The 72,089-nt window shown below is 35.7% G+C and overlaps 1 protein-coding gene across 3 annotated transcripts; it reads left to right on the top strand.

The window, feature by feature from the left end:
* The first annotated feature begins 6,723 nt into the window (after positions 1-6,723).
* Positions 6,724-45,352, top strand: LOC131154242 (uncharacterized). Of its 3 annotated transcripts, XM_058106892.1 has the most exons (15): positions 6,724-6,964; positions 7,057-7,134; positions 7,232-7,456; positions 7,750-7,884; positions 7,968-8,197; positions 8,746-8,937; positions 9,235-9,327; positions 9,511-9,549; positions 15,894-15,983; positions 16,074-16,176; positions 16,355-16,435; positions 21,135-21,211; positions 21,562-21,642; positions 43,805-43,896; positions 44,976-45,352. In XM_058106892.1, exons 4-15 carry the CDS (start codon positions 7,842-7,844, stop codon positions 45,097-45,099), a joined length of 1,245 nt encoding a protein of 414 aa, XP_057962875.1. In that variant the 5' UTR covers positions 6,724-6,964; positions 7,057-7,134; positions 7,232-7,456; positions 7,750-7,841; the 3' UTR covers positions 45,100-45,352. The 3 variants fall into 3 exon arrangements, with proteins under 3 accessions (XP_057962875.1, XP_057962874.1, XP_057962873.1); XM_058106891.1 differs by lacking the exon at positions 7,057-7,134 and having other exon boundaries at positions 7,346-7,456; positions 7,665-7,884; XM_058106890.1 differs by lacking the exon at positions 7,057-7,134 and having other exon boundaries at positions 7,346-7,456.
* The last annotated feature ends 26,737 nt before the right edge of the window (positions 45,353-72,089 follow it).

Here is a 72,089-nt window from a genome sequence, read left to right on the forward strand (position 1 = left end):
CTTTTCAACCCCTCCGTCACAGTCACCCAAAATCCATGGCAAAGCTCTCCAAGTAGCAGCTCCCTGCAGTCACCCGAGCACCTAAACACCACCGTGAGTCAATCTGCTGCAACTCTCCGGCGCAGCAATTACCAGGCCTCCTCTCTACAACCACGTCACACACTCACCGGCCATCCTCTGTCACGGCCGACCACCCCTCCCCACCTCTGTAAGCTCCCCTGTACACACACGCACACAGCACCCTGGGAGTTTCCTGCACCCACACACACACACACACGCACACGCACACACAACACACGTGGTCTTTTGTCTTATATATGTTTCAAGATTTTTTCTTTTATTATTTTATTCATGGTATGTTAACTTTGTATCATATTATTAGTATTTTAGGATGTTGATAATGTTATATATAGCATGTTAGTGTTTTAGTATATTAATTTTTAGTATTTTAAAATTTTAGATATGTTAGGTATTTAACAAATTAGTATTTGAAGTAGTATCATAAATCTAATTTAGTATTTTAGGTAACCATGTATGTTTAGGAATATAGCATGTTAAGTAGTTTTATACATTTATCATTGTTATGAGACTTTTAAGTATGTTGATATGCAAAGTGTTATTTATTATGGTAAGTTTAATATTTTAGGTAACATAATATATTTGGTGTTTTGGTATCATGCTATTATATCATATATTTAGTATATATAGTATTAGGGTAATTTGTTACATATTATAGTATTTGTGAATATTTATTATTATTATTATGATTGTATGTATTACGGTATGTTTGACCATTTTAGTTTATAACGTACGTGTAGTATTTTAATATTATGGTAGGTTCATTCTTTTAGTCTATATTATATATTTTCTATTATAGTATTATTGGTCTATTTTGATATTTTAGCTCCTATTATATATTTAGTTTTATGGTATGGTGTAATATGTAGAATCTTAGCAAATATCATATATTCATATCTAGTATTTTGTATTGTGCTAGTTTTAGTATTTTAGCTTGTATTATATATATGGATTAGTATGTATTGTGGTATTTTAATTTTCTAGTTTATTATTTTTTTTTTATCTTTATTATCATTTTTAAATTATTAAATTTGTTATCCAAAACCTCCCAAGCTAGTATTTTCACACTTAGAAAAACCCTATAAGATTTCAAAATTTGGGAGAGTATTTTCTTAAATATTTTCTTGGTTTTTTTATCCCTATGATTTAATTGCGGGGGGTATGAGCCTTCGGGTTTCACGTACCCTAAGCTCTGAGGGAATATATATATGTATATATATATTTATTTATTTATTTTTTTACATGTATTTATAAATTCATAAAAAGAAGTAATTTAAAGAATTATTAGATTAACTTAGGGATAATTTCAAATTAATTAGGTACCGTTAGTAAGAACGGGCGCGTAGGGGGTGCTCGTACCTTCCCCTCGCGTAACCGAACTCCCGACCCCAACTCTGGTAATGTAGACCGATTCTACCCCTAACGGGGTAGTAATCATGTGTTCTAACCGCACTAAAGGTTAGTGGCGACTTCGACCTTTTCCATGATTTTTCTTTGAAAATATTAAAATGATTTTGATTTTGCCGCCCGGGGCGCACGCGCTGCCGGGACGTCGCGACAGTCATCTCCTTGCTCATGAAAAGCAATTGGAGCAGCATCAAGCCACAGTTGATCTAACTGTCGCCAATGCCAATTTCACATCCCGCAACACCACAAATCGTGGTGGTCGTGGCAATCGTTGCGGCTCTCCAAGCCACAATGGATGAGCCAATTATCAGAACTCACCATCTCAGAACAACCGAGGCAGGGGGCGTGGTCAAAGTTCTTCATCCTCTTCCAACAACTCTCGTCCCATTTGCCAAGTTTGCAACCAAACGGGTCATGTCGTGTTGGACTGTTATTATAGGTATGATGAATCGTACCAGCGGGATTCCTCTCAAGGCCAAGCATATGTATCAACTTCCCAAAATTCAACTGATGCAACTTGGTACCCAGACTCGAGTGCTACACATCATCTTACTTCGGAACTTGCCAATTTGAATATTAAAGCTGAAGAATACTCAAGATCTGACACAATTCGTGTAGGCAATGGTAATGATCTTCCTATTCATCATATTGGAACCACTCAAATTTCCACTCCCTCACTTAAAATTCAACTCAATAATGTGTTACATGTTCCCCATATTTGCAAAAATCTACTCTCTGTCCAACACTTCACCAAAGATACTAATACATTTTTTGAATTCCACCCATCTTATTTTCTTTTGAAGGATCGAGCTACGGGGAAGCTGCTGCTCCAAGGCCCAAGTAACCATGGACTCTGTTACATTTCAGCGACCAAAAATAAAAGTGTTCCGTCGACTTTCTTAAGTGAACATTACACTCTCTCCTTATGGCATGCTCGTATGGGTCATCCTTTGTTTCAAATTGTTCATCGCATCCTTCGTCAAATGCAAGTCCCAGTACATCACCCCTCCATTTCTCAAAAATGCTCTACTTGCTTGCATTCAAAGAGTCGGCAATTACCCTTTTTTGGTTCTTTAACTCAAGTTACAGAACCTTTAGCATTGATCTATACCGATGTATGGGGCCCTGCTCCTATTTGTTCAAACACTGGCAATAAATATTATGTTTCTTTTTTGGATGCATTTAGCAAATATTCATGGCTTTATCCCATTCCTTTAAAAAGTGATGTTAGTCGTATTTTTCTCAAATTTCAATCATATGTTGAACGATATTTTAATACCAAAATCAAAGTTGTGCAATCTAATTGGGGCGATGAATATCACTCGCTACGCACCAACAACATGGTGCTATTGAGCGCAAACATCGCCACATAGTGGAGACAGGCCTTGCCTTATTGTCCCAAGTAAACGTTCCTCAACATTTTTGGGACGATGCTTTTCTCACGACCTATTACTTAATTAATCGAATGCTCACTCCCACACTTCAAAATCGTAATCCATATGAGGTTCTTTTCAAATCGCCACCCGACTACACTTTTCTCAAGATATTTGGTTGCACTTGTTGGCCTAACCTCCGGCCATACAATGCAAACAAATTCCAACCTCGTTCTCTCCCGTGTGTCTTCCTTGGATATAGTCCTTTAGACAAAGGATATAAGTGTCTCCATGTTCCCTCTCGTCATGTTTATATCTCTTAATGATGTGCAATTTGATGAATTTAATTTCCCTTTCAAAAACAGCACAGTGTTCCACTCTCCTCCATCTTAATTCCAACATGGTCATCTTCTGAGTCTGTCGGATACAAGGGTCTCGACAACAGCAGCTCCTCAAAGTCATTCCTCAATGGACCATACAGACACTCCTCACCATAGCCAGCTCCCAAGCGAAACAAATACACCCAGTCCAGAGCTCTCCGTAACCTCACCTCATGCCACCGACCCAACCTCTTCTTTACACTCAGAAAACTTAGAAAAGTCCGACAATTTTATTTCAGAAAACCCAACCTCTTCTTTGCACTCAGACAACTCTCCTTTGTTCACCACCAATGCCCAAATATCCTCAGTACACCCAATGATCACCCGGTTCAAAAATAATATCCAAAAACCCAAGCATCTTCCTAAAGACATGATCCAATACCTAATCCCAAGATCTCTCCTTACCGAATCATCCCAACAGCCTACCAAACCTACCTATTATACCACAACCATCAAAGATCCACTATGGCGCCAAGCAATGAACGTTGAATTTGATGCATTGCTTCATAATCAAACATGGACATTGGTTCCTCTTGATTCAACTTCTAACATAATTGGCTCCAAATGGGTGTTTCGAATCAAAAGAAATGCGGATGGTACTATCGAACGCTATAAAGCGCGACTTGTCGCCAAAGGATATCACCAACAACTAGGTATTGATTTTGGTGAAACATTTAGCCCTATTGTCAAGCCTACAACGGTACGTACTGTTCTTTCCTTAGCTATCTCGGCTGGTTTGGCTATTCATCAAATTGATATTCAAAATGCCTTCTTGCATGGAAATATATTAGAGGAAGTATATATGTCTCAGCCCCCTAGTTTTCTTCATCCCTAGTACCCAAACCATGTATGTAAATTACAAAAAGCTTTGTATGGTCTCAAATAAGCCTCTCGAGCTTGGTTTGCTAGACTCAGCAACAAGCTTCCTGATCTTGGTTTTAAAGGTACTCGGTCCGACACTTCCTTGTTTTTTTATACATCCTCCATGGTCAGAATATTTATGCTTATATATGTGGACGATATTCTCATCACAAGCAATAAATGGTCAGCTATTGATGATTTGTTATCAACTTTACACAATGACTTTGTTGTTAAAAATTTGGGTCCTCTACAATTTTTCTTGGTGTTGAAATGATTCAAAATTCCAAGGGCTTCATTCTATCTCAACATTGATATATCATGGATATCCTGAAACGTACTAATATGCTAGAAGCAAAACTGGTTCAGACTCCTATGGCCACAACAACAACACTCTTGGCTTATGAAGGTGAAGCATTTTCGGACCCAACACTTTACAGAAGCACTATTGGTGCTCTTCAATATCTCTGCATCACCAGACCAGATATAGCATTCACGGTTAACAAGCTCTCTCAATTTCTTCATAAGCCCAAAATCCTCCATTGGCAGTCAACCAAGCGCTTGTTGTGCTACCTTAAGCACACCGTAGATTTTGGTCTCCAATTTCACAAGTCGCACTCCCTTTCACTACAAGCCTACTCCGATGTGGATTGGGCTGGAAGTAGGGATGATCGACGCTCCACAGGTGGCTACTGTGCTTTTCTTAGGGGCAATCTAATTTCTCGGAGTTATAAGAAGCAAGCTACTATAGCCTGCTCAAGCACCGAAGCTGAATATAAAGCATTAGCAAATACGCCGGCTGAGATCACATGGTTATGTTCCCTTCTGACTGAACTTGAGATGCTTCCCTCTACAACTCCAATTCTTTGGTGTGACAATATTGGTGCCACATATTTATCCTCAAATTCGGTTTTTCATGCTCGAACCAAACATGTTGAGATAGATTTTCATTTTGTTCGAGATATGGTTGCTCGTGGTACATTAGACATTCGATTCATTTCTACCTGAGATCAGATCGCTGATATCTTTACCAAGCCACTATCTTCCTCTCAGTTCTCTTTTCTTTGTGACAAGCTGAACATTGCATCTGCACAGTTAAGCTTGAGGGGGCATGTTAGAGACTTATCCACAGCAACAACCAATGGCTCTTTACAAAGCAGTTACAAGAAGATCAGTTCAAATATTTCCCAGGATTCTTGATGTGTAGTTACACGAAAATCAGTTCAAATATTTCCCAGGATTTTTGATATGCTTGTTTAGATATGTAATCGGTTTCAATTCAAATGTTTAAATTCAAATGTTTAAATTCAAATGTATTCCTCTGTTCCTATCTTTCCTTTGATTTGGTATTAAAATATCGTTCAACATATGATTGAAATTTGAGAAAAATACGACTAACATCTTCCTAAAGACATGATCCGATACCCAATCCCAAGAGCTCTCCAGAGGTTAAATATATATACTACCTCATTTGGAGGATAAACGTTTCACTTTTTTAGGATGTTGAATTTAACATCTCTTCGAGAGGTTAAAAATATACCCTCTTCGAGAGGTAAATATTTACCATCTCTTATGGAGATTATATAGCCTCTTTGGGAGGTCTATCTCTTTGGAAGATTAAATATGTAAACGAAAAATTTAAATATATTGCATCCTCAGAAGGACTATCTTTTCGGAAGATTTAAATATGTAGACGAAATATTTAAATATATTGTCTTTTCATGAGGTCTATCTCTTCGAGAGATTAAATATGTAGATGAAAAAATTTAAATATATTGTCTATTTAGGAGAACAATCTCTTCAGGAGATTTAAATAAATAAATAAATATATATATATGTATGTATGTATACAGAAAATTTAAATATATAATCTCTTTAGGAAAACTATCTTACCATCTCTTTTGGAGATTGATACTCTTTAAACTTTAAAAGACATATTATTATATGGAGAATATTATATTTTTGTGGAGTAAAGTTACAAGAAATACATAAATTAAATATGATTAAAAATATCTTAGTTGGTTAGAGTCTCGTACTAATAACGTGTTATAAAAATGCAAAAAAGAAATAGAAAAATTAAATAATATGAGACAAAAATTTTACGTGGTTTGAATATACTTACTCTACGAGCGAATTGGATCAAAACTTCACTATTTCGGGAGAAATTACAATATGATATGGATCTGATCTTGTACAAAATATCTCTCCTTGTTTCTTTTATATTGCTCATTTTTATTTTTACTTCTTTCTCTCTTCTTCTTTTCCTACTCTTTCCTTTTTCTACTCCACTAGCTATGTGAGAGGAGATATTTATAGTCTTCACAAATTAGCTAATACTAACTTTATTAATGTAAACACATGAGGTAGATTTACATGTGGACATAGTTCATGCAGACATATGGGGCATGTTCATAGGGATATGAATTAGTGCGCACATATAGGACATGTTAATAGGAATATAAATTAGTGTAGACATATGCGGTAAGTTCACGGGAACATGAAAATGTGGATAAGATAGTTATGAATGCCACACTCACCCATTCATAACACAAACATAAAAGTAAATATGATGAAATTTTATGCATTGCACGTGGCAAGGCGCGTGCCCCTTCAAAACCCAAAAGCAGCGAAAGAATGATACCGCTGCCAAACAGATCCCAGACGTTCTACAGTCTTCTACCATTTTTCTCTTCGCTCATCAAACCAACGGAACCCTACACCTACCCCGTCCACTCTCCCGTCTCCGCATTGAGGAAGAAGAAGAAGAAGAAGAAGAAAGAGCAAGAAGCAGCAAAACGATGTCGGATTCAAACATCGACGGGAATCCATCCTCAGCCTCTCATCAGTGCCACCAAGAACAAGCTATAGGTCAGTCGACCGTTGTTATCATATCTTTGGATATGGAGGGAGAGTTGGTTTTTTGTAGTTCTTGTTTTGGAATGAAATTCTTAATTGCGCAGAAGGGTTTTAGTATGCGTCTGTTTTCCTAGCAGCCCATGGCAAGAATGTGAAATAAGATGTTCATTCTGATTATGAAGGTGCAAATATTACCCTTTACAGACGCAAATATTGCTATGTTTACGATATATAATTGGTTTATGCTTATTTTCTTCGTCGGGAATGTTTTTTTTACAGGGTTGTTTTAATTTTGTCCCTTTTTACATAAAGTAGATTAGCGCATGCTTGCATCATTTTTGGAAGAATATTAGAAGAAGGAAGAAAAATGAGGTGTTCTTTATGGCTTTATAGGCGGGCAGAATGACATTGATGGGAATTCCAGTGCAGTGGCTGAAGCGGGGTGGTATGTTCTTGGTGAAAATCAACAACATGTTGGTCCTTATGCATTTTCTGAGTTGCATGGTGAGTTTTGAATCAACTTCGTGTCACATAATTGAACATTTTCTAACTATATTCATGTCTTGAATTATTATTATTATTTTTTAAACTGAAGCGGAAGCAGGTTTTTTCTGCATCCTACTCTTTGCAACACTTTCAATTATTATTTTTACTAATATATTTGAGTCCTCAAATTCACTAGTGCCTTTGTCTTTCGTTTCTTGAATTTCAGTTCTACCAGTTACCAATAGCACGGTTTCAATTGGTATACCGGCTATTGAACCATCTACTTAGCTTTATTTAATTCGCGTGGACAGAGCATTTCATTAGTGGATACCTCCCTGAAAGTACGCTTGCATGGTCTGAAGGAAGAAGCGAATGGCAGCCAATATCATCAATACCTGAGTTAATGAGTGGAATATCACAAAGGGAAATTGGTTACTCTGCATCAGGTGAAGACATTTTTAAGACTATTGGCATGTGAATGCCATTGCTTGGTATATTTGTGGTTCTTATTCTGTGATGATTGTAACAGTATCCTCCAACATTGATGATGAGTTCGAGAAGTGGCAGGAGGAGGTTAGACAGGCAGAGGCAGAAGCTGAGGCGTTAAAACATGAATCTGTTACTGGAAATGTTGTTGGTCACTTGGGAAGAGATGATCATGATCGGCCTCTAACACCACCAGACGGTGAGGAGGAATTCACTGACGATGATGGGACTACATACAAGTGGGACAGAGAGCTTAGAGCATGGGTTCCTCAGGTAGGTTCTTTGAGGTTTCTGACTTTGTGAATCTATTGAATGTTGGTTGTGGTTTGAGTTAGAGAAACTTTAATAGTTTACCATCATACCATGCAACATAAACTTAAGAGCTACTTGGGATATTTTTTATTTTATGCCCTTTTAGATCTTTTCACTTTATTTATTGATGAACCTAATGTTTACTTTATGAACAAGCTTATTTTGCTTGCCCTCTTAAGTTGTGTGTGGTTAGTGTCTTGGCGGCTTTACATGAGCTTTCTTTTTTATCTTTATTTTTTGTTGGGAAACTTGCACATTATTAAAAGAAGATCTGAAAATTTTAATATCTAGTGTTACAGTTATTATTATTATTATTATTTTTCAAAAAATCTTTGTTGCTAATCATCTTAGTTTTGATGGAATTCATTTTTTCATCTCTTTCTTCTTTCGTTTTTCAAGTTGTTGGAAATCCCTTCTTTGTAGTGGTTCTGTTTCATTATTTGCAGTTGGGATAATTTGTTATTATTTTGTTAAACTTGAGAGAAGCATTCATGAGTTTTTAATTGTAGGGTAACGTAATCACGGAAAATGAACAATATGGATTAGAAGAGATGATTTTCTTGCAAGAGGAGGAGGTCTTTCCAACTACACAGGCTGATGATACCGCTGTAACAGAAGAAGTCAATGGTACCACTAGTGAGGTGGTGGAAACAAAACAGAATGCCAAGAGAAAAATACCTGAGAAGCTGGCTGAAAAGAAGGTTTGCCTCCTTGGTTTTTTTTTTGTCTTCCTTATTTGCTTTTGCGTTTTGTACTTCATATATTTAATCTAGACAGACAAGTTGCCTTTTAATTAACATTCTGTTTTGGTTATTATTATTAAAATATTATTTTTCATAAGTTTGAAGTTATCATTATCTTATAATTACCATTATGCTTTTAAATATTTTCATTCTGCTTTGGATTCTAGGCTGGGAAGAAGCACTACTGTCATGCATATAATGCTGAGCTTTTTTGTTTAATATATACTTTTTTATTTTTGATAATTTTTTTTCCAGGAAGCTAATAAACCTCCTGACAGTTGGTTTGAATTAAAAGTTAATACACATGTTTATGTGGCTGGACTGCCAGATGATGTTACATTTGATGAGGTAAAGTGTGCTTATTTTCTTGCTCAAATTTGCAGTTATTTTATTTTCTTGCCTTTTAACATCGGAGATAATTAAATTCATTTGCTTGTACTGCTTAAGGAATTAGAACCCAGATCCTTTTACCTTTAGCTGCTCCATTTACAAATTCTCATGGGATGAAACTAATATGTGAATACCTTGCAGGTTGTGGAGGTATTTTCCAAGTGCGGGATTATAAGGGAGGTGAGAGTTTTCTTCAATTTTTTGCTCTGCTCTGCTCTTTTTCTCTCTTTTTCCCTAATATTTGGGCATTGAAGTTAAAGCTTAAAGTGCCTGAATTTAATATAATTTGATGAGCCAAATGTGAATTAAGCCATCCATGCAACAATACATATTTTAACATATTTACAGGCCTTAAACTTGGAATACATGTGGCGTGAAATGTATGCAATATTTTGTTCTTCATGCCCTGTATTATCTTGTCATATTTTACCCCTTGTTTCTAAATTTCCAATACACGATGTACCTGTTTATTGCTATAAATTGAAGTTCTTTGAGATAACTACTAGGGAAGCTTGTACCATAAGTTCAAAACTAATGCATATTTTGGGTAGTGTTATCATTACATGTTATTTTGGTCATTTAGCATTATTATTATGTGTTATTGTTATGTTAGTAGGCATGACTTAGTGTATTATGGTCATTGTAATGTACGTGAAATACATTATAAACGGAAGCAGATGATATGGCTTTTTGGGTCCTAGCAAATTTGAAATTCTAGTTTGAGGCAGTTCGGCTTCATATCCTTGGTAGTGCAGGTTGCTATGCTTTGCTGATGTTTATCCTTGTATCCTTTGTGCTTCCTCAAGTACACATTCCTCATCTCTTGCATTTAATGTCTCAACATCTGTTTCTTAGAAGACTGCATATGTTATATAATGTAATTTTGATTTCCTTTAAGAAGCTGTAGAAGTTATCGGCAGTGTTTTGAAATGCATTTCTGATACACGCGTTTGAGTGCATTTCCAGCCATAGATCCTCAAGGCAGTGCATTTCCAGCCATAGACCCTCAAGACATACTCCAAAATCCAAAAATCCCAAAGGTGTATGCTTTTTGGCTTTGTGCATTAAGCTCAGCCAATAATGCTTGCTTTTACGCCTCAAGACCTAAGGCATATGCCTTTTGGTACCTATTACCTAACCTACTTTTAAATAGGAAATAATAATTAGGGCACCAATGCCCCTCTTCATTAATGTGAGAGTGCTCCTTATGTTCGACGAAGCAATTCCTCTTCCTCAACCATCTATCTTCTCCAACAATACTTCTTTGGTGAGACTGCACCTCGTATTGGGCTATTGTCTCTCTCTCTCTCTCTCCCTCCTTCCCATGTGTCTTCACAAATCTCTCTCTCCGTTACAAGCCTTCATGATTCTCTCTCTTCTTCTCGGTCCGATAGGCCCCTATTCCTCTCTTTGACTTTGATTTTGTAATGTTTATTTAAAAGTTTAAACTTTGAACTACGAAAATATTGTGAATTTTGTAATGTAATGACTTAGGTTTATGACATGTTTTATTTGAGTTTGTGAGCTAAAAAATGGCCTATGTAGGATTTAAGAATTATGTTATTTATTTATTTATTGTTTATTGTTGTAAATTTTAAAAACCAAAGGCGTAAGGTGAAGCATTTTTCTTTTATCCCCCCAAGGTGAGGCGTAAGTTTCAAGACATTTTAGCCCTTTTGGGACTGTATTTTTTTAATTAGTTAATTGATTAATTAAATTTATTTATAGTAGAAAAAAATTGCAACAATATAACAACAACAACAACAAACCAAGCCTTAACTAGTTAAAAAAAATACAGTTCCAAAAGGCTTACACCTAAATGCCTTGAGGCTTATGCCTTACCTTGCTAAGGGTAAAAGTAAAACACTTCACCTTATGCCTTTTCTTTTTATAATGCTGGTTTTTGGGGTGGTTTGAGCAGTTGTGAGGGAAGGGATAGACGTCATAGAGGCCCTCCTCCCCTCAGCCACGTGGCAAGTGCACTCATCGTGGACGAGGTGGTCATACATAAAGCAATGTTGGGATCTTCACAGTAAACCTTCGCACATCGCCAATGCAGCCATCACACGTACATTTTTGGGCTCTAAGTGGGGAGTAACGTTGGGACATACATAAAGCAATGTGGTGATCTTCGTAGTTAACCTCCATGCATCGTCAATGCAGCTGCCGCCCATTCTGCATTTCGGGCTCTAAGTGGAGAGCAAGTTATCATGTATCAAGCATCCCAGCAAGCTTCTTTCCTATTGCATCCCTTGCTTAGACAATGTAACACTATAGCTTGCTTCAATATTTCTCGTTCTATGACTATTGAACATATGACATGTATAACTAATTTATTTTCCACCCTCCAATATTCTTTTCTGCCCTTTAGTGTTCATAAAGATCACCTCTTGTTGTCTTTGTTGATGGGTTCACTACTACAATGAAGAGAATAGGGACAGTAAATCCCATTTTCTCTTTTTCTTTTGTTTTGTATATCGTCATGTGTCCCTTCAATCTTTTGTTAGTAACAAGATAACTAAATCCATGAACTGTTCAATATTCTTTCTTGATTCTATTGTCATTTTTGGGTTTGAATAAGAGGAAGTTGATTTGGGTGGGACGTGAAGCTAGTAGATTGTACCACTTTAAATTGCTATCTCCTTCTATTGCCTGCACTCACCCCAAATTCACTATTGTTTATCCTTCATTAGCTGAGTTGAAAAAGGTTCCTACTTTGAATAATGTGTTTAATCTTAGAATGCGACTCTTGTTAGTTGGTGGAAAGTATCATTGTGTTTTATTTGCTTCCTGAGTCAATAAATGGGTAGTGGGCCCTTTCATGTTGGTTCATTTTGATATTAGGTTGTATGAAAGTTAGGGTTTTTGATATTTTGTAACTTTTGTTACTTTCGTTGTTGATTATTCAATGATGACTTGGATTTATTTAATAAAAGATTATTTTGAGTTATTTAATGTTTTTTGTGCCCTTCGTTTTGAAATGACTCAATTTTATTTGCCTATTCAAATGCTTTGTAGGGGTGATGCTAAGGAGTACTTCAATACCCAATTCACTTTGTATATGACTTATATGATATTGTTCATGAGTAATCTTGTGCCCACATTACGCAACTGTTGAAGCTTGATGTATATTGTTAGCGCACAACCTAACAACTTAAGCTTTTAGGTAAAGTGGTAATCTAGCATGGTATTAGAGCTGGTTACCAGGAGGTCCTGGGTTCTAGTTTTGTTGCCTGCATTTACTGTGTGGTATTTAAAAAAATTATTATATTCCCTATCATGGGTGCTATTTATCGTGTGTTTATCTCTTCACGTGCTATCAGGTTGTAGGTGTGGGGGAGTGTTAAAGCTTGATATACATTATTGGCCCACAATCTAACAACTTAAGCTTTTAGGTAAAGTGATAATCTAACAGTAACAAAATGGGGTTACAAAGAGGAAAATAGAGAATATTCTTGAAGCCATCATACCTTACTTTAGTAAATGCATGTTATTAAAATGATTTGGAGTATTGTCATGCTCATGGCCATGCTCTCTTATCAATAGAATGCCATACTTTGTATTTGGTGATAAAATTCCTTACCTGTTCCCTTCCCGAATGCTCCTTTGTTCTCTTTTCCTCATTGTATGTTTGGGTGTTTGTCCTTTGTACATGAGTTAACCTTGGGGTGCAAGTTGGATGCCAGTGCTAATGTATCCTCTTGGACTACTCATGTACTCAAAAGGGATAATGCTGTTATAATCCTTTGCATTTTTTTTATATCTAAATGTTACTTTCTTTGGTTCTATACCGTACTATTCTGAGTCGTTGGACTGTTGGAGTGCTTCTTACCTCAAGTCCCATACTTTGCATGGTCTTCTTAATTCTGGCTTATTATCTTTGCTTTGTCATCCACCTGCATCTTCATCTAGCTTGAGTCCTTCTCGTTGCCTTGATCATCCTAATTTATAAGCAAATACACAACCACAACTTTGGGGAGGAGAGTCCCCTACAGGTTCTTGGGCTACACCTCTGGTTTTGTTGTCTAATAACCCCATTACCAAAGATGTTGATCTTCGCATTGTTGTCTGAAAATGTAAACACACCTGGACACAACATCTAATCTCTAACATAGTTTTGCTATGATTTTTTGTCACTCTTATATTACTGTTTTGTTAGTACTCCATTTGTTGTTCTTCCTAAATTTGTTTTTGAAGCCTAAAGCCATAGTTGTTTGAATCTTATGACTCAAAATTAGTTCCACACTAAATTGATTTGAATCTATCTTACTAGAGATTTAGAAAACAATGGAATTGTTGACAAATCTTTTGGTTTGCCCCCTGTAATCTAATGAATCTATCAATTCACACAATGCTGAACTCATCGAATGTAGTCAGACTCGATTTGGTCAAGCCCTCCAAAATAACCTTTATTTATTGCTTTTTCTCACAATTGCCTTCCATTTCTTCTTTGCTTCAACTCTGTGCTGAATATAGGAGAAAACAGCTCTGTTGCCTCACAAAATTCTTCACTTAGGAGGACTGCAATGTTTGTCATTGAGAATAAGGGAAAGAACAATGGTTGGCTAAGGTGGTATTTTTGTGGTGTTGTTAAGATATAAACCATCACTTTTTTAAATATGTTTTTCTGAAGGGGAGCTCAGGCGCAACGGTAAGGTTGTCGCCGTGTGACCTGGAGGTCATGGGTTCGAGGCGTGAAAACAACCTCTTGCAAAAATGCAAGGTAAGGCTGCATACTATAGATCCATTGTGGTCCGCCCCTTCCCTGGAACCCGCATACGTGGGAGCTTTGTTCACCGGGCTGCCCTTTTTATGAAATATTTTTGTCTATTGTTGATAAATGTGAAAAGTTCAGGTTTTTATTAGTTTTTCTTAATTCCTTTCCTTGAACAGCATATAGTTTAGTTTTTTATGCATGTAATCTGTGGTTGGTTGTTGTGGGATATGCCAAGAAAGTCAATCCTGAAGATTCTATGGCCTATTTGAAGGCGCAGACCTTGTTTAAGGGATATACTCAGGTGTACTGTTTTGATTGTTCAGACTTGTTCTCCCCAGTTGCGAAACTTTTCTTGTTTGTTCATCTCCTTAGCCACGTGTTGCTTGCCTCTACATTGCTTGCTTCTATTTAAGAATGCAAATATAGAAGTATCTAGATCTTGTTGAGTCAGGTACGTTTTTAGATGAGGCTGGAATGTTGGGATCCAAACTAATTGATGCACTCATGGATTCTAACAAGAAGTTTGGGTGATTTGTTTGCTGACCGCAGATGATGGTATTGGAGACTTGCTGGAAAGTTGCACTATCTCATGCTTGACCAGATATATCTTTTGCAATAAGTGTTATGAGCTGGTTTCTTGATTCTCTGAAAACAATTCACTAGGATGCAGTAATTCGCATCTTGAGACACCTTAAAGGTGCAGTTGGGGAAGGCGACTAGGGAGATTACACTTATATTCTGGGGTATACAGATGTAGATTGGGCTAGGTTTCCTTCCGAAGATCCACAACCAGGTCTTGTGTTTGTTTTTGGTTGTAATTGGTTTCTTGGAAGAGCATGAATTAAGAAATGGACTGTCATGGCCAGGTCAAGTGTTGAGTCAGTGTATAGGGCCACCGACCATGGCTCACATTATCTGTGGACTTGTCTGGTTAAAGAAAAATGTTGGAAGACCTTGGTTTTCCACATTCAAAGTGGAGCTGATGTGTGATAATTGAGCTGCCATTCATATTGCCTCTAACCTAGTTGTCCATGAGGGGACAAAGTACATTGAAGTTGTTTGTCACTTTGTTTGGGAGAAACTTGCACAAAAAGCTCATTACAACTACTCATGTGAAGTTTGAATTCCAACTTGCTGACTTATTTACTAAATCCTTAGGGGTGTTTGTGTTAAATTCATTTGTAACAAGCTAGGAGCGTATGATCTCTATGCTCGAATACGAGGGCGGGGGGGGACATGTTATTTATCTTATTTTGGTCATTTAGCATTATTAGCATGTGCTATTGCTATGTCAGTTAGCCTGAATTACTGAGGGTATTATGGTCATTGTTATGCACTTGACATATATGTTATACATAAAGGGAGATACCTGTTATTTTGGTTAGGTCTTCCATTTTACCCAATTCTTAAACAATTTCATAGGCAGTGTCAAATTTTCTTGCTTGTTCAGTTTTACTGGATTATCTCTATTATTTTAGGCTTCAGACATAAATTATTTTTCCTTGTCATGACGAAAATTGCTGATGTCTTACAGTATTTATGATTGCTGTGCTGGTATTCAACTAAGGCTTAGTTCTTCCTTGTATAGTGGCACGTATGATAATTACAAATGGGTACATATTTGTGTGTTTGTGGGTGAGGGAGTGTGCTTGCACGTCGCACATGAAGGCATATTATCTTCATTGTGTGTGAGCATGCATACTCAAATTTTTTCGCAATTGTACTCTGCAAACTTTGGAGTCATGTTCTGACCAAGCAGATAATTTTTTATTTCATTTTTAATTCTTTGTATCAATGAAATTTGTAGGATCCTGAAACAAAAAAGCCTCGTGTGAAGATCTATGTTGACAAAGAAACAGGAAGAAAGAAGGGAGATGCACTCATTTCATATTTAAAGGTAATGTTCCTTTTGCTTGGTGCTGTTGGTGGCATGTAACATTGTCTGGTCCTTGTTATTGTGTTCTTATTAGTCTTTCCTGTACATTAGGAACCTTCTGTTGCTTTGGCCATCCAAATTCTTGATGGGACACCTCTTCGGCCAGGTGGCAAGATTCCTATGTCTGTAACCCAAGCTAAGTTTGAACAGAAAGGTAATAAAATGCCTTTTATTTGCAGATACATTGGATCATGTTTGTAGGAGCTGTATTTGTTATCACTGGCTGTTTAGGATTGACACTTTTTTTTCCCAGTCATCAATACAAGATCTCTTAAGATTTCATGTGTGAAGCTTCTTATTTGGAGTTGAAAAGCTTATATTATTCTTCACAGGTGAAAAATTCATTGCCAGACAAGCAGACAAAAGAAAGAAAAAAAAACTTCAGAAGGTTGAAAACAAGATGCTTGGCTGGGGTATGTTCTCGTCTCACATTTAAAAAGTTGAAGTTGTTATATGGAGAAATTTGATATTTAAGATTACAGTCAAATGTTCAAGTTTCCCCTTTTGCTGTAATTAAACCTTTTAGAAACCATATTTATCATTTCTATAATTCTAGAAAGGGGAATTTGGTTACTAAGGAATCTGGGATACATTGTACAAAGATGATTCTTAGGTGACTCATACCAAATCATGGGGTGTTTGTTTGGTGTATATACAATGTTTCAATAGGTGGGACAAAATAGGAAATATGGTAGGATAGGCCAAAACAAGAAATAGCAATCCTATCTCGTGTTTGGCAAGATTGGATTAGGGGGTGATACGCTGTCCTTAATTCACTTTGGTATAACATAAGAATGATAAGATTGTATTGGCTAACTAATCATCATCAACAATAACAATAAACCAAACCTTAAGTCGGACTAGGCAGGGTCGGCCACATGAATCATTTTTTACTAATTTACATGATCTTGTGCAATTTCCTTTGACTATTTAGGGACTATTAAGTTCTTACTATAGCATTCCATGTTATTTTAGGTCTACCTCTGCTCCTTCTACTACCACTAATCATAACTAGCTCACTCACCCCATGGATGCACCACGCCCTTACCTTGTTTTCTCAAATGCTATTCCTAACTTTCTACAAACATGTTCATTACTTAATTTATCTTTTAATGTTATGCCACTCATCCACCCGAGCTTTCTCATTTCGACAACTTCTACTTTTTGTATATGTTGTTTTTTGGTTGCCCAACTTCTTGATCCACATTGCATAGTTGGTCTTATAGCCGTCCTATACAACTTTCCTTTTAATTTTAGGGGTATTCTATGATCATGCGACACACCCGAAGAACTTCTCCATTTTACCCACTTTAACTCTATGCATCACATCTTCTTTGATTTCTCCTTCAACTTGCATAATAGATCCAGTGTATCTAAATCTAGCAGTGCTATTAATTTCTTGACCATTTAATCCTTTCTCCAAAATTTTTTCCTACCATGAATAAAATTCCATTTCATATATTTTGTCTTATTTCTACTTATCTTGAAACCTTTTGATTCTAAAGCTTCTCTCTCTATAATTTGAACTTAGATTCTATTCCACACCAAGTTTCATCAATCAAGACAATTTCATTTGCTGACAACATATACCATGGAACCTTGTTTTGAAGTCCATCCATCATCACTAATGAAAAAAGATATGGGCTCAAGGCAAATATTTGATGTGCGTCTATTGTGATAGAAAATTCCCTAGATTCTCCTACAGTACTAACACTGGTCATTACCCTATTGTACATGTCCTTGATGACATTAGCATACCTACCACATACTCCCCTTTTCTCTAAAACCCACCATAAAGCTTTTCTAGGTAACCTATCATATACAAGTCCCTCTTTCTTTTCCTTAAATTTTTCAATTAATCTTCTTAAAAGTTATGTGGCTTTTGTCGTCAATCTCCAAGGCATAAAGCTAAATTGTTTTTTTGAGACCCTTGTTTGTAATCTTAGTCTTTGTTCAATTATCCTTTTCTGCAATTCCATTGCATAACTCATAAGTTTAAGTCCATGTTATTTACTACAATTTTGAATATCTCCATGATTTTTGTATGTAGGTATTTAGAATGTTTTTCCTCCATTCATCTAGCATTTCTTAGCTTTTATGATTGTGTTAAATAAATTAGTTAACCATATAATTCATTACCCGTAGACATTTCCAAACTTCAATTGGGATGTCATTCGGTCCTATAGCTTTTCAATTATTATCTTTTTAAACAAGCTTAAGTTTGTCAACTCTAATTTTGTGGATAAATCTCAAATTTTTAGCTTTTTCCTCATTTGTTAATTCTAAGTTTAAGCCTTCTACTTGGTTTTCATTGAATAGTTTACTGAAGTAACTTCATCATCTTTCTTTTATTTTTTCTTCTTTATCCAAGACACTATCATCCTCATTTTTTATTCGTTTTACATTACCTAAATCCTTCCTCTTTCTTTCTCTAGCTCTAGCAAGTTTAAATATGTCTCTTTCCCCTTCTCTTGTATCTAATTAAGTATAAAATTATTATTTGCTCTTTATTAGCTTCACTAACTGCCTTTTTTGCATTTTTTTTCCTTGCCTACCTCTCAAAGTCTTTTATGTTTTTATATTTTTTCCATGTTAGACCAAATTCTTTTTACCCTTAATGACATTTTGAACATCTTGATTCCATCTCTAACTTTCTTTACTAGCTAAGAATCCACCTCTATATTTGCCTAAAATCTCTTTTGCTATCTTTTTAATAGAGCTAGCTATCCTACTCCAAAGAGTGTTTGCATCTATACTATTGTTTGATCACCCTCTTTAATCATTTTATATTTTAATTTTATTATATATATTTTTGCTTTAGGTTTCACCACCTAGTTCTCTTGCATTGGCTTATATTACCCTTTCCCTTCCATTTTTTTAATACTGTTAAGGCCTGATATACATTTTTGGCCCACAACCTAATAGTTTAAGATTTTAGGTGAAGTGATATTCTAACATGGTATCAGAACTGGGTTGCCTGGAGATATGGGTTCTAGTCTTGTTGCCTGCGTTTATTATTATTTCTTAAAAATTATCTTATTCCTTATTATGGGTGTTGTGACTTTCAGCACTTGTTATCAACACTAATTAAATTCAGCATTTTTTCAGAAAAGTACTTCTCCATAAGTGGTTCCAATGATCCCTTAGCAGGTCTGAAAAGCTAGTTTTGTCAAAGGGAGGTGGCTAACACTTACAAAAAGCACCTTATCCAAAGTTTACTTCATGTCTCTATTTCCCAGACCTTGCTTGGTAGCTAGGATCTTACAATGTTTTTAAAGAATATTTCTTTTTGAAAATGTGCTTGGTGCTGTCTGGGGGAAAAGGGGAGTTCATGGAGGGCAATCATTGAAATCAAGTACATCCTTGATGTAAATGGGTGGGTGGTGGGGGAACTAGAGAAAGTAGAGAACTGTGTGGCCTAGGGGTGTGGAAATGGATAAGAAGGGGGCAGGAAGAGGTGTTCATCCAAACAGAATTTGTTGTTGGAAATGGAGACGCATTAAATTCTGAAAAGATAGTGGGAGACTACTAATGCATTCTATCTTCCTGATTGTATTTGGTGGAATTGGATAAAGAGGTTATATTATGCTCGTTTATTATAGTGGATATTGGGATTATTTGGGTTGTTACATTGGGGGGTGGGGGTTGATGCAAAATTGGGATCTGGAGCTTTTATAAAAAAATTATTTCCTTTATGGCTATTTTGGCTATGGTTTTGAGCTCAAGAGGAAGATAAAAATAAAGCAGATTCTGGAGAGCGGAGGCAAGTTTGTTGTTAAATCTTATTACAAGATCTTTTCTTTCCTGAGATAGATGGGAGATAGCCACTTTTCTGTGTGAGATGATTTGGAAAACCATCAGCCTAAGCAAGGTTTTCTGTCCTGACCCAATATGTAACCTGGGGAAGAGTTTTATAACTTCTGTCTTCTGAGAACTTGCAGAAAATTGAATGGAATCTGGAAACTAGATGTTATCTGTGTAAGGAGGACCTGGAGAATGCACGGAACCAATTCCTTCACTGCAGGTGGACTAGGAAGTTGTGGGAGATGGCTTTTAGCATGATTGGTGCCATGAAGCGTTTCGGCTGAGTCAGTTTTAAGCAACTATGGACAAAGAAAAGAAAAAGGCAATCAATCTGATTTCTTTATTTTTTGGAATGTGTAGAAGGAAAGAAAAAAGAGAGCTTCTGAGGGTGCAGAGCTAATTAATAGGATGTTTGTAGCTGGCATCTGAACCGTTTATGTTACTAGTACAGGACTGACAGAAGCAAAATACAGAAGCAATATTGTAGAGGATCTGATTGATTTCGTGTGTTGTAAATGACTTTCTGTATATGGGTTGGCATTTCATTGGTGCTCATTTAGAATTGAATCCTTCTTTACTGATAATTTAAAAACAGAAAATTCAAGGGTGAAGGCATTCCTCGACAATGGTCCCCTCACAGGTTCTGTTGAAGATGTTTGGGTTTGGTCTGACCTTCAGATTTTGTGCATGAAATGCCCATGTCTGGTAGTCAAGCGACTCAATCCTTTAGTTCATGGTCCCTTGTGAGAAATTACATTGGTGAAGAAGGCTAGGTCCATTTTAGCCTTCCATTTTTTTTTGCCTAGTTGTTAGTGTAAGTTTGTCAAATCAGGAAAAAAACAAGACCAAGATGATTTCTTGTTGAATCTCTTCAAGCAGTAGACTTCCATATTTTAATAATTAACAAGATCCTTATAAGAACCAATCTTGGTAAAACCTAAGTCCATTTTTTTGCCCGAGTGTTAAAGGAGCTTTTTTGAAGCAGATACAAAATCAACACGTGTTTGGACATTGATTTCTAGTTTAGCCCCTTTATCAGTGTAATCTGCATATTTGAATACTCAAATATATTACTTGTATTTCTCCGAAGTATCTACAAATCTTTGTGTGTGGTGGTTCCTGAAATCTAAAATTTTGCCGTCTGATGCTAGTCTGTTGTAGCAGTGTAATTTTTGTATATTTTGTGATCATGTTGATCCAAGGTATCTGTGCATGTGCGTGTGAGATTCCTGAATCTCCAATTTTGTCATCTAATACTACTTTCTTGATGTATTTCTCCCTGATATACATTGTACCTCTAATGTTCAGGTGGCCTTGATGATGCAAAAGTTTTGATTCCAGCTACAGTTATTCTTCGAAATATGTTTACCCCTGATGAAATGAGAGTAATATTTCTTAGCTGACTTTTCTTTTCTGTTTTCTCCCATAAATAAAGAATGCTATTATTTACAAACTAGGCCTTGGAGAAGTTTTACTCAATTTTTTTTTTTTTTTGTTTTCCCAATGTTTTTAATATCAAAATTTTGTGATTGATTCATAATGGTTGCATTCTGCCTTGTTAGTTGGCATTGTCAATGCTAGTAAAAAAATTTAAAATACCGTTTGTGGCTGTTTATGTCAATTTCTATAATGGAATAGATTATTGTAAATTCATGGTTTATTAGTGCTACTTTTACATGTAGGACTTGTAGTTGTATTATGGTGTTTTAAGTTGATATTCTTCTATTAATTGCAGTCTGATTTGAATCTACGCTCAGAATTGGAAATGGATGTTGAAGGGGAATGTGTGAAGCTTGGTCCAGTGGACTTAGTCAAGGTATTGCAACTTTCTACTGGAATAAGTTGGTATTCTACATTTCTACTCGTTAGTGCAAATGTTTAGATGGGCTTGTGGTATGGAGAACTTGAGGTTCTTTAGTAGTACATTTTGGAATTATAGTGGCATCCTGGTGTTATGAGGGCTCCTAATTAAGATCTTATCAAGTGATATTCTAACTTGAAATGGGCTATAAATGACATTCTCCGGCAAGTCTAGTAGGCTGTCACTAGGGCAAGAAAAGTGCTTTGAACCAAGTTCCAACCTAAGTTATCTAAGGGTAAAATCCATCATCACTTAGGTTTCTGAAAATGACACCCCTGTGTTTTTTAAAATATAGGAAGCCGCGTACTACTTAATGATAGAAAGCCCTTACTGTTAGTTAGCTGGTAAATTCATGGGCTTTTTGGAATTTTATTTTATAAATTTTTCTTTACATCTTCATGAAAGTAATGGTGTAATCCCAAGAGGGGGGTTGAATGGGGTATTTTTAAAATTCTCTGTGCAGAAACTTAATTAATTTTAAACTTTGTTTAAAACGTGCTCTCAATATTTTAATCACCACATAGATCTATTCAGTGAACAACTATACCAATCAACAATACTAAATATGAAATCAAATCACAAGGTTTGCAATATCTTCAGCAGATTAATGTTGATAACAATATGTTCAACCAATACCAATATTTATGCTAGTAATTGAATAATTAATCAATCAATACCAAGAAATCCCAGCAGATTAAATCGGGTTTGAATTTGTAGCTACAGCCGAGGTTGATCACAATAGGTATTTAAATCATTAAGACAACCACAAATCAAATTAAACATTCATACCATTCCCAAATCAAAATAACTCATTCACAGCAGATAAATATTAATATATAAGTGCGAGAAAATAAAGAGATAAGGCAAAGAATGACACCGAGATTTTTTACAAGGTTCGGCAACGTGCCTATGTCCTTGCCTCAAGCAACCTGCTGTTTGGATTTTACTATCTCTCTCCGTTCAGTAGGTGGAGCACCTCTCTCTGTTCAATAGGTGGAGCACTTCTCAAGCAAGAACACCCTCCTGCTTGTCACCGATTCACACCCGAATCGTTCTTTTACAAGTAAATCAGCAGCAGATTTTCGTACGATAATGAAACTCTCACAAAGAGCAAATTTGTACAAGTTAAAATCACTAGGATACTCTCAAAAATAATATGCTACAAAGCTCAAGAGATTGCTAGGTTTTCTGGATTGAAAAAATATGAACTTGAAGTACAAAAACCAGAAAATCAGTTTAGAAAAGAAGAACAAAGCACAGCAGTGTTTCAAGAATGAAATCAATGAGTTTTCAAGCGATTGGGTTGCCCTATACGATCAGGGTTAGCCTTATACAGCTAAGTTTGAAATCTTACTGTTTGCCCAAGTTTTGGAAACAATATATTTTGAAAACGGAAAGAAATTGTGCTGTTTGCAAAGATATATCGCGCACTTCGGTCGATTGAACTAGGACTTCGGTTGCCTGAACTAATTAAAATCCTGAATTTCAAAACAGGCAGTAGCCTTTCGGTTGACTGAACTTTAAGTTCGGTCGCCCGAACTAACCTTGTATGGGCATTAACAATAGCAGTACCCATTCAGTTGACTGAACCATAAGGTCGGTCGTCCGAACTCACTGATGCCATACCAGGTTGTTCAGATTCATGCATTTGGTCGACTGAGCATGAGCCTCGGTCGCCCGAAGACACTGAAATCCAGTGTTCTTTTTATTTTTGATTCCAAAACTCATATGTATTCTTTTGAAAAGATATTTGGACTTTGAAAAAATATTTTTCAAGTTTTTTTTTTAAAAACAAGTCTCTAAGTCCAATCATTAATCCTTAGAGCTTCATAATCAAATAAAAATTTGAGAAGTACTTACATAAGACTTATATTACATTACACATGAACTAAAATCCAAATCTTCATGTCTTGAAGCTTGATCTTCATCCAAGCTTTAGTCATTCTTCATTTTGCTTGTTTTCTTCATGGGTTTTAAACTTAAGTATGATTTAATGTGTTTGTAAGATATAATGCCTGTAAATACACTTGAAAGCACAATTAGATTTCTTAGTTTGTCATTATCAAAATGAAATTAAGCCTTGTTAGGCCAACAATCTCCCCCTTTTTAATGATAACAAATAAGGAGCAAAATGAGCCTTGATAAGGCTCTCCCTCACAATAAGCATAAAACATAAAAAATATTCAATGTAGACATGTTTGTTCAAGCTCAATTATGATTGAATTATCTCCTTTTCAAAATTGTTCCTTTGACATACTACTCAAAAGATATTTTATAATAAAAAAATATTATTGTGTCTTCTCCCCTTTGGAAAATGCATATACAAGTTATTCTCCCCCATACAAGTTCTCCCCCTTGGGAAAATAATTAGACAATACAAATACAAGAATAACATTCACATTCAAATAACATTCATTCAAATAACATTCATTTTGCTTATTCTCCTCCTTTGAACATCAACAAAATGAATATCACCAAAGAATAATCAGTATATCACAATCTTGCAAATAGACAACAAAAACCAATGGTCAACATGCAGCTCACAAAGACAGGACCATCAGCAGAAGGTCACAATCAACATTTAGCAGTGCAACATACATACTCAGTTGTCATATTCAGGGTAGAATTCATAAGAGTTGCCAATAGAACATATATATATCAACATCATATACATAAAAGGCTGTTTTTAGTAGAGTTAGAAAACAAAACAAGTAACCATCAGAAAGCTGTTTTCCAAATAAATATACAAATCAAGTACCAACAAGATACAACCAGATACAAGGATAAAAAATCTCTCATAATTTGACAAAAAACTCTCATCTAATCCTCATCTATATCATCACCACCTGAAGAACTCTCATCCCCATCATCCTCATCATCCTCTTCTTCGCTCGAGCTTTCCTCCATGGGTGCTTTCCCTCTGGATGTGGTAGCAATATCCGTGTGACTTGCAATTGTAGCGAGGCGCTGATTGATTGACCGAAAATTTGAATGGAAATCTCGCTGCATACCATCAAGTCGATATTCCATATGCCGGCGAAAATCCTGAAGAGTATCTAGGATGGTGGCGTTATCAGGAACAGCGGTTGTACTAGCTGGAGCAGATGACTGCGCATGGTGTGAATCATCCCAATGTTCATGTTCATGCCCCTCCACCATTTGTACATTTAAATTATCTCTCGGAGGTGGTCGATGTTTGGGGATCCAACCAAGTACACCAGCATGCTCATATCCCATTAGTTTTATGGTGGTTATTGAGAATTTATGGGAGTTTTTCCGTTTGATAAAAAGTGTTGAGGAATGAGCTAGACCAAGATACTCAAAGATGAGATTTAGAGCCCCTCCATAAGGGAGAATGACTCATCTAGTCTCTTCCTTAGTGATCATCTCTTTTAGTATAAGAGTTGGAAGATCAAGACGCTTCCCTGTATATATCCACCACATAACAAAACAGTCAAAATAGGAAATATGGTCTCTTGACCCACTCCTAGGTAGAATGTTACATGTTATAATCAAGTGAATGATCTTGGCCTCAAGAGTTAACTGCCTATACAAAGGCGGATGACCAAACTGAATTGGTGGTTTTGTCAAGATAAGAGGCAAAAATGCTTGGGGGGTAAACCCTTGTTCCATTAACCTAGTTTGTCTTGAGTTTGGACATTCAAAATTCCCATATTGAATTCGAAATCTCTTAGCTATTGTTTGTGGGGTGAGTGCAACAGATTTTTTCATGATTTGGGTTGTGTATATGGTTCCTTCCCTTCCAAAGTTTGCATAAAGGAGGCGTACTAAATTTGGATACACGCCTTTGGGATGATAAGAGATAAAACGATCCCAACCTAGAGTAGCAAACATTCGGAGAATATTTGGCAAGTTTTCTTGCATAAAGGTCATGTCTAGAATCTTACCCAAAATTGGTTCTATAGAGCGAAGATGTTCGTTGTAGATTTTCTTTGCTCCTGGAGTCGAGAGCCAGCGATGAATATGTTCTGTGTCGTCCTGACTTGAAGATGGATTCTTGTGAGCAATGTTCTTAGACCTTGGCATGATTTTGGAGGTTTAAGTGTAGAGAAACTAAAAAATACAAGGTAAGTAAACAAGATCGTGGCTTAGATAAGAGTTTTTGGAGCAAAAACGAGGTGTAGAAGACTCGAAAAGGGTAAGACGCAACTTCAGGTGAGAGAGAGATAGGGTTCAGGTAGCTGAAGTGTTTAAAAGTTAGGATTTTGTGTGATTTTTAGATTTTATATCTGCGCGGTTTGGTCGCCTGAATTGCACGTTCGGTCGCCCAAACTTCGTGGATATTAAAAACTCGTAACACAATAGGCATTCGGTCGCCTGAATAGGGAGTTCAGTCACCCCAAGTCTTCGGTTGACACATATTAAGCTTTCAGTTGCCTGAACCTCTAGACACTCTCTGCGACCGGTCTAATGGGGGTTTGGTCGACTAACCTGTACCCTTTTAGAATTTCACCCATAACACTCAAGTTAATGAACAACTTCTCCTCAAACTATTTCCCTGGCATGTAGTAACCCTAATTCACATCTTATTGATATGAAATAGTCCTCTTGAAGAGGTTTCGTGAATATATCAGCCCATTGTTCATCCATGCTCACAAGTTCAAGACTAATGTCCTCCTTTTGTACATGATCTCTAAAGAAGTGATGTCTTATATCGGTGTGCTTTGTTATTGAGTGAGATATTGGATTTTTAGATATATTAACGATGCTGGTATTATCACACTTTATAGCCACAAACTCATAGTCTAGTTTATAGTCTTTTAAGTTGTTGCTTCATATATAACACTTGAGCACAACAACTGCTTGCAGCAACATATTCAGCCTCAACGGTAGATAATGCCACAATGTTCTGTTTCTTGGAAAATCAAGATACCAGAGAACGTCCTAAGAAGTGACATGTACAACTTGTACTCTTGTGGTCAATTTTGCACCCGACATAGTCCGCATCGGAGTAGCTGATCATTTCAAAGGATGTGTCCTTTGTATACCATAAACCTAAGTCTATAGTACCAATCAAATACCTTAAAATCCTTTTAACAACAATTTGATGTGATTCCTTAGGTGATGCTTGAAATCTAGCACACATACAAATACTGAACATTATATCTAGTCTACTAGTTGTTAAGTAGAGCAAACTACCAATCATTCCTCGGTAGTATTTGACATCTATCGGTTTCCCTTGTTTATCCTTATCAAGATTAATAGAAGTGCTCATTGGAGTCCCCAATGCCTTGCCACCTTCTATATCAAATTTCTTGAGTAGGTCTTTTATGTACTTAGATTGGTTTATGAATGTGCCATTTTTAGTTTCTTTGATTTGAAGACCAAGAAAATATGTCAGTTCGCTCGTCATACTCATCTCAAATTCAACTTGCATGCATGTAACAAACTCTTTACAATTACATAGATTCTCATTTGTAGCACCAAATATGATATCATCAACATAAATTTGAATGATAAGCATATCTTTGGCCTTGGTTTTGATAAAGAGAGTACTGTCCATCTTTCCTCTCGAGAATCCATTTTCCAACAGAAAGCCGCTCAATGTTTCATACCAAGCTCTAGGAGCTTGGTTTAACCCATACAAGGCTTTTGACAATTTGAATACATGGTTTAAAAAATGGAAGTCTTCAAACTTGGGAGTTGTGCTACATATACTTTTTCATTTATAAAATCATTTAGGAATGCACTCTTTACATCCATTTGATAGAGTTTGAAGTTTTTATGGGATGCATAGGCAAGTAACATACGAATGGCTTCCATTCTAGCTACTGGAGCGTAGGTTTCCTCAAAATCAATTCCTTGCTCTTGATTTTAACCTTGTGCTACAAGCCTAGCCTTGTTACGGACAACAATGCCGTTTTCATCCTTTTTATTCCTATAAACCCATTTAGTACCTATTACTGAATGATCATTGGGTTTAGGAACTAACTTCCAAACTTTGTTTCTCTCAAATTGGTTTAGCTCCTCTTGCATGGTTAATACCCATGAATCATCAGTAATTGCATCATTTATGTTCTTCTTAGGTTCCTCTTGTGACAGGAACACACAATGATCACATAGGTTCTTAAGTGAAGATCTAGTGGACGTCCCTCGTGATGGTTCACCAATGATTTGGTCCCTAGGGTGGTTCTTCACGAATTTCCATTCTTTTGGCAATTCAACTTGTTCTAGAGAGTCATTATCAAATGGTTCTTTAATTTCAATGCTCTCTTCTTTGCTATCAGGAATTGCTAAGTCTTCTAACCTCTTTCTTATTTCGAGATCATCATTATCAATGGTTTTAGAAGAGAATGAGTTGGCTTCATCAAATGCGGCATGAATGGATTCTACAACCGTCATTGTTCTTTTGTTGTACACTCCAAAAGCTTTACTATTCAGAGCATATCTTAGAAAAATCCCGTCATTTGATTTTGCATAAAATTTTCCTAGGTCCCCTTTATCATTTAGAACAAAACATTTACAACCAAATACATGGAAGTATGAAATGTTTGGTATTTTTCCTTTCCAAAGCTCGTAAGGGGTTTTATTCAATTTAGCTCTAATGGAGACTCTGTTCATAACATAATAGGCGATATTTACTGCTTCAGCCCAAAAATACTTAGGTGGGTTATGCTCATTTAGCATAGTCCTAGCCATCTCTTGTAAGGATCCGTTCTTTCTCTCAACAACTCCATTTTGTTGAGGTATTGTTGGTACAACCAAATACATGGAAGTATGAAATGTTTGGTATTTTTCCTTTCCAAAGCTCATAAGGGGTTTTATTCAATTTAGCTCTAATGGAGACTTTGTTCATAACATAACAGGCGATTTTTACTGCTTCAGCCCAAAAGTACTTATGTAGGTTATGCTCATTTAGCATAGTCCTAACCATCTCTTGTAAGGATATGTTCTTTCTCTTAACAACTCCATTTTGTTGAGGTGTTCGTGGTGCTAAAAAGTTGTGTGAAATTCCATTTTCATCACAGAAGTTTTCAACATCTTTATATTTGAACTCTACAGCTCTATTGCTTCTTATGTGTAAAATGCTATAACACTTTTCATTTTGGAGTTTCTTACACAAGTTGGTAAGCATTTTACACACTTCATCTTTGGAGGCTAAGAATAACACCCAGGTGAACCTGGAGTAGTCATCTACTATGACGAATGCATATTGCTTTCCTCCTAGATTTTGTGTTTTAGTAGGGCCAAATAGATCCAGTGGAAATTAATTGCTTCTTTTTGAAGCTTGTCTTGGTTTGCTTCCCCAGTTGGCAAACATTACAAACTTTGTCTTTTGTGAATTTTGTGTTGGGTAAGCCCTTAACTAAATTCTTCTTAGCTAACTTGGATAAGAGGTCCATACTAGCATGTCCTAATCTCCTATGCCATTGCCAACTAGATTCATGTAAGGTCATAAAACATTTTACATCTTGAGGTGCTCAATTTTCAAAGTTTATGCAATACACGTTTTCACACCGATTTGCAATGAAGAGTATTTTGTGTTTATCTACATTTTCAACTATGCATCTATCCTTTTTAAAGGTTATGTCAAATCTTTTATCACTAAGTTGACTAATGCTTAAGCAGGTTATGTTTTAAACCTTCAACTAATAAGACATTCTTAATTATTAAAGAAGGTTCCTTACCGACTTTGCCGATGTCGATAATTTTACCTTTGGCATTGTTCCAAAAGTGACGTATCCACCATGCTTTTTTGTTAGTGATGTGAATTTGGACTTGTTTCCCGTCATATGCCTTAAGCATCCACAGTCCAACTACCACTTGTCTTTTGAAGAGGTGGACCTAAAACATACCTACAAAAGGATTCAAGTAATTATTTTAGGTACCCAAACCTTCTTTGGTCCTTTTAGGTTAGTTTTAGAAGTTTCTTTGACTTTCCACACCTTTTTAGTTTTAACATGCTTTCTTTTAAATGGGCAATCAAATTTTATATGTCCCTTCTTCTTACATAAGAAACATGTAGTATGTGTGTAGGCATTGTTTGAGGAAGTACTTGCATAGTTTTTAGATTCTCTTACAAAATAGCCCATGTAGAGATTCTTTTTCCTCCTATTTTCTATTCCATTAAATCCAATGCCTTCTTTGTTTAGTGACATCTTTTGAGACCCAACTAGTTTGTCAAAATTTTCCTTTTCTCTTGTGAAGTTATAGATTATCTTGGACTAATCTTCTATCTTACTTTCTAGACTAGTGATCTTCAAACCTTTCTCATTTTCACAAGTGGCTTGTAATTTCAAGTCCTCTACTTCTTTTGAAAGTTTTTCATTCTTTTTCTCAAGTGTAGCAATAACAACAACAACGACAACAAAATCAAGCCTTAAGTCCCACTAGGTGGGGTCGGCTATATGAATCTTTTTCTACCAATTTATGCGATCATGGACCATTTCTTTTGACAGATTCAGGGATATTAAATTCTTACTCACTATCTCCTTCCAAGTTATTTTAGGTCTATCCCCACCCTTTCTACTGCCCCCAACAGTAACTAACTCGTTCTTCCTTACTGGTGCACTATGCGGCTTACGTTGCAAGTGTCCATACTATCTGAGTCGTCCCTCCCTTATCTTATCCTCTACAGGAGCTACACCTAACTTACTGCGAATATGTTCATTTTTTAATTTATCTTTCAATGTTATACCACACATCCATCTAAGCATTCTCATCTCGGTAACTTTTACTTTTTGAATATTATGTTTCTTCGTCACCCAACATTTTGATCCATATAACATAGCTAGTCTTATAGCTGTCCTATAAAACTTCCCTTTCAATTTTAAGGGTATTCTACGATCACAGAGCACACTTGAAACACTTTTCCATTTTACCCAACTTGCTTTAACTCTATGTATTACATCATCTTCAATTTCTCTTTCAGCTTGCATAATTTATCCAAGGTATCGAAATTTATAAGTGCTATTTATTTCTTCATCATCAAGTTTAACTTTGTCTTTAATATTCCTCCTATCATCACTAAAATTACATTTCATATATTTTGTCTCGTTTCTACTTATCCTAAAGGCTTCAGATTTCTAAGCTTCTCTCCATAATTCTAATTCAGCCTCTACTCCGTCCCTAGTTTCATCAATTAATACAATATCATTTGCAAACAACATACACCAGGGAACTTCTTTTTGAATACTCTTAGTCAATTGATCCATCACTAAAGCAAAAAGATAAAGACTCAAAGAAGATCCTTGATGTACACCTATGGTGATTGGAAATTCTCTAGTTTCTCCATCTATAGTCCGTACACTAGTCATTACTCCATCGTACATATCTTTAATGGCATCAGTATACCTACTACATACACCTTTTTTTGTCTAAAAACCACCATAAAACTTCCCTAGGTATCCTATCATTTGCTTTCTCAAGGTCAATAAATATTATATGCAAGTCCTTCTTCTTTTCCCTAAACTTTTCCATTAATCTTCTTAAAAGATATATAGCTTCTGTGGTAGATCTCCCAGATATAAAATCAAAATAAGTTTTTGAGACTTTCGTTTCTAACCCTAATCTTTGTTCAACTACCTTTTCCCATAGTTTCATCGTATGACTCATAAGTTTAATTCCACAATAGTTATTACACCTTTGAATTACTCCTTTATTTTTGTATATAGGTATTAAAGTGCTTTTCCTCCATTCATCTGGCATTTTCTTAGTTTTTATAATTGTATTAAATAAATTGTTTAACCATATAATTCTGTTATCACCTAAGCATTTCCAAATTTCAATTGGGATGTTATTTGGTCCCATAGCTTTCCCATTTTTCATCTTTTTTAGTGCAAACTTAACTTCATTAACTCTAATTATTGCGAATAAATCTCACGTTTTTAGTCTTTTCCTCATTTGACAATTCTAAGTTTAAGCCTTCTATTTGGTTTTCATTAAACAACTTACTAAAGTAACTTCAACATCTTTCTATAATGTCTTCGTCCTTAATAAAGACAATATCATCCTCACTTTTTATACGTTTTATATTTCCTAAGTCCCTACTCTTCCTTTCTCTAGCTTTAGCAAGTTTAAATATATCTCTTTCCCTTTCTTTTGTATCTAATCTATCATACAAACTATTAAATGATCTGTATTTAGTTTCACTAATGGCATTTTTTTGCATCTTTTCTTGCCTCCTTATACTTTTCAAAGTTATCTCTGTTTCTACATTTTTGCCACATTTTATACCAAATTCATTTTGTCTTTATGGCTTTTTGTATATCTTTATCTGACTACCAACTTTCTTTGCTATTTGAGAATCTTCCTTTTGATTCATCTAAAATCTTTTTTGCTATCTTTTTAATGAGCTAGCTAATTTACTCCAAAGAGTATTTGTATCTATTCCATCCGCTATAGTCCAATTCCCATCTTTGATCATTTTATCTTTAAATTTTATTATATTTTCTCCTTTTAAGTTCCACCACCTAGTTCTCTTATACTAGTTTATTTTATCATTTTTTTCCCATTTTTTAATACATATATCTAATACTAAGACTCTATGCTGTGTGGTTAGACTTTCACTTGGAATAACTTTACAATCCTTGCATGATAAACGATCTACCCTCCAAGTTAAAAAAAAATCTATTTGACTTATATTTTGTCCACTTTTAAAGGTTATTAAGTATTCTTCTCTCTTCTTAAAGCAAGTATTCATTATACTAAAATCATATGACATAGCAAAGCCTAAGATCATCTCCCCAGACTCATTTTTGTCTTTATATCCATGTCCTCTATGTATCATCTCAAAATTTTTATTATCCCTTACAACTTGTCCATTCAGATCTCCTCCTATAAATATTTTGTCTCTTCCAGGTATGCCTTGTATAATACTATCCGTATCTTCCCAAAATTGTCTCTTAAGATTTTTTGCTAAGCCGACTTGAGGAGCATAAGCACTAATGATATTTATTATCTTTTGTCCTAATACCATCTTGATTTTTATAATTCTATCCCCTACTCTATTTATATCAACAACACTATCTTTAAGTTTTTGTCTATAATAATTCCTACTCCATTCTTATGCTTTTTTTTTTTCTAGTGTACCAAAGTTTAAATCCTAATTTATCAATTTCTATAGCTTTCTCCCCCACCCACTTAGTTTCTTTAAGGCAAATTATATTAATTATTCTTCTGATCATTGTACCCACAATTTCGATGCTTTTACATGTAAGTGCCCCTATATTCCAAGTTTCTAATCTAATCCTAGTTTCTTGAACTAACATCTTTACCTGGCCACGTCTAGAATGATACAGGAACCCTCGCTTATTTGACACCGTACCTGAGTGCCAACATGGTGCGTCGCTTCAAGGCGATGACCTAGCCCACTCTCGCCCACTTTTCGCTACACCCGGGTGGTACAAGTGCAACGCGTTGCTCGTAGGGGATGCCCCAGCATATATTTAATAAGGATTCATATCATAGTGATCTGACAAATTTTACATTGGCTGTCAGGTTTGAATTTGTAGCTACTGCATAGGTTGATCACAATAGGTATTTAAATCATTCAAGACAACTACAAATCAAATCAAACATTCATATCATTCCCAAATCAAAATAACTGTCTCACAGCAGATAAATATCAATATATAAGTGCAAGAAAGTAAAGAGATAAGGGAAAGAATGACACCGAGATTTTTTACAAGGTTTGGCAACGTGCCTACGTCCTTGCCTCAAGCAACTCGCTGTGAGGATTTTACTGACTCTTTCCGTTTAGTAGGTGGAGCACCTCTCTCCGTTTAATAGCTGGAACACCTCTCTCCTTTCAGTAGGTGGAGCACTTTTCAAGCAAGAACACCCTCTTGCTTGTCACCGATTCACACCCGAATCGTTCTTTTACAAGTAAATCAGCAGCAGATTTTCATACAATAATGAAACTCTCACAAAGATCAGATTTGTACAAGTTAAAATCACTAAGATACTCTCAAAAATAGTATGCTATGAAGCTCAAGAGATTGCTAGGTTTCTGGATTGAAAAACTATGAACTTGAAGTTCAAAAATCAGAAAATCAGTTCAGAAAAGAAGAACAGCGCACTGCAGCGTTTCAAGAATGAAATCAATGAGTTTTCAAGCTATTGGGTTGCCCTAACATGATTAGGGTTAGCCTTATATAGCTAAGTTTGAAATCTTACCGTTTGCCCAAGTTTTGGAGACAATATCTTTCGAAAACAGAAAGAAATTGTGTTGTTCGCAAAGATATATCGTGCACTTCGGTCGATTGAATTGGGACTTCGGTTGCCCGAACTAATTAAAATCCTAAATTTCGAAACAGGCAGTAGCCTTTCGGCTGATTGAACTTTAAGTTTGGTTGCCCGAACCAACACTGTCTAGGCTTTAACAATAACAGTACCCATTCGGTCGACTGAACCATAAGGTCGGTTGTCCGAACTCACTAAAGCCAGACCAAGTTGTTCAGATTCATGCATTTGGTCGACTGAGCATGAGCCTCGGTCGCCCGAACACCCTGAAATTCGGTGTTCTTTTTATTTTTGATTTCAAAACTCACTTGAATTCTTTTGAAAAGATATTTGGACTTTGAAAAAATATTTTCCAAGTTTTTTTTTTTTTTTTTTAAAACAGGTCTCTAAGTCCAATCATTAATCCTAAGAGCTTCATAATCCTATATAAATTTGAGAAGTACTTACTTAAGACTTATATTACATTACACATGAAATAAAATCTAAGTTTTCATGTCTTGAAGCTTGATCTTCATCCAAGCTCTTGCCATTCTTCATTTTGCTTGTTTTCTTCATGGCTTTTAAACTTAAGTATGATCCAATGTGCTTGTAAGATATAATGCCTGTAAATACACTTGAAAGCACAATTAGATTATTTAGTTTGTCATTATCAAAATGAGATTAAGCCTTGTTAGGCCAACACTTCACTTGAAATATTATATTTTATACTTCATTTGTTGCATGAACATGAGTTGTTTGTAGGCATATGAGTGTATGCATGTGTTATATTGTGTGTATATGTGTGCATGTGTAAATATAGTATGTTTTTTCATGTCAGTATTAGTCTTAACTGCCTGGTGGGTTGGGTCTGGCTTGTTTATTATTGAACTCAAGTATGAGGCAAGCTGGGTTGGGCTTGAGTTAAGAGACATTCAAGTCATGGCAGAATGTACACTATAAATGTGTATATAATTGTAACATTTTTATTATATTCACACATGCATATCAGCATATGCCAATATGTGCACATGTATTGCATGTAGACTAGACTCCGTATGAGCTTGAAAATCAGTAAGCTTTGGACCCATTAGCCCCAATCTGGGCCAGCTATTCTAAAGAGAAAATATTACTAAATGAAATATGCATAGATAAAATTTTACATAATTTTTACATTTTATAAATTTAAAATATAACTTGCATCCTTTGGCAGCATATTTTGACCTGGTCTGAATGACATTTAACCTGGCCTAATCCAATTGAAATTGCCTGATACTTAGGTCTAACATAGAGATATGCAGCACTTATTTTTGTTTGCATATGCACGTGTCTGCACACAAATTTATGTGTTCATGTACAAAATAAATTATAAATGCAATATTTCAAGTAAAATAATTTAAATTTATTGTTAAATGTTAATAGAAGGCAAAAAGACTTCCTAATCAGAATAAGACCATAAACTTGATGGTTAACTAATGACCCTGGGTGACCTGGATGAGGGCTTGTGGTGGTTAGTCATTTACTTTATAAACCAGGGGGTCCTCTTGGTAATTTTAAGAACACAGGGTGCAGTGTTGCTTCCACATATCTGAGGGTTTTTTACGCTTAAATTAATGGATGCATTATCTCAAAGACTCTGCTTCATGTTGTTTTCTTCTAAAGAATTCTTCTGGACTTGTGATCACTGGCTTCCAAGTGAGGAAGGATGGAAAAGATTAAGAAGAGAAATCCTTGAGGATAGCAGTGCATGTTTCACATTCCTATTAAAAACAGTCTTTGAAGTTCCATATATTAGGTTGTGTTTGGGTTAGTTCCCCCCCCCACCCTCCCCCCCCTCCCGGGCAGTCCCTCTCAACTTTTCCTTTTCAAAAGTAAAAGCATAATGTGTTTAGTAATCAGCTTTTTCAGCTTTTAAAAAGCTAGCATTTGATTTTTTTTGGGGAGCTTTTAAAAGCTATGGATTTGAAACTTTTAAAAGGTGAAAGCTAGCTTTTTTCCTACAAGTTATTCTATTCTATTATTGTCCTTAGTTTTTTTTTTTTTTTCCAAAAATTACAAAATTATTAATTTATTAATTATATTTCCTAAAAATACATATCCATTTAGTCATTTTAAATTATTTTGAGCATTTTATAACTTTTTTACTGCACCCAAAGCCAAAATTTTGTTTCAAAAGGTCCTCCTAAAAAGCCACAAGGTGGCCAAACTAAGCTGTACGCTTTCCATTGTTATTTTTAATTGACATTGATACGCATTTATTTATGAGAGGTCCTCGAGGATGGTAGTGCACATAATTCCTAATAAAACAGTCATTGGTGTTCCATTTATTAGGTTGTCTTCTCTTTCCATTGTTATTTTTTTATTGACATTGATATGCATTTATTTATCATCTCTCTCCATTCTCTCTCAGCTACTTTATGTATGCACACATCGTCTCACGAACCCTTGTTTTTTTCCTTCGTAGAAAAATTATGTGGTAAGTTGGGTAGATTTCTTTTAGTGAAATTTCTTAATTTAGCACTTTTTTGGACTACTGAAGTATATTTTGACTCCTTTGAGTCATTTTATTTTGGTTTTTTGGGTATACCTTCTAGGATCCCTTTTGAAAAATTACTTTTTTCTTTTTTTTTGGCCACCAATAAAATGAGCTTGTGTGTGCTTGCTTTCTAAAATTTATCACCAAGCAGCACACAAGACTCCATCATGCTAGTCTTATTGTTTAATTTTTTTTCTATTTTTATTCTCATTAACTTCTTGTATTAAAATGTAGCAGTTCCAAATATTTATCACTTAAAATGCTCAAGTTGCAGTTTTGGTAATATTTTTGCTGATGATAGGTTCTAATAATGCAGTTCATATATTTTCTTTTATGTGACTACATACTTTGTTGATACAATAATGGTATCCAAGAGGGGGTGGGGGGTGAATTGGGTGTTCTCAAAATACTTAATACTTTCAAAATTTTCAACAGATGAAATTATATAATCAGAGAATAATTAATCACGCCATAAGAGATAAAGATAAACAATCCAAAATTAATGGAGAGGCACAAACAATTTTTGTAGTGATTTGGTTAATCGTGACCTATATCCACTTCTCAAGCAAACTTTGTTGAGATTTTTCACCAAGTTTGAATCACTCAGTTGGGACAACCTGTATTATACATATTTCTCTCTCTCTCTGTCTTCTGGCTAAACTGGGAAATACAATGCAACCTACACTCAGGGCAACCTACCTACCCGTTATCTCCTTGGGTAAACTACCCGTTTACAAATACAAAGGGTAGAATCAGCAAAGCTAGAGAGGCTTTCTTTGATCCTCAGGTTCTTTTCTAGCTTGTTGCTTAGAAATATTCCTGGACAGAATCAACGAAGCTAGAGAGGCTTATGATGGTCTCAATCAGTCAATCTATTGAGATGATTTTTCAATAAGCTCAAAAAATTAGAAACTCAATAAGAAGTGAAGTTGTTGTGGTCTGCGATTTTGTAGAGTCTAATCCCAAAAGTGTGTATTTTGATAATACTTCGTGCAGACACATCCTGGAATTTATAGATGAAGCATATTCTTGTTTGGGCTTGCAGCTGTGCTTAATTATGCTCAAAGACCAAAATACTTGGAGAAAGAACCGTCTAAACAGTTTGTCTTCAAGAACACTGAATTTCCAAGAAGGTCTTAGTTCCAAGAGCTAAATCAGTAATCAAACTTATCAATTGAGCTGTATTCAAATCTAAATATAACATGATCAGCAATACTTAAATCACATAAAATTTAATCCCTGAAATAATTGTGATTAAGTATGATCATTTATCCAAGCAAAGACAAGAGAGTTTCATTCAGATCATATCATTCAAAAAACAGCTGTATCTTTCATAAATAAGACTTCTTATGAAGCTAGCTTCTTACGCTGCTTTGCATGTGTCTTGTTACATTTCTTCTCATGAAGCTTGTTTTATTGCTTCTCATGAATGTTCTTAAATTGCTTCTCATCAGTATTCTTGTGTTGCTTTTCATGAAGCTTCTTACATTGCTTCTCATTACACATGAAACATTATAGCACAGCGTACTTGTTTTGTTAGTCATCAGAATCTATTTCCAACATAAACAATTATAGCTTCCCGACCATTCTGAATGAAGAACCATGGAATGGTATCTACGCCGCCAAACTGGGTGGACCTTCTCAAATTTATACTGTCTAGTTCCATATGTGAAACCCAGATTTCTTTTTGGGCTTTAAGGATTCTGGTAAATGGTGGAGATGGGCCTTAAAGCAAAGGAGAAAAAGGTGATTCGCTCTCAAGTTTCATAAGCTGGCTTTTCTAAAGTAATAAGAAGATATGCTTTTAAACCCAAGACTTTGATCTGTTACAGTTTTTGGGGAAGACTTCTGAGAAGTAGTGGGCTCTTCAAAAGAAGCAGGCCCAAATGATGATGGTAAGAAGGAAGCTGGCCCAAGCTTATCACTGTCTGGAAAAGGGTAAAAAGAGGAAGACAATAGGGGAAGCAGTTTGGAAAACTGCAACTGCAAGGTGAGACTTTGTTATTTGGAAGAAAGAAGTGATGGGATTTAGAAGGAGCAATGACTTAAGGGAGAGAATAAATGGAAGATGGGTTTGTTTGATTGGACTTCAGCCAGCTAGAGTCTAGGAGATCTTTTGCTGATGTTTTCTGCTTTGTGATCATCCCTAGGGAGTTGTAGGCTGGGACAAAGAGAGATTGGGAATGGGTGCCATCAAAGTGTTAACTGTGAATCAATGGTAGTGATTCCAGTTGTGGATCCTGTCATTGATATTTAGGGGTGAAAATTGTTAGGTATGACTTATGAGGATCAAGTTTCTAATTGAGTTCCGAGATAGGTGGAGATGGTGGGCAGGGTTTTGGGGTCGTGTTTGGAGGCTTTGAAGATGGGTCTTTCAGATTTTTAGGAAGAAAATCAAGCTTGAAAAGAGAACAAAAGCAGGAGCAGAAAAGAAACGAAATTGGAGTTTCAATTACCTATGACAAAGTTCGAGAAGGAGTGAGGGCTTGGAGGGATGGGGGAGAGGGAAGGCCTTTTGTTGCAATGTGTTGAGGAGAATTATTTCCTGGAATGCCAGGGGGATCAACAACTTAAGGATAAGGGCTTTAGTTAATATTTTTTTGAGAAATGGGTGGTTGGTGTAGTGTGTCTTCAGGATGAGTTTGATTGATGGCTTGGATTTGAGATGTTTTGTCAATTTAGTAGAAAGAAGAGGAAAGAAAAACCCGGGGGGGGGGGGGGGTGTTGGGGATATAAAAAATTGGAGACAAGGGAACAATATATATATATGGGATTTTCTGGATTTTGTTACTTTGAATGCTTTGCTGGGCCAACCTCTATGAGAGGAAATGACTACCTTTTTAGGTACTGAGAGTATGTTTGTTTGGGGTGAATCCTGTTCCTTTGCTCGATTATATTGTCTTTATTCTCATCACAATGATGCTCATACTTGTTCTTGAGAGGGATATCTTTCTTGGGGCTTTTATTTTAGCAGGGATTTAAATAAGAGGGGTAGATTTGTCTTGTTTGCTCATTGTGCTGGAGGGCCTCCATATCTCCAGTTGGAGTGATGGCAGAGCTTGGTTTTTGGATTCAATGGGGGATTATTCATGTAATCATTGTGGTTTTCCCTCTCTATCAGGTATATGGAGGCTAAAGTTCCTTCTAAAATAAAGGCTTTTGTTTGGCTAGTGGCACTTGACATATTTAACACTAATAACATGCTGCAGAGTATGAAGCTTTCTTAAACTTTGTCTCCCTATATGCCCTATGTCTTGGAATAGCTCTAAGGACGTGTCTCATTTGTTTATACACTGTTCATTTGCATGGGACTTGTGGAATACACTTTTGGAGTTATTAGTGAAGTATGGGTTTGTCCAAGGTCGGTGGTAGAGCCTTTGATGATTTCTTTTACTGGTTTTGAGAAAGTTAAGGATCTTATGAGGCCGCGGAGGTGTGCTTGTTGTGCAGTGTTATGGGGAATTTGGCTGGAAAGGAATGCTAGAATGTTTCCTGGAAAGAGACTACAGTGGGACTTCTTTGAGACATGGTGTGGAAATTGGCTTCTCTTTGGGCTTATAACACAGGCTGTTTTAAGGCATCTGTTTTCAGGTTATCAACTGAGACTGGGCTGCTTTATTTAAGTTCATGTTGATTTCCTTTTCTTTGTTTTGTTATTTTTTTGTCTGTCTCCTCCCTATTTTCAATGAAGTTTCTTTTCTATCCAAAAAAGAAGAAAAAAAAAAAAAAAAGATACTGCCACTTGCACCTGGGATGGAGATTTTCCTTTGACCTGGTCAATTTCCATGGACTGAGAGGAGCAGTGCGGAAACTACTTCCTTGGTCAGTGTGACAAAGAGGCACAGCAGGTTCCCAGGTTTGAAATTATGCAGCTCAAGACAAAAGGTTTATGGAGTTGGTGAAACAATGGTACAGCGCAGGGGGTATGCTAATTTTGTGGTGACTGGTGAGTACTAAACTAAAGTGACTAGAAATGGAGTTGAAGAAATGGAACCAAGATCTCTTCGGAGATGAAAGGGGAGGAAAGAGAGATTACTAGTTGATTTTACAGGGAGTTATGAATGGAATATCTCATCATCAAAGGGAAAGAAAGATTTATGCAAAAAGAGTTCTGTTCAACACAAGTGGGATGGAGATCTCTTGGAGACAATATTTGAGGGTGCTATGGCTAATGGAAGGGGAGGCAAAGACCCAGAAATTCTTCCAGTGGCACATATTCACAATAAATGCAACTTCTATAACAAAGATGGCAGTAGTGGGAGGATGTATTGAGAAGGTGAGATGAGTGCTATTTATTAGTTTTTTTTTTAAAAAATTTTACATGGAGTCGATGGTCAAAAATCATTGCTGGAAGACTTTCTCTCTCTCCTTTTTCCAAAGGAAATAAAAGGATGGGATGGCTAATTGGCTTGGAAGACCTTTTGAAGAAGAGGCAGTTGCGGCTGCTCTCAAGGATTTTGATGAGTACAAGGCACTGGGTCAATGGTTATACCATGGCTTTTATTCAAAGAGAATTTGGGTTTAGTGAAGAATGATGTTTTTAAAGTGTTTGCTGAATTTCTTGAGAGGGTGGATTTTGTGAAGAGCATTATTTGTACTTTCTTGCGTTGATGCTAGGGGTGCATTCGGTTCAGTTTGGTTTGGTTTTTCCCAATATCATAAACCGTGCCAAACCAAAACCAATCTGTTTTCGAAAATGAAGAACCGTTACCGAATCAAAACTGGTTTTCTTCAATTCGGTTTACCGGTTTACCAGTTTGGTTCATTTCAAAACCGGCTTTTAGAACTTTTACTCGTGGGAATGAAATTTAAGCCTTCCTCCTGCCTTTGTTAAATACCAAAGCAAGCCAATCTGAAGGCCACATCCAAAGTTTTAGTTTAACGATGCCCATTGCATTTTAAAACGTTAGAGATAATTGGTAATTAATAAAGATAGTTTTTGGTGAAGCTCATTTCAAATTGATAAACGAGCGCAGCCAGTAAACGAGTTAGAGATAATTGATAATTAGTAAAGATAGTTTTTGGGAAAATATATTTCAAATTTTAAAATCAAATATGTAATGATATCAAGTTAGTTCACAAGCCTAATATCGAGTTAGTTCACAAGCTAGTAGCGAGCCAGTATATAAGCCAGCTCTGAAGCTTAATAAGCGAAGTATGACTCAACTCGAGCTCGGCTTGTTTAGTTATCAAGTTTGAAATTCAAGCTCCAGCTTGACATTGAAGTTTGAGTTCAGCTTGTTCAACTAAAAAAATGAGTTTGAGCGAGCCATTCATTGAGCTGAGCTCCGAGTAACTCGAGTAGCTTGGCTTGTTTGCAGCCCTAATGATAATGGGTGGATCACTGAGGAAGTAAGAGGTTCCTATTTGGTGAGTCTGGGAAAGCAAGGATGCTTTCGTTGAGAAGATTAGCTTTGAACAGGCAATGGGGATGCTATTCTTTTTTTCATGACAGCTGGTGTGGAGATTCTCCTTAAAAAATCAATCTGTGAGCTGTTCTTTTGACAAGAGGTAGGGACTAGGGATGTCCTGTTGAGTTCCTGCACACATTTTGGAAGAAGGTGTGGCGTGGGAGGACCCCTTCTTGAGAACGTTGGTTGGAAAGCTTTTATAAGTGCTTTGCAGCCAGCTGGAAACTCCCAACAATGCTGGGAGAGGAGATTTGAAATGGAAAAACTTGAGTCTTGATTTCAAGTCTTTCTTCATGGCGGTTGATTAACTGAGAGGAGAGGAATGCTTTTCTTTGGAACGCCACACCATTTGTTTTCATTGCTTGAAGTGTCATGGGAAGGGATTTTGATTCTTGATAACATGCATAAGACTAGAAGAGGAGAATGAGATGTTTTCTTCATGAAAAGGAAGCTGAGATAGTGCACCATCTTTTTAGCTATGATGGGCCTTGAAATTATTGGTATTGTGATTTGTCCATGGTGGGAATTTTCTGGGTTCTAGCCTGTTCTGTTTTGGGATACTGTGTGCTTCGAATGTATTAAGATTTAAGACAGATAATGAAAGGGAGAGGATATTTGGGTAACTGAGTCCATGGACCATATTCTGAATGATTTTGAGGGGAAGAAATCGAAGAGCTGAGGAATTGAAACATCTTTCTTGTTTGGTTGGTAGAATAGCTATTCCTTGGCATAAGATGGAATATAGTGAAATTTTTTAGAATCCATGTATGTTCCTTAATTATTGACAAAAGAATAGAAATTCACATGGTGAAATATAGGAATAGTTATTCCTTGTCTATACCTTGTTATGAACTCAAAAGGTTTCACATTGTTATTTGCTTTGTGGTGTCAACATAATTTTTTTTGTATAACTAATTGTAACTAACCTATCGTAAGTAATCTATTTCTTGGAATAGACATGCTGTGAATCAAATGTGGTTAATATTGAAAACTATATCACTTAAAACTTTGGTTTTTTTAGTTTCTAGGCCCTAATTTGTTAATTTCAAGGCTGCCATGAGTTTTGTTGGTAACATTTCTTTGTAATTTCTGTCTTTATAGTTTGGTTGCACTCCCTTGGGTGCCTATAGTGGGAGTATTTCTTACCAAACAGAAAGGCCTCAGTTTATATACTGCACTAGTATCTTGTGTCCCAAAATCCACATAATTTACTTTCTTGAAACTATGTAGTGTGTGTGTGTGTGTTTTTTTTTTCTCAACTCCTACAAAAATCATATGCAGATTGTTTATTGATTTTCTTTTAGCTTATCATTGTTGGTGCGAGTAATAATCTGGTTTTATTAATAGATCCACATGCCTGGGGTAATTGATTTTGTCTTATGCTTTGTCTTAACATAGGCTGCATGACCTTTGTTGGTCTAGTGTTTGATCCTCTTTAATTAGGGGTTAACTAATCTTTCCTTTCTTCTAGTGTACATGCATCAAGCTTTGAAATGTTAATTTTCATTGGCTCATGATGGACTCCTTCACTCTTTAGTATGTTGATAGACCTGCTCCGGGAGTTTTTTATTTATTAATCTTTAAATTAATTTAGGGTCAAGTCACAACAAGTTTTCTAAGATTTCATAAATTTTTAAATCATATTAATTCTCTTCATTCACTTTCTTTTTGAATCTCGCCACTATTTCTCTCACCATTCCAATTTAATTGATGGTTGTCAATCATTGGATGCTTTAGGTCATTATGCAGTTGTGTTCCCTGTTCATCCTGTTCTCCTGTTTTTTGTTGCATGGAATGTTTGTTATTTCCTCTCTATTTCCTTCAAATTTTAATACCGTTATAAATTATTTCTAAAGAATCCTCCATTTGTGCTCGCTTATTTGATTCCATCACAGTTTCCTCTTTAGCTATATGCTTTGTCATTTGTAATGAAAACTTGCATAATTTATGACTTTGATTTGTGTCTTAGACTAGTTTTTTCTGCATGCAGGTTTGTGAGAATCACCCTCAAGGTGTTGTCTTGGTTAAATTCAAGGATAGGAAGGATGCTCAGAAGTGCATAGAGTTGATGAATGGGCGATGGCAAGTATTCTAACCCTAGATTTTTTATTTTTGATTTTTGATTTTTGATTTTTGATTTTGCTGTCTGTACAAGATCTGTATTTGCTTGACAATTCTTACCTACATTGTATTAGATTTGGATTGCTCACTGTAATTGAATTCCTGCCAATTTTGTCAAGCATCTAAATGAACTTGCACTACTTCCCTGGAAGTACTCATTAATGAACAATTTTTAGGAAATTATGCATAGAAAACCTCAAAATTTTCAGCAAACAACTGCCTAGGAGTTACTTGTTGCAGCTGCAACAAGCAACATGCTTTTCAGCTACTCAAAAGAGTTTGCCCAAGTGCCCTTCAAAATTGATTACTGCATGAGATCTGTTCTATTGGCTTAAGTGCCTCTTGCATTTTTTCTCAAGTTGGAGTAGCAGCAGTGGCAGACAGCCCTCATGCCAGAGGGATGAAAAAAGGACTGCTGGGCTAGATGCAGTAGGTGGATGGGTAGATTTAGGCTATAATTTGATTCTGAGATATGAGCAAGCCGCTGATAGGGCATAAATTGATGATCAGTTGATGGCTTTGGGTAGTTGTGAGGAGTTTGGATATGTTCAATGGAGTTCCTTTGGTGGCCATGAGGGTAGTAGGGTCTCCTAGATTGACATGGTGGCTAAAGCGAGCTACTGATGTCTCAATGAAGAGAATCTTGGGATAGAGGGAAGGAACTATAGATTTAACCATATAGACATGTTAACGAGGCAAAGGACTTGTCTGTAAAGTTGTCCAAAAAACAAATTTGAGAGCATCGAAAGTTAGCCATCATTGAGGCAGTTGGTTCTAATAATAAATTGTTTTCTAAATAGTGCGCCTCTTGAGAGATGTGGTTTAAACAACCTCTTCCCTTTGCTTATTGGGGTTATAGATTTAGTCGAAAGACCTAATGATGTACTGGGGTGATGCCTGCTGCTTGCTCCCTCACTGCTGCTTCATATAACTATTTTGCCAAGGCTGCAATACGGACTCCTTTGGCGACCACAGAGTTGTAGTACTTTGGTTTTAATCATGATTATATGGTCATAATTCTGGGTGTTTGTTTCACTTAGGTTCGGTGGCCGGCAGATACATGCCAGTGAGGATGATGGTACTGTCAACCATGCTCTGATCCGGGATTATGAAGCTGATGCAGCACGATTGGAGGAGTTTGGTGCTGAACTTGAAGCTGAGTGAGTTGTACTCTTAAATTGTATGTTAAACGGATCTTTATTTCCCCTGTAAAATATTGGAGAGAGTCTTTGACTGCTTTAAAGGTTTTTCTAGTGCAGACCTTTTTCAATTTTTGATTTTATTTTTCTTTGAGATAATTAGTTTTCTCTTGTTCAACGCTTCACAGACTGCAATGAAATGCACTGGCAATGGAGTTGTAAAATGAAAACATTTGTCACAGTTTTTTAGGGGAATTTGGGTATTGGTGCTTGCTTTTTCCATTTTACCTGTTGTGTCATCTGGGCTTGGTTTGGATTGATGGGTGGATTTGTTTGAGAAAATAAAAATAAGAAGGAAACGAATTTATTTATTTTTATATCAAATGCTGTTAACAAAAGGAATTGATTGGTTTGTATTAATTTTTTTTTTTAATCATCAAACATGAACTAAAATAGAAGGGAAGACGAGTGATGATTTGTGATGGGATTCGCTACCCTACCTTATGATTAATGTGTGCCGGTGCCTCAAATTTAATTTATTTATTTTTCTAGAGCTGCAATGCTGTTAGTATGTAAAAATATTTATTTCTTCATATTTTTGGTGTTTTATTAAATACTTGCACATTTATTGGTCTTTTCTTGTATATGTAAAGAAAAATGATTATTGGAAATTGTTTTTTCTATAAATGACATTAGCAGGTTTGATTGCATTTTTTTATGATGTCGATTCTTTAAATAGCCTTTCTTTTGCACGATCTTTATTAATAAATGCATGCAGCAATGGTTTGGGTCTTTAGACAATGTAGATTTAAAGTAGAACATGTATGATGAGATAAGAATTGTTTGTGACGTACATTATATAACATTGGGATTCTTAAGTTCCAAGAAATGAAAAATTGAAAAATTCATGATGGTCATGGATTCTCTTAACCATAAAGATAATTGAATAACTTTTCTACTATTCAAGGGATTGAAGCTAGATCACAAAAGGTGAGAATTGAGCAAGAAGGAAAATTAATTCAGAGTTTAAATTAAGAATTCAAACCTAAGAATCATGATTCATACTTATAAACACTACTTGAGATAGTTCTATTTAAAAATTAGAAAAAAGTTATGTCATCTCTTCTCATAAATTTGTATGAGGGGCTCTGGCAAAAAGTCTTTTGAGGGCAAATGGCTCCCATTTTTACCACAAAAAGGCTAAAGAAAATGAAAAACAAATGCTTATTTTTTTCCTAACCTAAATCTCTACCAGTGTGAAACACCCACGGGAGGCTATCTTGAAAAATATGCTAGAATTTACACGCAAAATATGAATGATAAAATTCCCACAACAATGAAAGACTGGCTAAAAATCTAGATGTGTTATGAGATATAGGTGGATGTCTCCCATGTCAACTATGAACCTATATATATATTTACACTAATTCATGTCTCATGTGAGCCTTTTCCATATGTTTGTACTTATAAAGTGTATATCACCCCATCTTCCACCCCTTTAATTTTTCTCCTATTAAATGCTTAGATATCCATATTACCCTATAAAGGGGCACCATCCCCTTCTCATTTGGGACACATTTGATGCTTCCATGTAAGTAGACATAGTGAGGATAAGAGAAAAGGAGAGATAAAGTGAAGAAGGAATAAAGAGGAGATAGAGAAATCTTGTACAAGGCCGGTTTCATAACCTATTGTAATTCCTCGTGATAGTGAAGTTTTAATCCCATCCGCCCGTAAAGTAGGCATAGTTGAACCATATAAAATTTGTCTCGTCTTTATTTATTTTCTATTTATTTTCTGTATTTTTGTAACATGTTATCAGTACGAGACCCTGATTAGCTAACATATTTCTTTAAGTCTTATTTAATTCACGAGACTCTGATTGACAAATTGATTTCTATATATCGCCTTAATGGACGGTTTTATTTCTTTTAATATTGCCTTAATGGTCGGTTTTATTTCTGTACCGCTTATATATATAAAGAGATGATATAATAGTTATCCTAAATAGGCTATATATTTAAATCTTCCGTATATATATCTCCCAAAGAGATAGTCCTCGTAAAGAGACAATATATTTAAATTTCTCGTCTATATATTTAATCTCACGAAGAGATGCTAAATTTGACCTCCTAAAGAGGTGAAACATTTATTCTCCATATGAAAAAATATATTTAACTTCCGGAAGAAGTGTTAAATTATTATTCAATTTAATATTGTAAATTGGAATTATATTCCTGAAGTGTACAAATTGAGAAAAATAAAATAATGTTCTTGAAGAAACATATATAAGTGCCCCAGAAAGGTGCAAATACTATTATATTATTATCTCAGTTTTTTTTTTTTTTTTAGTTTTTTCATTTTGTTTTCTAAATTGTTTTATTATTGTTAATTTATTCAGATGTCGAACTTGAGCAAAGTTGAATTTGTTTCCTTTGATATCAAAGTTAACAATTATTTATCATGGATTCTTGATGTTGATATTCATCTAAATGTAATAAACTTTGGAGATACTATTTTAGATGAAAATACAGCATCCCTATAGGATAGCGCAAAAGTTATGATCTTCATCCGTCATCATTTAGATGAAGAATTAAAGACTAAATACCTCACTGTTAAAAACCACTTATCTTATGGAAAATTTTAAAGGATAGATTTGACCATAAAAAAATTGTGATTTTACCAAAAACTCGATATGAATGGTTGCACTTGAGGTTGCAAGATTTTAAAACAGTCAATGAATATAACTCAACCCTACATAAGATTAGCTCGAAACAAAAATTATGTGGTGAAAATATTACTGATGAATACATCCTAGAAAAAACTTTTTCTACTTCCTATCCCACTAATGTGCTCCTGCAGAATTGTTGTTTGTGGTGTGGCTTTTATACTTTGGATTTCATAAACAAAGAAAAAAGAAAAACATGAAGGGGTAGCATAGTAGGGGCTCGTTGACGAGTGCCCTGTGATCGTTGACGAGGAGATAGCAAGTACTCGTCAACGAGTGTCTTGTGCTCATCGACGAGAAGATCCTGAGAGGCCCAAAAAGTTCATAGTTTCTGAGATACCGAGAGCAGAAAAATGGGATCATCGACGAGTGGAATGATTCATTGACGAGTGTTCTTCTTGGTCTCGTCGACGAATTCCCTGTTCTCGTCAACGAGAAGTTATGGGTTGCGAGCAGTTTTTTGAATTTTGAATTTGAATGTTGGGGTGGTTGGATAAACAGAGGGAAACCTCCGAGAGAGTGTTATATATGTCATTCTGGGCATGTATTGAGAGGTGTGTGATCATTTGAGAAGTGTATTGTGTACTTTGTAATTTCCATAGTGAAATTTGTGTGTCATTGCTTCCGTGGATGTAGGCTTTGCCGAACTGCGTAAATTTTGTTGTTGTTCTTGTTTTGGTTGTGTTGCATTTACTTTTTGTTTTTGTTTTGTTGTGCATCTTAAGTATTCGATCCATATCTCAACAAATTGGTATCAGAGCGAAGTTGTTATGGCATCAAGATCGCTTTCTATAAGATTTGACATCATCAAATTTGATGGAATCGGAAACTTTGGTTTATGGTAGAGGAGAGTGAAGGACATTCTTGTTCAACAAGGAATGACTAAGGCTCTACTTGATACTCAACCGGAAGGAATGGATAAGGCAACATGGATAAATTTGAAAGTAAAGGCCGCTTCTACAATACGCTTGTATTTAACTAATGAAATACTCTATCGGGTGATGGAGGAGGATTCTCCAGTGGTTACATGGCGAAAGTTAGAGAGCCGGTACATGTCCAAATCTCTTAATAATAAATTTTTTTCCTTAAGCAACGTTTGTATTGACTTAAGATGGTTGAAGGATCAAACTTAGATCAACATATTAATGCTTTCAATCAAGTTATTAGTGATTTGATGAGAGTTGATGTTAAGTTTGATGAGGATGGCAAAACTTTGATGTTGTTAAACTCTTTGCCCTCGACTCGTACTTATGAAAATATTGTGACCACTCTTACGTGGGGAAAAGACACTCTTGATCTATAAGAGGTAATAAGTGCTTTGCTAAATTTTCATCAAAGATTGAAAATATGTGATGAAGGAGAAGGACTTGTGATAAAGGGTAATAACGAGCGTGGCAAAGAAAATCCAAACATGGATCAAGTCAGAAATCCCGAAATCAATCCAAGAAGAAGAAAGAAATCCGGTGTTATAAATGTGGTAAAAAAGGGCATGTGAAACCGAAGTGTTAGGATTGGAAGAAGGGAAATTCTGAGAAACATGAGGGTACTTCAAAATCTGTGAATGTTGTTCAAGAAAGAGGTTCAACGTGTAGTGATGGTGATGTTATATCAGTTTTAGTGGGGTCAGATAGTCTAACAGACTCTTGGATACTTGACTCGACATGATCTTATCATATGACTCCGAATAAGGAGTGGTTCAACACTTACAGGTTAGTGAATTTTGGATTGGTTCTTATGGATAATGATGCTTCTTACAAGATCATTGACATAGGAAATGTAAAGATAAAAATGTTTGATGGTGCTGTAAGAACGTTGTGTAATGTAAGACATATACCAGAGTTGAGGAAGAGATTGATATCACTTGGTACTTTGGATTGTAATAATGACTTTAATTACAAGTCCAAAGGTGGAGTTCTGACGGTATGGAAAGGTAATCTGATTGTAATGAAAGGACGAAAACTAGATGGGAATATTTACACATTGCATGGAATTACCGTTGTAGGTGGAGCTGCAGCTGTAGATGCTGAATCAGATGAGACCGTCTTATGGCATATGCGTCTTGGGCATATGGGGGAACACGGCATGAAGGAACTACACAAGAGGAAACTTTTGAAGGGCTTGAAACTATGTCAGCTGGAATTTTGTAGGATTTGTGTTTTTGGAAAATAAAATAGGGTAAAGTTCAGATCAGCTAAACACAAGACAAAGGGTATTCTTGATTATGTTTATTCAGATGTTTATGGCCTGGTTAGAGTTGCATCAAATGATGGATATGTGTATTATGTGAGTTTCATTGATGATTACTCACGAAAGGTCTGGGTTTATTTCATGCATCACAAATCAAGTACGTTTTCCAAGTTTAAGATTTGGAAGGCTAAAGTGGAAAACTTGATAGGGAGGAGAATCAAATACTTAAGGTCGGATAATGGGACCGAGTATACTCTTTCTCAATTTATGGAGTTTTGTGCGGAGTAAGGCATCAAGAGACATTTTGCAGTTCGTCAGACACCTCAGCAAAATAATGTGGCGAACGGATGAACCAGACTCTTTCTGAAAGGGCTCGGTGTCTTAGATTAGATGTAGGGCTACCAAAGAACTTCTAGGCCGAGGCAGTGAGTATGACTTGTTTTCTGATAAACCGATCACCAAGGGCATCACTAGAGGGTAGAGTGACAGAAGAGGTTTGGATGGGGAATGCAGTAGACTACTCCGGATTGAAGGTATTCAGGTGTCCAACCTATGTTCATGTATCTAGTGAGGAGAGGTCTAAGCTTGACCCAAAGTCTTGTCATTGCATCTTTTTGGGATATCCAGAGGGTGTAAAGGGGTACAAGCTATGGGACCTAGTGGAAAACAAGGTGGTGATCAGTAGGGATGTAGTCTTTGATGAGAAGACTGTGGTGAAGCGTACTCAAGAGTATGATGAACAAAAATAGGAGCCAGAGAGCTAGAGCAGTAATGAACATGTTGTGCAAGTGGAGTTGGAAGCTCAGGACAACAGAAATGATCATGGTCCTATGGTTGCAGGGAGCTCTAGCTCGGGAAACCAGCAATTCAACGATATTCCTATACAGAGATCCAGATGCATTATCAAGCCTCCACCAAGGTATGGATTTGAAGAGTTAGTATCTTATGCTTTCCTTACTAGTTGCAACAATCCAACTACTTTTCAAGAGGAAGTGCACGACCAGGAGAAAGATAGGTGGATGGGTGCGATGATTGAGGAGATAGAATCATTACATAAGAACCAAACTTGGGATTTGGTGGAGCTTCCAGATGAGAAGAGACCGATAGGTTGCAAATGGGTATATAGGAAGATGATGCAATTTCAAAAAAAGAAGGAGAGAAATTCAAGGCACGGTTGGTGGCAAAAGGATATTCACAAAAGAAGGGGATAAATATTATGAGATCTTTTCTCCTGTGATCCGACATACTTGTATCAAAATTGTGTTGGGGTTGGTAGCCCATTATGATCTACATTTGGGACAAATGGATGTAAAGACAGTGTTTCTTCACGATGACTTGGAGGAACAAATCTTTATGGTATAGCCGGAGGGATTCATTGATCCGGGAAAAGAAAATTTAGTTTGCAGGTTGAAGAAATCTCTTTATGAGTTGAAATAGTCTCCAAGGTAATGGTATAAATGGTTTGATTCTTACAAGATCAAGATTGGCCACAAGAGGTGTGAGTATGACTGCTGCGTATATGTGAACAAGCTTAAATGTGGTTCTCTTATTTTCTTGTTATTGTACGTTGATGACATGTTGATAGTTGTGTTGACCTTATAGGTCATACCCAGTTTTAATAATGGCAAATACTCTTGGTATTTAATATTTGCCAAATTTGTGTGTAGGTTCATATTGGCAAAATCAGTTGATGGCACATGAAGACTTGAAGAAAACAAAGACCTAGAATAGTTATTCATTGTAATTTATATTATGCTTAATTCGGGTTTGTAATAGTAATATAGGAAATGATCTGTAATAATCTGCATATCATGCATGATAGGAACTGATAAGCTCAAGACCATAAAGTGACCTTAGGGCAAGGTCGACCAACGCCAAGTTTTGGGACTAACTCAAAGACCTTAGAAAGACCTTACATCCTTGCACATACATGTAAAATAGTCCCCAATGCTACATATATTATCAGGAGAATTAATTGAAGTAAAACTGGACTTTTAGGTCAAAATTGTGAGGTTTTGGGTGACCGAACCCTTAGTGTTCAAAATGCTTCGGACGACTAAACCATTGACAGGTCAGAATGCTGACTTGGTTTCGGACAACTGAACTTAAATGACTGCATCATCCACATGCAACCGAACCATAACTCTGACCTTTCCTCACCAACTCAGCAGCTTGAACTTCACGTTCAAAATGGCCTCGGGTGATCGAACAGATGAGTTCGGTTAATCAAACTCTAAACCAGGCGACCAAATTGTGGACCTTTTGGAAATGACCTCAGTTCAGTCAACCAAACCTTGACTCGGGCACCTGAATCTTCAAAAATAATTTTTTTGACTGAGTCTGTTCGAGCGACTGAACAGTGGTTCAGCCACCCAAAAACTCTCAGGTTGTTTAATTTTTACCGAGGTTAAAGATGGTTAAATGAGGTTAATTTCATTGAACGGTTTTAAAACAATTTTAATAAAGACCTTTATGTCCCTAACGATCATAATTTAGCCTACTTCTATATATAGGGCTTCATTTGTAAGGATTAGTGAGAAATTAGAAAAGTGATTAGTGAAAAATCCTCTAAAAATTTCCAAAGCCTATATTTCTCAAATACTCCCAAATACTCTCCTACTTCATTTTCTTTAATTATCCAAGCTTAGAGAGAGTGTTTAAATTATAAGTGCTTCATTCTAAATAGCTCTATACTCTCATTGAAATTTGTATTGTTTGATTTTTGTATTGAGAGTTTGGCTAGGGTTCTTCCCCCAGATTTAACTTGATAAATCTAGTGTTGGGAAAACTCATTAGCTTGAGGATTTTTACATTGTCATTGCAAGATTCCTTAAGTAATAATTTTTGTGTGCAAAATATTTTACAAAGCTTGATTTCAAACAACTCTTGTGTTTAATACAATTTGAGAAAATATTTTTGAATTCGTTTAAATATTATTGCTAGCATCTTTGAAACACTAATATGATATTGAGATTTGATATACTTTGCTTTCAAAGATTAGCTTGTTTGAACACTCTTGTGCATACTTGAGATTATCATTGTATTGAGTGTATATTGCACATATACACCATTGAGCTTATCGTTCTTACATTTTTGGTGTGCATTGATTTGTGATTGTGCTTAGTGGTACAATCTACTTGTGTAAGAAGCATTTCCGTATACGCAAAAATTTACATTTGTTGTACTCTAGGCATGGGCCTAAAGAGGGAGACTAGCCCTGTTGAATAGTTCCGGATTGGCTTAGACCCGGTTAGCAAAGTTAGATGCACCATTTTGGTAAGGTGTAGGTTAAGGTCAGCCCCGCTAATTGACCTGATTGTAACCAGTGTCGCTCCACTTGTTAAGTGAGCATTAGTGGAATCCTTGTGCTGGTGAGCCAAGGTGGGGACGTAGGCACAATTGACTGAACCCCGATAACATATAGTGCATGTACTTTATATTTCCGCAATTTATTTTCCACACTTTTATTTTTAGCACATGTATGTTGTATGCTTGATTCATTATATGTTGTACATGTGTTGATTGAGTTTATAATTGCATAGACAGACCTTAGGTTGTGTAATACTACTGATTTGGATAAACCTAGGTAGGACAAAATTTTAAATACTCAATTCACTCCCCCCTCTTGGGAATACACCAAAGCTAAAAAGTTATAAAGGAGTTAACTGAGGTGAATCAGTTAAAGGGTCTATTGTATTAGGAATTTGAAATTAAGAATCTTGGCTCAGCCAAGAAAAATACTTGGGATGGAGATTCGCCGTGATAGAACTGCAGGGAGATTATGGCTATCATAGGGTTGTTATGTATAGAAAGTGTTGGAGAGGTTTAGCATGGCTATTGCAAGACAGGTGTGTACATCTCTAAGGAATCATTTCAAACTTTCTACTGCAGATTCCCCAAGTACGAATAAGGAAATCCGGGACATGTCAAAGGTCCTCTATGCTAGTTCTATAGGGAGTTTGGTGTATGCCATGGTGTGTACGAGGCCAGATTTGGCTTATGCGGTGAGCGTGGTAAGTAAGTTTCTTTCTAATCCAGGAAGGCAGCATTGGGAAGCCTTCAAATCGATACTTAGATACTTACAGGGTACATCGGGATATGACATCATGCTCGGCAAGCAATAGGGTTGTCCTTCAGTTATGGGGTTTGTTGTTGCTGATTATGCTAGAGATATGGATGACAGAAGGTCTACAATGGGATATGTGTTTACCTTGTGGGAGGACCGGTGTGTTGGAGGTCCATGGTACAGTCTCTGGCCATGCCTTCAGTTATGGGGTTTGTTGTTGCTGATTATGCTAGAGATATGGATGACAGAAGGTCTACAATGGGATATGTGTTTACCTTGTAGGAGGACCGGTGTGTTGGAGGTCCATGGTACAGTCTCTGGCCATGAATGAGGCAGAATATATGGTAGTTGCCAAAGCTGCAAAGGAAGCCTTATGGCTTACTGGGTTAGTTAGAGAGCTTGGGTTACAGCAAGATGGAGTGGTGCTGCATTGTGATAATCAGATTGTCATTTAGATGGTGAATAATCATATATACCATCCTAGAACCAAGCACATTGATGTGAGGTTCCATAGGGTTCAGGAATTGGTTACTTCGGGTGAGCTTGTGTTGGATAAAGTTCACACGTCTGAAAATGCAGCGGATGTTCTGATGAAATCAGTTAATTCTGAGAAGTTCAAGCATTACTTGGACTTACTTTATGTCTCCAAGTAATAGAAGAGAGACATACCAAACCAAGCGTTTCAAGTTCAAGGTGGAGCAGTTAGACATGTTTTTCAGGATTCTCCTAAAGGGCGTATAATCACCAAGGTGGAGATTGTTGTTTGTGGTGTGGCTCTCATACTTTGGATTTCATAAACAAAGAAGAAAGAAAAACATGAAAGGGTAGCACAGCAGGGGCTCGTCGACGAGTGCCCTGTGATCGTCGACGAGGAGACAGCAATGACTTGTCGATGAGTGTCCTGTGCTCGTCAACGAAGAGATCCCAAGATGCCCAAAAGTTCAGAGTTTCTGAGATACCGAGAGAAGAAAAATGGGGTCGTCGACGAGTGGAATGATTCGTTGACGAGTGTTCTTCTTGGTCTCATCGATGAGAAGTTCTGGGCTGCGAGTAGTTTTTTGAATTTTGAATTTGAACGTTAGGGTGGTTGGGTAAATGGAGGGAAACCTCCGAGAAAGTGTTACATATGTCATTATGGGCATGTATTGAGAGGTGTGTGATCATTTGAGAAGTGTATTGTGTACTTTGTAATTTTCATAGTGAAATTTGTGTGCCATTGTTTCCATGGATGTAGGTTGTGCCAAACCATGTAAATCTTGTTATTGCTCTTGTTCTGGTTGTGTTGCATTTACTTGTTGTTTTTATTCCATTGTGCATCTTAAGTATTTGATCTATATCTCAACAAGCAGCAATATAGGGAGAGGAAATTTACTAAATTTTCTGAACTTATATCATGTCTTCTTGTCGCTGAGCAAAATAATGAGTTTTTGATAAAAAAATCACCAAACTCGTCTAACTGGTTCAACCCCAATTCCTGAAGTGAATATGAATACATCTCGTGGTCGAGGACGAAGCTCCTGGCATGGTGGTGGCCGTGGTTGAAATAATCACTGGCATCAACGTGAGGCTACAATCCACTTGAAGAGAGATAACCCCTAGAGAAGGGATGACCCCCAGAAGCGGGTAAATGATCAAAATTAGCGACCCAGGCAGCATGAAACTGAATGTTATAGATGCAGAGGAAAAGGTCATTGGTCACGTACTTGTTGTACGCTCAGGCACTTGGTAGATCTATAGCAAGCATCTATAAAATAAAAGAAATAGACTAAAGAGGTTGAAACAAAATTTTCTAATAATGTTGTTCCAATAAATGTTGGACCATCTAATTCTGTTTATCTTGACGTTGCTGATTTCCTTATAAATCCGAATGAAAATAATGATGTAATATTTTAGGATATGTAGTAAGTAATATTGTAAGATGTCTTTGGAAGAAATTTTCTTACTTGACAGTGCTACAACACACACAATTTTTTTAAGATAAGAATATTTCCATTACTTGAATATATATTCAACAAATGTTAATACAATATCTGGTTCTGCAAATTTGATTGAAAGCTCTAGAAAAGCTAATATAAAGTTACCCAATGGTACTTTATTACAAATTGATGAAACTTTATATTCTAGGAGATCCAGAAGAAATCTATTAAGCTTTAAAGATTTAAGAATTAATGGATATCACATTGAAACCACAAATGAAGGCAGTAAAAAGTTCCTTTGTATTACTTCTATTATTTCTAAAAGAAACAAATTTTAGAAAAGCTGCCAACTTTATCTTCTAGATTGTATTATACAAATATTAAAACAGTTGAATCGTATAATGTCTTGCACTAGAAGTGCAATGACCCAAAGTTATTTATACTTTGGCATGATCGTCTTGGACATCTTGTAAATATAATGATGCGAAAAATCATTGAGAATTCACATGGTAATCCACTAAAGAACCAGAAAATTCTTTTATCAAATGATTTGTGTACTGCTTGTTCTCAATGGAAATTAATTGTCAAACTATCTGTTTCAAAAGTAAGTCTTGAATCACCCAGTTTTTTACAAAGAATTCATGGTGATATATGTGGACCAATACATCCACCATCTGGACCATTTAGATATTTTATGGTCTTGATTGATGCATCTATTAGATGGTCACATGTTTCTTTACTTTCTATTCGTAATATTGCATTTGCTAAACTTTTTTCTCAACTGATTAGATTACTAGCTCATTTTCCCGATTATCCAATTAAATCAATTCGTTTGGATAATCCTGGTGAATTTATATCACAAACTTTTGATAACTATTGCATGTCACTTGGAATAGATGATGAGCATCCAGTTACTTATACTCATACACAAAATAGTTTAGCTAAACCTTTTATTAAGAGACTTCAACTCATTGTTAGACCTATGATTATGAGAGCTAAATTGCCTTTATCTGTTTGAGGACATGCTATTCTTCATGTTGTATGTTTAGTCCGTATAAGGTCAAATTCTTACAATAATCTTTCACCCATGCAATTAGTTTTTGGGCAACAACCTGATATTTCTTATTTAAGAACTTTTGGTTGTGCAGTATATGTTCCTATTGCCCCTTCTCAAAGAACTAAAATGAGTCCTCAACGTAAGCTTGGTATCTATGTTGGTTTTGATTCCCCTTCTATTATTAGATATCTTGAACCTTTAACAGGTGATTTGTTTAAAACACGGTTTCAAGATTGTCATTTTGATGAAACAGTATTCCCTACATTAGGGAGAGCTAAATCAATGCCTGAAGTTTAACATGAAATCACATGAAATGTCATGAGTTTATCTTATTTAGATTCTCACACAAATCAAAGTGAACTTGAAGTTTAGAATATTATCCATTTGCAATGGATTGCAAATCAATTACCAGCTTCTTTTGCAGATACCAAGGCCATACTAAAATCTCATATACCTGCTGCAAATATTTGAGCACGTATTGATGTCCTTGAAGGACAATAGTCAGCTAATGAATCTAAACCACAAGTTAAGCATGGAAGGCCTATTGGTGCAAAAGATAAAACTCCCAGAAGGAGAATATTGAAATATATAAACACTCTAGAATAGGTTATAGAGGTGGATTCACAAACCCATTTCTCTTGAAAATTAAATCCCTATTATAAAACCTCTTGAAGAGGAACCTCATAAAGAGGAATCTCTTGAAGAGAAAACCCCTTAAGAGACATCCCTTGAAAAGGGACAGGTACTTGGAAATAATAATGAGATCTTAATTCATTACATAGGAAAAATGTGGGATAGAAATAAAGTTGTTATCAAAAACACATTTGCATATGCAGTAGCTACTGACATTACCAGAAGTAATGAGGATCTTGAACCTAAATCTGTTAATGAATGTTGATATAGGAGTGATTGGCCAAAATGGAAAAAGGTTATCACATTAGAATTAAACTCTCTATAAAAAAGAAAAAATTTTGGACTTGTAGTCCAAACACCAGAAGATGTCCAACTCGTTGGATACAAATGGGTATTTGTGCGCATGCGAAATGAAAATAATGAAATTACTCAGTATAAAGTAAGGCTTGTGGCAAAAGGTTTCTCGTAGAAACCCGGAATTGATTATAAGGAGACATATTCTCCCATAATGGATGGAATCACATTCAGATCCTTAATTGGGCTAGCAGTCACTGAACAACTGAGCTTGCGTCTTATGGACGTAGTAACAACCTACCTATATGGATCGTTGGATAATGAAATTTATATGAACATCCTTGAAGGATTTAAATTGCCTGAAGCAAAACCCAGAAATTTATATTCAATTAAATTCCAACGTTCTTTATATGGACTAAAACAATCTGGACACATGTGGTACAATCGATTAAGTGAGTACCTTGTGAAAAAAGGTTTTATAAATGATTCAATTTGTCCATGCGTTTTTATTAAAAGATCATAATCCGAATTTGCTATAATTTCTATTTATGTTGATGATTTGAATTTAGTTAAGAATCCTAAAGAGCTCATTGAAGTTGCTAATTATTTAATGGCTTAATTTGAAATAAAAGATTTAGGAAAGACAAAATATTATCTTGTCCTATAGATTGAACATGTAAATGGTGGAATTTTTGTTCATTAATCTAAATATACCGAGAAGGTATTAAGGCAATTCTATATGGACAAAGTTCATCCTTTGGGATCTCCAATGATGGTGCGATCACTTGATGTTAAGAAGGATCCATTTCGACCGCATGATGAGGGGGAGGAATTACTTGGTCCTGAAGTACCATATTTAAGTGCTATTGGCTTTCTAATATATTTGGACAATTGTACAAGACCTGATATTGCATTTTTTGTAAATCTACTAGTAAGATACAACTCTACTCCCAATCGGTGACACTAGAATGGAATTAAGCACATTCTACGCTATTTGAGAGGTACATCTAATTTGTGTCGATTCTACTTATTTGATTTTAAATCTTAATTAGTAGGATATGCAGATGTTGGATATCTATCTGATCCTCATAATTCTAAATCTCAAACTGGATATGTATTTCTTTACGAAAAAACTGCTATATCGTGGAGATCAGTAAAGCAAATGATTACAGCAACATTCTCCAATCATTCTGAAATACTAGCTATCCATAAAACTAGTAGAGAATGCGTGTGGCTTAGAGCGATGATTCCTCAAATCCAAACAAATTGTGGTCTTCAATCAATCAAGAATATTCCAACAACTTTATATGAAAACAACGTTGCATGTATAGCTCAACTAAGATATATAAAGGGTGATAGAACAAAACATATCTCTTTAAAATTCTTCTATATGCATGAACTCTAAAAGAATGGTGATATATATGTTCAGCAGATTCGATCAAGTGATAATCTTGCAGATTTGTTCACCAAAACTTTGCCTACTACAACATTCAAGAAATTGGTTCATCTCATCGGAATGAGACACCTTAAAGATCTTAGCAGAAGGAGTTAATATATGAGTGACATCCAAGGGAGAGTGTTATGAAATATAAGTGGATGTCCCCCATGTCAATTATGAACCTACCCTATATATCTACACTAATTCATATCCCATGTTAATTTGCCCCATATGTTTATACTTATAAAGTGTATATCACCCCATCTTCCACCCCTTTGATTTCCCCCTAATAAATGCTTAGCTATCCATATTGCCCTATAAAAGGGCGCCCTCCCCTTCTTATTTGGGACACATTTGATGTTTTCATGTAAGTAGACATATAATGAGGATAAGAGAATAGGAGAGATAAAGTGAAGAAGGGATAAAGAGGAGATAGAGATATCTTGTACAAGGCCGGATTCATATCCTATTATAATTCCTCCCGTGATAGTGAAGTTTTAATTACATTCGCTCGTGGAGTTAGGGTGAGCAAACAGTCGGTTTGGCCATATTCGGTTAATTAACCGAATTAACCAAAAATTTTGGTTAAAGAATACTGTTAACCGAACCGACCGAACCGTTTGGCCTCACCGAACCGAACCCGACTGAATTTCTTTTTCGGGTAATTCGGTTAATCAAATTTAATCGAGAAGTGAGGGAAGGGGGAAGCCGGGAAGGTGTATCCGAGAAGTGAGGGACGGGGAGAAGTTGGGAAGGTGTATCCACTATCCAGATTCTAGACTGATGCGGAGGAGAGATGGTTAGGGAGACGATTGGGCTCGGGCGAGCTTGACGCCGATGAGGAGGAGTCAGGGGTGGTTCTCACTTTTCAGTGAACTGGTATGTGTGTGAGAGAAGAGAAATGAGAATGAGAGGGAGCTTGTGTGCTGGTGACGATGGACGGCGACGGCGATGGCGATGGTGTGCGGAGCAGTGAGCTCGGATGAGCGAGAGAGAGGCAGTGACTCAGTGATGGCCTTCCGACTTCAGAGAGCAGTGACTATGTAGTCTGTGTTGGTGGCGATGGCGACGGCGATGGACATAGACGATGGCATCGTGTGAAGATGGAGTTTGGTGGTGTGGACTGCGGAGGACCGAGCTCAGGTGAGCGAGAGAGAGGCAGTGAGGGCCTTCTGTGTTCTGGCTTCTGAGAGCAGTGAGAGTGTGAGACTGAGTCTGAGAGTTTGAGAGGGAATACCGGAATAATGAATAAGCAGATTTTAATTTACTAATTTATATTTAAAATTTAATTAATTATTAATTCGGTTAATCGGTTAACCAAATTAATATTCTCCATTCATTGAACCGAAACCCGATTCACCGAAATGTTGGAAAGCATAACTGAACCAACCAAATAGAAATTTTTAACCGAACCGAACCGACCAATTTTGGTCGGTTAATTCGGTTTTCCTTGAATTATGCTCACCCCTACGTGGAGTAGGCATAGCCGAACCACGTAAAATTTATGTTTTGTCTCTATTTATTTTTTATTTATCTTTTATATTTTTATAACAAGATGGAGCTTCATAATAAATATATATATAAAAGTGAATGTGGGAGATAAGAAGTGGATGAATGAGGAAGTTAAATGTTTCACCTTATCCCAACATTTCTCCCTTCAATACATCATATCATTTTGAACTTTGCTTTAGATTTAGAATTAGTTGGAGCCACGACATTGATAATTCTTATAATTTTTTTTTTCAAATTTTCCATGATTCTTTAGAATGAAAGCGAGATAATTGTGTAGGAAATAAGATAATGTTTGGGACTACGAAATTTTTGATCATGAATTTAAATTTGTGTGGGTTTGTGAGAAATTTAATATAATTTTATATCATATTTTATTGAAATTCACATAAATTTAAATTTAAGGTCCAAATCTATGCTCCCAAATGCATAATAAGCTTACTCTTGATATTTTTTAACACAAAAAAAAAAAAACAGGTCCTATACTAACTTTCATTATTTTGAGTTATCCTGTTATTAAACTGCAGACATAACCCCACTTTTATACACATTTCAAAGAGAGAGTATTGACAAAGAAGAATGAGGAGAAAAATTATTGCAAGATAAAAGCCAGAGTCCTCATTGATCAATATTTCCTCAAACAACCAAATACAAGAACAACGCATATAAAAGTATGCAACAAGAAGCAGGATAGTTTTTGAAAAAAAAAAATATGAAGAAATCATAATACCTGCTAACAAAAGAAACAGGAAAGTATATGAATTAGCATTATCAATCTGATTTACACAAAAGTATGCTATGGAAGGATACATTGCATGGAGTCTAGTGAAGAAAAGGAGCAGTAGGAACATGACAAGGTAGCAGAAGTTCACTGTTGCGAAAGGTTATTTCTAAGAATATATGATGAAACTATATCTTTAAAGTGTTTAATCCAGATATCAATTGCTTATTATATATATAGTCTCCATTTTTTTGTAATTTTTTTTTCTAAGTCCTCAAATGTAGCGAAAAATATGGTTATGTGAAATAGTTCATCGATAAATCTTTTTTTTTTAAATATTGAAAAAATAATAATTTTAAGCTAGCTACTAGTCAAAATAGAAAAGAAGTTTAATGTTGAACTCTTGTTGTTGACGAAAGCTGGTAGATTTCGGCTAAAATCAAGTAATGGGAGAGTAAAACATAGTTATATAATTGTCATGTCAATTCAGAGGTCAAAAGTTTGGAACCCACTAGATGATATGTACATTTCACCAATCCATGCGCTAACTTTTTTAGGCACTTGACTTACCTTGAATAATGCATACTAACTAGCAAAAGAACTATTGGGATTATTATTAATTTCACCTCTTTAAATTTAAGATTTTATTAACTTGTTATTAGAATTTAAAATTGACCAATTATGACTTTAAACTTGTCACTCTTGAAAAAGATTTTTCATCCAATACAATTATTAAATTATAAGATACAAGTATGCTAGTCTATTCCTATGAATTATACTCCACTTGACTAGAACTAAAAAGAAACATATTTGACCTCTTTCCTTAATTGAATTTCTAAGATTGATTCATGTGGCAAATGAAAAGCTATTAAATAATGAACTGTAGAATTTATAAGAAAATATGAAGGTAAATTTATCTTTCTAATTTGAATTTTTATTATTATGCTACTAGAATTTAATAAATTTATGTCCTATTTTATTTATACTAGTACTTGAAGGTCCTATTTAATAGATAACAAACTTTCACATTGATTGATTTTAAAACAAGATGCACAAATTGATATAATGACCAACGTTGTAGGGGGTAACCCCATAATATTTTATACAAGTGTATAGATATATAAATAATCTATGAAAGAAAAAAAAAAAAAAAAAAAAAATTATATGGGATCATAATTTCATGTCATTTTTATCTTCTCCTAATGTTATACAGTTGTACAAACACATATGTATGGACTAGATGTTTTGATTGCACACGATTTGAGAGCGATAAAATTTAGGTTCCATAGTGATCTTTCTCAATTATTCTTTTCGAAACATCTGTAAATTTTATCTTAAACCATTTGGAAGATGGTATAAGGGGTATCTGAGATGATTTATAACAACTCATGTGATTTGAGTCAAATACCTAATGTGTGTTTTGCTTTTGGATTGTTAAAGAGTAAAGGACACTCGCATTTACTTTTGCAAAGTCATATTTAATTAACCAATTAAGCTAATCTACACTACTGATGAAAAAATTAATAGAGGGCACCAACAATAAGTTGTTCGGGATGCAATCACTGGTGGTTGGTGGATGGCCTCTTCCTTTAACTAATGGTGCTAGGAGGAATCATAGGATCACTAAAGCTTGGCTCTAGGGAAACCTTTATATGCTTAAGTCAATTGGACAATTAGGAAAAGGCCTAAGAGATCACAAGTGTTAAGGTTTCGTTAATGTGTACTTGCCTTGCATGTCCTCCCCATTTCTATTCTAATATAAGATACCCATTATTCTAGTGGCAAAATATCCATGATCAAACCCTATTTATGGTAGATTAGTCACTTGCATCCATCCTCTCGTCTCATAAGAAGTGTCATAAAGACTGGACTATGGTTACTTGTGGTATCCCCCTTAATACTACTATTGTTTGGTTTTCATGGGTACCTGCGTTTATGTAATTTACAAATGCTCCCTAGTGCCCCCTCAATTCGTAGATTGAAATTTACTCTAAGGTATAGGTGGTTAAGGTTAGTATGTATTGTCTTAAGTCAATGTAGATAGCTACAACTCGAGCAACTAAACCAATAATCTTCTACTTCTCAATGCATAATGGTCCCAAGTGCACATATACGACATGTGGTGGATTCATGGATAAGCATTTTGGCACAAGATGCCTTGGGGATGCATAAAATCTTTGCAAATACATGCCCAAAACGCCCTTTGATTTTTAGAGCTTATGCACGAGTGATGCAAACGCTCAAAGTTGTTTCATATCTATGCATGCCTATGGGTTGCCATGAGTTATTCAATTAAACAATATATGAACTGTAGCAGTGCTTCCAAGATTTAAATTTTGTTATCAATTAGGTTTCTTGATCAATGCACTTCCTTTAGTCAAGGTTTCCGCAAACAATTAATCAACGTACTCCCTTTAAGGTTTTCACAAAAGATCAATCAACGCACTTCCTTTAATTAAAGTTTCCTCAATCTCAATATTAAATTAATTTCTAGCATTAAAACAAACATCAACGCAATTTATATATGCAGAAAATTAAAGAGTAAGGAAAGTGAGTGAGATCGAGTTTTTACGAGGTTTGGCTATACCCGCCTACGTCCTCGCCTTAGGCAGCACACCTAAGGATTCCACTATACCACTCCTTTACGGGCGGAGTAAACCTTTACAACACTCCTTTAATAGGTTGGAGCCCTCCTCTCCAAGCAATACCCTACACTCGGTACAACGATTCAACAACCTTGAACCGTCAAGAAACAAGAAAACAAGAAACACTTCTTGCATACAAGAATCACTCTCAAAAAGAGTAGATTAGTACAAGTTAAAGCACAACTAAGAATACTTCAATTTAAATATCAATGAAGAATAGAATTGAAGTTTAGAGATTATATCACTGGGATCTTTCTTTGGATTGATCAAACCCAGAGTTTATGCTCAAAGATCGGTGAAAAATAGTTCATCAAATCTCAGAAAAGCTCGAGCAAGTATGTGAGCAAGAAAGCTTTTGGAAGAGTATGAAAGTTGTATGCTTGATTGCTGTTATGAATTCTTAGTATATTTTGATTTGTGAAATCATGTATGTATAGATTTAAAAAGTCATATTTTCATGTTACCCAAGTTACTTGGAGTGCTTCCCAAATTTTGACAAAGTTTGGGGCACAAGCAACATAATTTGAAAACATTTAAACGCTGTTTAAAAATAGCCGTTACGAAGGTCAGGCGTCTAGACTCATCGGGGTTAGTTTCCTAGACTTTTGAAATTCAGCGTAATATCAAAGTCAAAACAGGGTTAGGCACTTGGATTCACGGGGGTCAGCTGCCTGGACCTATACTATCTTCCCAAATTTAATTTAGCATAAATGTCAGTCGCCTGACCAAATAAGGGTCAGTGGCCTAGGTAGTAAAAAACTGTTTTTAAAACTTGTTTCCAAAAATTCTTGCCAACTTGTTTTGATATTTTTGAAAGTATTTTTTGGGGTTTTCAAAATATGGTCTCTAAGTCCATGATTAACCCTAATGAGCTTCAATGCAATCATTTTGATATTTAGTTGAAGTACTTACTCAAGACTTCCTTAAGACTTTAAAACTTTCTAAACTTGAAGTCTTCATGTATATCTTTGCTTTGAGTCCATCTTGTCTTGAGCTTCAATATTCTTTAAGCTTTCATAGGATTTGTCTGTCTTTGACCTTTTAAGCTTCCTTTTGATCACTTGTTGTTGGAATATGAGCTTTTAGTAACACTTGTGATTTTGAACTCATAATACTTGAACTTTTGAACTTCATATACTTGATTTCCTGAAACATCATCACTTAAATCACAACATGTTAAATTACCTTGATTTTTTATCATCAAAATAAGATTTGAAAGCCATGTTAGGTTAACAATCTCCCCCTTTTTGATGATGACAAATTAGGAGCAAAGATGAGAGAAACTTGATAAGGTTCCCCCTTACAAGAAGCACACTTTTAACAATGTTTGAAAAATAATCATTCATATATATCAAAATCAAGGTTTCAGATGTAAGTTCAAAGATCTATATATCGTAATCAAGTATTAGTCCTTCATAGTTCATACCAGTTTATTAGATCATGTCTCAAGTCATCATATCTCATATCATATCATCATTAGTAGCATCATCTCATATAGTTTGTATTATAGCTCAAACTTCTATTTGTTTATGTTTCTTTGTTTTGGCTTCCTCCCCCCTTGCTATTTATAATTTTAAATATGCTCTCATTTTTGCTCTCAAAGTTCTCTCCCCCTTTTGGCATCAATCAAAAAGAGAAAAATAACATAAGCACAAGTAGACATAGAATAGTACACAACGATATTCATGTTCATGCAGTGCAGCAAGGTGTACAAAGTGTCACAAATGTTGGGAGATACATGCCAAAAAAACCAAGAGTAGAGATTTAAAGCCAATATATAGATATCTGAGATACAACACAAAAAGTAACAAATATATCAAACAACATCAGCTACACCATCATCATCATCAGTTACATCATCAGCATTAGCCACATCATCTTCTTTAGTACCCTCATGACTTCCTTCTTCAGACTCCTCATTAGATGCATCATCACTAGGAGGTGCAGAGCTGATGTCCATGAGATCAACTCTCCTAGAGGAACTAGTCCTATGATGTTCTATGTGACCAAGGCACTGATCAAGTGAGGAACAGGTAGTTTGTAGTGAGGCTACGTTCTCCTGAAGTGACTGCAGTCTTGAACGCATGTCACTACTAAATGTAGTGAACTGATGATGGAAGGGTACATATCAAGATGGAGTGCCATGCTTAGGTTCTTGTTGCTGATTTGGAGGTGGAGGTGCATCTGCTTGTCTCAGTGGTCTTCCCTTTTTCAGAAACCACCCTTGCGGATGTTTTACATATCCCATTTGTTTTAGGGTTGTAGAGTTGAAAATATCATATCGAGTTCTCTTTATGAATAGTTTGATAGGAGTGGTGACACTAAGGTGAGCAAATAGTAAATTGAGGATACCACCATACGTAAGAGTGACTCGACAGGATTCCAACTTAGATCACATCCATTTCAGAATTAAGCTGGACAAATCTAGTTTATTCCCCTTTAAACAACACCACAACACGAAATTATCAATGTAGGATATGTAATCATGTGAACCAGCTCGGGGTAGGATATTCTTCATGATTATTTTCTGAAGGATTTGTGCTTGGAGGTTCACCTGCTTATACAGAGGAGGATGTCCAAAGTATACTGGTTCTTCTACCATGATCAACGATAGAAATTCCTCAAGGGTAAAAACTTGTTCCATCATCCATGATTGAGCAAGTGCTGGACACTCAAATTCTCCTAGGCTAATGTGCAAGATAGGGGCCAAAGTATATGGTGCTAGGGCAATAACTTTTCCCCTACCTCAGTGGTCAATACAGACTCTCCTTGTACCATATTCGTATAAAATATTTTCACTAAGTTCGGATAAAGTCCTTTCGATTGATAAACCACAAAATTTTTCCAACCAGTCTCTTGAAACAATGGTAAGATGTCTGGAAATTCTAACCTAAAGAATGTGGTATCAAGGATTTTACCGAAAATTGGATCCATAGAACCAATATTGGTTCTGTATCGTTGCTTGGATTGAGGGGTGATGAGCCATCTTTTGATATTATCGTCATCTCTTCTTGAAAAGGCACCACGATTTTCCGTAGTCTTGGTGCGAGGCATCTAGGTTTCTAACAGATAATGAACACACAAAGGGAAACCCTAGAAATCGTGGAGAAAAGGTGTAGGAAGATGCTTTTGAGGCTTTGATTGAAGAATTTTGAGGATCAAGGAAGATCAAGAGAGGGAGGCTGAGGTGAGTGATAGAACAGTGGTCAGTTGACTGGGTTCAAAAAAGTTAGGGTTTTCATGCTGAGAGTATTTAACTTTTTATTAGTCCAGTCATTTGGGGTTTCGAGCTTAGGCGCCTAACATTTAATGAATTTCAATTTTCACAAGTCAGTAGCACTCCAGTCGCTTGAGGTCAAAAGCTTAGGCGTTTGACCCTCCTTTTTTTTCACAGTCCAGTTGACTGGGCTTCCAAGCTCAGTCGCTTAACCTCACCAAACTTCCATTTTTAAGCTTTTCACTCAAAATGAATTCTTCCTAAAAAACTTACCTACTATGTAATAAACCAAGTTCTCTTCTAATTGATATAAACCTTTCTTCTGGAAGAGGTTTTGTGAAAATGTCCGCCCATTGGTCATTTGTATTTATGAATTCAAGTAGTATATCTTCTTTTTGCACGTGATCTCTTAGAAAATGATATCTTATGTCTATGTGCTTGGTTCTTGAGTGTGATTTTGAATTTTTGGAAATGTTTATCGCACTTGTAGTATCACATTTTATTGGTATGGACGAGTACTCTAAATTAATGTCTTTTAATTGTTATTTAATGAAGAGAGTTTGTGCACAGCAACTACCTGCTGCCATGTACTCAGTTTTAGCAGTGGATAAAGCTACGAAATTATGTTTCTTGGAGAACCAAGAGACAAGAGACCGTCCTGGAAAGTGACAAGTCTCACTTGTACTTTTTCTATCAATCTTACAACCCGCATACTCTGCATATGAGTAACTAATCATTTCAAAACCGGTGTCTTTAGGATACTACAGTCCTAAATCACTTGTGCCTATTAAGTATCTTAGGATTCTTTTGATGGCTATCTGATGAGATTCCTTAAGGTCTGATTGAAACTGAGCACAAATGCATACATTAAATATTATATCCAATCTACTAGCAAGTATAACAAACTTCCTATCATACCTCGATAGTATTTCATGTCTACTGGTTTTCCTTTTTCATCTTTATCAAGGCTTATGGAGGTACTGATGGGAGTTCCTATGGGCTTACTTCCTTCAATGTCAAACTTATTAAGCATGTCTCTTATATATTTTGATTGATTTATAAAAGTTCCATTTTTAGCTTGCTTAATCTGTAATCCTAGGAAGTTATTTAACTCTCCCATCATATTCATCTCAAACTTATCTTACATACATTTGGCAAATTCTTTTGTAAATCATCATTTGTAGCACCAAATATAATATCATCAACATAAATTTGTATGATAAGCATGTCTTTATTTTTGGATTTTATTAAAATGTGCTATCTATCTTTCCTCTTGAAAATCCATTTTCTAGTAAGAATCCGCTCAACCTCTCATACCAAGCTCTAGGAGCTTGTTTTAGCCCATATAATGCTTTTGTTAATTTAAGTACATGATCAGGGTTATTTAAGTCCTCAAAACCAGGAGGTTGTTCCACATAGACTTCTTTATTAATAAATCCATTTAAAAATGCACTCTTTACATCCATTTGATAGAGTTTGAATTCTTTATGAGATGCATATGCTAACAACATTCTAATGGCTTCCATTTTTGCTACGGAAGCAAAGGTCTCATCGTAGTCTATTCCTTCTTCTTGATTATATCCTTGAGCTACAAGTCTTGTCTTATTTCTTAATACTATGTCATTTTCATACTTTTTATTCCTAAATACCCATCTTGTCCTAATTATCGAGTGGTCATTGGGTCTAGGAACTAATTTCCATCCTCTGTTTATTTCAAAATGATTTAACTCTTCTTGCATAGCCACTATCCAAGAATCATCACTCAAGACTTCTTCAATATTCTTAGATTCTTCTTGGGATAGAAATGCATAGTGGTTACATAAGTTTTTCAATGATGATCTAGTAAATACTCCTTGAGAAGGTTCTCCTATGCTTTGATCTTTAGGATGATTTCTTACAAATTTCCACTCTTGTGTAACTCAGGTATTTCTATAGGATCATCATTTGGAGTTTCTTCATTTGTCTCTTCTTTAACTTCTATGATTTCTAAATCGTCTAGTTTTTGTGCAGCATCATCTTTTTCTTCAATCTCGATTGCTTTTGTAAAAGGATTAGATTCATCAAAGGTTAGATGGATTGATTCAATGATTGTGAGAGTTCTCTTATTATAAATTCTAAAGGCTTTACTATTTGATGCATACCCTAGAAAGATACCTTCATCTGATTTAGCATCAAATTTCCCTAGTCATCTTTATCATTATGTACAAAACACTTACATCCAAATACATGAAAATAAGCTATGTTAGGCCTTCTCTCTTTCCATAATTCATAAGGAGTTTTATTTAGACTTGATCTAATGGAAACTCTATTCATAACATAGCATGCGGTATTAACCGCTTCATCCCAAAAGTACTTAGGTAGCTTGTGTTCATTTAACATAGTCCTAGCCATTTCTTAAAGGGATCTATTCTTTCTTTCGACAACTCCATTTTGTTGTAGAGTCTAGGTGCTGAAAAGTTAAGTCTAATTCCATGTTCATTGCAAAATTTTTCAACATCTTTATTATTGAATTCTATTCCTTGATCACTTTTAATATTTAGAACACCAAGCCTTTTTCATTTTGAAGTCTTTTACACAAGTTTATCAACATATTACATGCTTCATCTTTTGAGGCTAAGAAGAGTAGCCAGATAAACCTGGAGTAATCATCAACGATGATGAAAGTTTATTGCTTTCCTCCTATACTTTGTGTCCTATTGGGACCAAATAAGTCTAAGTGGATAAGCTCTAAGGGCTTGCTAGTGGAAATGTGTTTCTTCTTCTTAAAGTTGGACTTAGTTTGTTTTCCTAATTGACAAGCATCACAAATTTTATCTTTGACGAAGTTTGTGCTAGGTAGTCCTCTAACTAAGTTCTTCTTAACTAGTTTTGATAGTAAGTTCATACTAGCATGTCCTAGTCTTCTATGCCATAACCAACTTGTCTCATTCATGGTTGCTAAGCATGTGATATTTTGAGATTTTAACTTTTCAAAATTTATGCAATATGCATTATCAATTCTTTTAGCGGTGAATACAATATTATGTTTTTCTCTATTTTTAATATTACATTTGTCTTGCTTAAAAATTATATCAAAGCCTTTGTCACTCAATTGGTTTATGCTCAAGAGGTTATGCTTTAATCCATCTACCAATAACACATCATCAATGGTGAGGGAAGGTTTTTTTTACCTATTTTACCAATCCCAATGGTTTTCGCTTTGGCATTGTCTCCGAATGTGATGTATCCACTATCTTTTAGTCTTAATGTGGTGAACTTGGATTTGTCCCCAGTCATGTGCCTAGAACACCTGCTGTCCAAGTACCATTTGTCTTTTGATGGTGTTTTCCTAAAGTAAACCTACAAGAAGGGTTTAATGTGTTACTCTTAGGTACCCAAACCTTAATAGATCTTTTTATTTCATATTTATTTTCTTTGACTTTCCATACTTTCTTAAATTTGACATTTTTTCTTTTAAATGGGTATTCAAATTTTATGTGTCCCTTTTTCTTATACAAGAAGCACGTAATGTGTTCGTAGATATTAGTGGAAGATGTGCTTGCATAATATTTTGATTCTTTTACAAAGTATCCCATATATAGATTCTTTTTCTTTTTGTTCTCAATTCCATTGTATCCCATTCCTTCTTTGTCTAATGACATTCTTTGAGTTCCAATCAATTTTTCAAAGTTTTCTTTTCCTTTTGTAAAATTGTAAATGATTCTATCCTTATCCTCAATTTTACTTTTAAGGTCTTTTATTTCTAGGTCTTTCTTGCTTTCACCATTCACTTGTAATTTAACTAAATCTTAAGATATCTGATTTATTTTCTTAATAAGATCATCAACATGTGAGTCCTTTTCTTTTTCAGTAGATATTGAAGTTTATAGTTGATTCTTTAGTTTTTCATTTAGTTCCTTCAAGGCAGTGTTTCTTTTAGTTACTTTTATGAACCTATTGTGTAAGGCAAATAATTCAACCTAGATTTCTTTATATGAAGGCATACTATCACATGATTCACTACATGACTCATCACTGGATTCTTCAGATGAACTATAGTAGGAGTTTACCTTAGCATTATGAATCATGAAGCATATGTTTGTCATTTCTTGTTCACTTGATTCGTTTTTCGATTCACTTGAGCTTGTATGATCCCATGTAGCTTTCATTGCCTTCTTTTTCTTCTTCTTGTCTTCCTTCAGCTGTGGACAATCAGGTTTAATATGTCCAACCTTTTTACAATTGTAACAAGTAGGGGGTTCATTCTTATTTTCCTTTTTACTTGTTTATCCTTTTTCATATTTTGAACCTCTAAACTTTCTAGCAAATTTCTTATTTCTTTTTAAAAAAATTTCCAAGTCTTCTAGTGAGTAGTACTATCTCATCATTACCTAATTCGTTTGCATCTTCCTCTTCTTCACTAGAGCTTTCTTTTGTAGCCTTAAGAGCTATAGATTTCTTGTTTCCAAAAAGTATAGTTAAGACCACAAAAGATAGGAGGCCTAGTTGAGGATTGACCCTTGGCAAAAGGAGCTACGCCTAGGTGTGCCATAAAGATCTTTGTGTAGCTTCTAGGTTAAGATTTGCTACAACTTCGCTCTGATACCAATTGAAAAATAAGGTGT

Source organism: Malania oleifera, chromosome 4 (assembly GCF_029873635.1).
Source record: "Malania oleifera isolate guangnan ecotype guangnan chromosome 4, ASM2987363v1, whole genome shotgun sequence".
In the NCBI taxonomy this organism is placed as follows: Eukaryota; Viridiplantae; Streptophyta; class Magnoliopsida; order Santalales; family Ximeniaceae; genus Malania; species Malania oleifera.

Coding starts and splice junctions, on each gene's coding strand:
- LOC131154242 (XM_058106890.1), top strand. CDS start 6,895: ATGTCGGATTCAAACATCGACGGGAATCCATCCTCAGCCTCTCATCAG. Junction 9,328..9,510: donor ATGATGTTACATTTGATGAG/GTAAAGTGTGCT, acceptor AATACCTTGCAG/GTTGTGGAGGTATTTTCCAA. Junction 16,177..16,354: donor AGCTAAGTTTGAACAGAAAG/GTAATAAAATGC, acceptor TATTCTTCACAG/GTGAAAAATTCATTGCCAGA.